The sequence below is a fragment of the Saccostrea cucullata genome, unplaced genomic scaffold, assembly GCF_032062105.1.
Source record: "Saccostrea cucullata isolate Sc308-1 unplaced genomic scaffold, CSIRO_AGI_Scuc_v1 ctg6334, whole genome shotgun sequence".
Lineage (NCBI taxonomy): Eukaryota > Metazoa > Mollusca > Bivalvia > Ostreida > Ostreidae > Saccostrea > Saccostrea cuccullata.
In genome coordinates this window covers 306-72,394 of record NW_026936734.1, presented here as the reverse complement: position 1 = coordinate 72,394, position 72,089 = coordinate 306, and the positions used below count along the sequence as shown (strand labels likewise).

Genomic DNA, 72,089 nt, shown 5'->3' with positions numbered 1-72,089 from the left:
GAATTTTTTATTTGCATAGAGCGCCCAATGTTTTCCTAGAAAAACACTTTGTCCACAATATCCTTCGTATTTAATAAAAATTTTGGATAAAACATATACAATATCTTTACACGATTGGAAGATCTTCCAGGACCATTTGCTTAAGAATGAAAATACATGGAGATATTGACCAGTATTTCAGATAAAAAATCCATAAAACAATCCACCTAAACCATGAACTGACCCTTTTCAATTGTTTTCAGATTACACAACGCAATTTCCAGAAAATTATGGAAAACATCAAAATAACTGATGGGCAGTGGCATGTGAAGGTTGGAAAAAGATGGCACATGAGATCCAATTTCGTGTTCAGCATCTTGTATGAGGTCGCCCACCCACAAGATTCCATTTATGTGGTGGATGTCACAACAGACAATGGGCAGAAAGGGTGAGTATTTTTATTTTTGCTACTTGATAAAATACTGAACAACTTATGGATTCTAAATCAATTCTTTTCAAGGGTTCATTTATATCCCTACAACAAGGGTGACAACTCTTCAAAAAATAAATTCTATATAAAACAAGAGGCCCATGGGCCACATCCTTCACCTGAGCACTAAGGGTTGGGAAAAGAAGAAAATGGTTTTTGTATTGTTAACTTTAAGTTTAAATCCAAAAGTAAACCAATCATGGATTTGCAATTTTTTAGAAAATGATATACCGATATATATATATATATATCATTGGGGTCATGATTTGAAAAAAATTGAATCTACACAACCTGTGCATGCTTCCATATAAATATTATGAATTATGGCTTTGTTATTCTTGAGAAGAATATTTTTAAAGAATTTTCCTATATATTTTTATGTACAACCTAGGTCGGCCATCTTGGCCAATTTGGTCCCTCCTACTCCAGGGGGTTATGATTTAAACAAACTTGAATCTACACTACCTAAGAATTAATGTTTCCCCATAAGTTTCATTTTTCCATGCATACTGGTTCTGGAAAAGAATAATTTTAGTCCCCCATCGGTGAAACCAAAGGGACTTTAGGTTTCCTTTGCATCCGTCTGTCTGTCTCCGTCAGTCTGACCCATTTCGTTTTCCACACTTTTTTTCTAAACGCTTGCAGATAATGAACTGAATTTTGGTATGTGAGTGTATCTTAATGAGTTAGAGATCAAGTTTGAATTTCGCATCGCTTCATTGATTTTTGACAGAATTATGGCATTTTGAATATTTTTCATAATCGCTTAATTAAGATTGGGTTCGAACTGTGCTAACTTCTGATTGTTCTTGAAAAGAAGTCAAAAATGTGAAAAGTTTATAGACAGACTGACAGACAGCTAGACAGACAGACGGACGCCGGGCATAATGTGATCAGAAAAGCTTACCTGAGCTGAGCAGAAAAGCTCAGGTGAGCTAAAAAGGAACCGTCCTACTAAAATTTTACACTGATGACCATTATAAGTCAACTAGCTCATTCAAATATGAACTAGGCCAATATGTTATAAATATTTTAGACTGCCAACATATTTATCAATAATTTGCCTATATCTAACATTTATATCTGGTTCTTTTAAATTGTAACAATGAAATATTTCTCTTAACACAGACATTTAAGTTGCACGATTATTATAATCAAATTGTGCTAATATTTGTGTTAATAAAACTATATTTTGAAGAATACCAATTCCTTAAAATTGAAAGCTAACTTTTGTAAATGGATGCAATTTATTTTACAAGCACAGTGATTCAAAAAGCTAAGCTTTAATCATTACATTTTCTTGTAAATGTTATTTTCAATATATACCTCTTTAATTTTGATGTTCAGCTAATAAAAATCATTTATCCTGTATCAATTCACCATATTTTAACTTCATATCTTGATTACACGTGATGTTCATATCTGAATAAATGCAAAATTATTATCCAATTAAACCTGCTTTTGAAATTGAGGAAAAACAAGTTTGAAAAAAAAAAATGATACATTGTATATGAAGCAGAGGAATATTTCACTTCAATTCAAATAAAAACAATTAAGTCATAGGAAAAGGTACACAATTTTGTAAAATTTCTTTAACTAAGGTTAAAAATTGCCATTAATCAGACTGAAATGTCAATATTTTAAAATATAATGGTGTAAATTTTGAAAATTTAGGGAAGCGTTCTTCAAGGCAGGGGATCTACACAATCCTAAGGACTTCCAGACGGCTTTGAACAGGACTTTCCGTATCGGCACTCTCCTCTGCCATTTCAAGCAGTCCGAGCTCCTGCAGCTGGTTGCACATCTGGCCTTAGAGGCGAGGAAGAGGACCCAGTCTGTCACCTACAGAAGGAAGATGGTTGCCAATGCCGGAAGACAGGAAGGAACATCCATGATATTCCTTAGCCCCACCCAGATTCTTGACCTTGCAACAGGGTCTTTGGTAAAATTATATTTTCACTTTTTATGTAATTTAGATGTTTAAATTTTTCTGAGGCTTGGCTTAGAGTACAAAACATCTCATACCCACAAACAAAAATTAAATAAATTAAAAAATTAAATAACTTAATAAACTAAGTATTATTAAAAGTGTGGATTTTCTTATTTCAATACTTGAACAATAGTAACAGAATACTTTTTTTTCAGATTCATCCCATGGACTGTGGTCTCATATGGCTGAGAGGTGACCTCTGCCAGCTGAAGGGCCCCAAGCTGGATCTTGCCCACCTAATCCAGGTCCCCACTGGCGTAGAAGCTCTGCACGAGTTCCTGGGCAAGGCTGAAGACATTCTGCACGAGAACATAGGGCCAGCAATCCTCTCCTGGGCCTCGATGTATGGACTAAACCTGTACACCAAGTGGATGGAGGAACTCCGGCATTTCAACCTTCCAGTCCTGTATGGCCCTCCTACAGCAGGAAAGACTTTGATTGCCCAGTGTGCAGCCTGGCTGAATGGATGCAGTGAGCTGCATATTGCTTCAAGGTATTTATAATTTTGCTACATTCAGTGCTCTCTGAACAGAAAACAAATCCAAATTGAAAATACAAGATTAAAGGTTCATGTACTTGGTTAACAAACTTTTGTCCATTTTCCTTTGATAAGTGAAAACAAAATTTTATTCCTTTTCACAATTTGTTAAGACAAAACAGAATTTTCATCCATTTTCCTTTGTGAAGTGAAGACATATATTTTATCTATATATTTGTTCTTGTTCCTGGCAGATGTACATTGGCATTTGTTACATCCTGGCTAACATCAAGTAGTCTGCCCTTTGTGTGGGATGATCCCACTTCCACTGATGAGGTGTCCCAGTTGGCCATTGATCTTGGCAATGGAGCTGTAAGTAATTTCTATTCTTTGCACTTTACAGATGATGTACAAGAAGTCTCAGTTGTATCCAATTAAAAGTTACCAGTAATTTTGTTCTATTCACCATACAAATGCTGTAAAACAAGTGTCACTTTTCTCCTATTCCATACAAAATAGAATAATAAAAAGTTTTCTCCTATTCCATACAAAATAAAATAAAAAACTATTTACAAATGCCTGCCATCTGTATAAAATTGTTAATTTATTTCATTTTCATTTTCAGGTGCGAGGGAAGGCCAATGACGAAACCAGGAAGCCCTTAACTGGTTGTCTTGTGACAGCAAACTTTGATTTAAGTGCAGCATTTAAGTAAGGATTTAAGTTTATATTCATTTCATATTCAACTTAATTTCTAAAGGCTTATTCTGATCATTAGTCATCAAGGATAACACCAGAAAATGTTTAAGAACCATCATCATGCTGCTTGAAATAAATGAAAGGCATGAAGCAAATATCATTCTATGCATTTGATATGATTTAAAGTCTTTGAAGTTTAATAAAGGGCCTTGTAGAAAGTTAATATTTTTAGTTTAAAGGAATAAGATTTTCATGATTCGATACCAATGACATTGGCATAACATGAGATAAGGATGACATTGGCATAATTAACGTGAGATTAGGATTTGACTCTACTATCCTAAATGATTATTAATTGTAAAAAAAAAGTATTTTACATATGAAAATTCATGACATTGAGAATAGAACTTCTTTACAGTCAGTTAACTGAATATAAGTTTTAATTTAATGTTTGTACACTTTAGGTACTTCAGCAGATTGTTCGTCATGAAGATTGAAAAGACAAGCCACCAAAAGAAGACTGGGGATGCCAAAGCCCTGGAGGATGCTGCTAGGGATGCCTCTTCAGCGCTACCTGTGGTTCTGTGCCATCTGAACTCACTGACAGCAGCAGAAGTAAACAAAGAAGTGGAGAACCTGCGGCCTACACTGAAGATGGACATCAGGATCCTGGAAGGCATTGCCCTGCCAATGGCCCTGGCAAGGATGGTATGATTTGTTTTAAAAATTATCATTTATTACAAGTAACTGTAAATGGAACACAGTAAAAGAATATATAGACTTTAATTGACTATATTAGCTATCCTTTCCTTATTTTTATATAATTTTTTGTATCTTTAAATAATTGTTTTAGTTCCTGAATGCTGCTCGTCGGTATGATCTGATGCAGACCGTCATCAATTACATCAAAGTGGTCCTGATACCATATTACCAGGAGAGCCTGATGCCAGCCTGTGCAGAGGTCACCAGGGCAGGAACCCGGACATTGGGGGATTCGGCGTTCTCTGCAATTTTGGAAGTGTGTAACTCCCAGGTATATGTTCGACAAAATATTTGTAAAAAGCTGCAGTTAAATGTTTTTTTTGAAATAGAATCTCCTCTTATATTAAGAATAGTGTTCTTCAATAACAGAGAAAATATAACAAAAATTCTTTATTAAAGAGGGTATTAAAGAGGGTGAAGATAACAGTGATCTTTACTCACAGGTTTAATGTTTCCTATGACAAGTTTTTTGGGGGGTTATTCTTATTTGTGTCATTCTACACTTTAATCTGACTTTTCAGCATGAGGATCAAATGGCAACGATCGTGGGTGACCACGTTGCAGTGAGGGCAGACCAGGTGAAGCAGAAACCCGTGAGGGCGGAAGTGGTCAAGCTTGGGGGGAAAACGAACCACAGTGTGAGACTGAATGGGCGGCCAAAGAAGTGTATTTACATTCCCAAGCAGGTCTTGTCAACCATGCAGTGGAAGACCGTGGCAGCTGCCATACTAAGCGAAGGTAGGGCAAAGCAACTCAAATTATAACAAACCAAGTTATAGCAGTATAATTTGGGTTGCATATCATTTAATTTTAAATTATTAAGAATATAAAACAAGACAATTTCTCACTTTAAAATGTCTTCAAATTGTCCATATTTTAAACATACATGTAATGTCATTAAGTGGACCAATAATAAAGTGGACATACTAAGTCGTTGTGACTAGGTTATACAGATTTACAGGTTATACAATTTAGATTAATTTTTTCATCCAAATCAAAGGATGCTTTACAGCCAAAATCAAATAATTTGCAACTAGCCTGATTCTATTAATATCCCTAAGATGCCTAAGAATTAGTACAAAAACTCTTTAAAAACTTATTCCGGAATGAATTTGTTTCAGATTCAGAAGATGCAGAAGAGATGGATGTGCCCACCCCGATTGCAGATGATGACACAGAAGAAATGGAAGTGACCACTTCTGCAGGTACAATTTTTCATCAAAATTATAAAAGATTTGTTGACAAGAAATTCAAAAACACCCTGTGATGCAAAACGGGGTCCTATTTTCTATACAAAGTTCAGAAACACATAAAAGAATCAACTCTCTCTCAGAACGTCTTTTCCCTCTTATATATAAATATAAGATAAAACCATGAATGACAACACCACAATTGTCCATAACAAACTCCCATTCATTACAGCTTCCAAAGATCCATCATCCCCCCAAGCAGAGACCAGAGATGAACCGTCTGCCATTGGTAATATGCTTACTCAAAAATTATCCCTATTTCATTTTAAATGTTAAATGTTAGTTTAAATTACAAACATAAAAAAAAATTACTTAGAGAAAAAAAAAACATATTACTTAGAGAGTTAAGCTTTTACAATTTTAAATGCATAATGATCTCATTTGCTGAGATTTTATCACAGTGGATTAACAGTGGATTAATTATTCTATAAAAAATAATTGCAGCTCCAACTGGTCTACCAGCTCATGAGGCAGAGGAAGAAATGGAACAGGAATCGGCGACCCCTTCTGCCACTGAATCCCTTCAGTCCTTGGCCTCTTTACCAGAGTCCCCCACAGGTACCATACATGTTTTAGCAATTTACCCATCAAACAGAAAAATAATGTAAATTAAATACCAGTAATTTGGTAGCTAGGAAAGCTATATGATCATTTATATTATACATAAATATATACAGATATGACTAAAAGCATGGTAAAATTCATTGCAGTCCTACCAATTGCACCAGCACCAGCGCACAAAGACGATGAGATGGAGGTATCTTCCCCGAGTGTGCCAGATACACCTGCAGGTACCATTTCAATTCTTTATTTCTGATTCAGAATCTCCTAATTCCAAATTTACAAATTCAATAAAGAAAGTAACAACTATTTTAGACCTTCCAGCTGTACAGGCAACAGAGGAACAAGACATCAGCCCACCAGTTTCAACAACTTGTGATGGTAAAATATAATACACATCTTGCTTATGATTAGATGATATTAATCATGTTTTCTATTTACTAGACAACATTTATTACAATTAAATCTAAATTACAGCAATCCCACCCTGCAAGCCATCCCCTCAGCTACCCTTTCCAGTCCGGAAATCCCAATCAGAGGTATATCATACTTAAAAATTTTATTCTGTGACTGACTATCAAAATGTTCTTATAAATCAAAGAATGTTATTGGTGTTTTCTACTGACATACTTATATTATTATTACTTCCAGACAGAGACGTGCTTCAAATGCAAGAGAGTGGGCAGCAAGTACTTGCATTGGATTGGGTGTGACTCCTGTGGGAAGTGGTTCCATCGGAAGTGCACCAGCATGACCAACAAGGAGTATTTCCAGCTGAAGGACGACTCGGTGTGGCACTGTGGAGCTTGCAAATGTTAAGGTAAGAAATTCCTTTTGTAAATATGTAAATATACTAGTCTATTTAATAGATTCATTACTATTTTTGCATGTATAGTTCATTTAAACATATTTTCCTATTCAAATCATTTATGAATCTATCAATTATTTTTCACTTTAAAAGTAAGGAAATTTGCATTGCATGTTTTTTTTCAGAGCTTGATATAATAGTATTTTGTTATTATGTTCTTGGTCAATAACACAGTTTTCTTTACAGGATTTTTTTTTCATTTTTTTAAAATGTACTTTAATAGACAAAAACTTTTTTTTTAAATTAAGAAATTTAAATCTTCATTTCTTGTACAATTATTCTGTTTTTCCTGGTTACTTATTTTTTTTAAATATCCATATTTCAATTTCTTACTGGCCAAACAATTTTTTACAAATCTTAATTATTTTTTATAAAAAAAAAATTAGGAGTATTTATTTTCTGAATTCATTATTTTTTAATAATTTATAATTTTTAATCATTTTTAAACAATTTGAATTATTGAACCTTAATAAGTAATTTTTTTCTAAAGGATAACTATAGGTACTTTGGGTTTAAATTTTTCATTCAAAATTATGGCTCTTGATGAGAAGGCCTCCACGTGGCAAGAGCTGGGCAACGGTATCAATAATTAAAATAATTTTTTTCTTCATTTAATGGATACCGGCAAACATTCTCAATATTGTTTACTAAATAGCACAGTCTGTATTGTTCTTTTTTGCTGATTGTTTCCCATTCAAAACATTAATTCTATGAATAATAATTTGAATTATTGAACCTTAATAAGTAATTTTTTTCTAAAGGATAACTATAGGTACTTTGGGTTTAAATTTTTCATTCAAAATTATGGCTCTTGATGAGAAGGCCTCCACGTGGCAAGAGCTGGGCAACGGTATCAATAATTAAAATAATTTTTTTCTTCATTTAATGGATACCGGCAAACATTCTCAATATTGTTTACTAAATAGCACAGTCTGTATTGTTCTTTTTTGCTGATTGTTTCCCATTCAAAACATTAATTCTATGAATATTGGACCAATAACACTGCTAAATAGGATTCTATAATGACCCAATAAAGTCTTAGATCACAAAGCTTAAAAATGTAAATGTACACTGCTGTACCCTTTCTATTCATTTCTTATAGTGTTGTAACCTGCTGTACCCATGTGTACCCTTTGTACCCACTGTACCCTGAGCATCAGCTCAATTATTTTTAATTTTAACTTAGAAAATTTCAGCCTTCTAAACCCTTGTATCCATTTCTAATAGGTTTGTAACCTGCTGTACCCATGTGTACCCTTTGTACCCACTGTACCCTGAACATCAGCTCCATTATTTTAATTTTAACTTAGAAAATTTCAGCCTTCTAAACCCTTGTATCCATTTCTTATAGTGTTGTAACCTGCTGTACCCATGTGTACCCTTTGTACCCACTGTACCCTGGGCACCAGCTCTATTATTTTAATTTTAACTTAGAAAATTTCAGCCATCTAAACCCTTGTATCCATTTCTTATAGTGTTGTAACCTGCTGTACCCATGTGTACCCTTTGTACCCACTGTACCCTTAGCATTCGCTTCATTATTTTAAATTTTAACTTAGAAAATTCCAGCCTTCTAAGCCCTTGTATCCATTTCTTATAGTGTTGTAACCTGCTGTACCCATGTGTACCCTTTGTACCCACTGTACCCTGAGCATCAGCTCAATTATTTTTAATTTTAACTTAGAAAATTTCAGCCTTCTTTCTAATAGTGTTGTAACCTTGTATCCATTTCTTATAGTGTTGTAACCCTTTGTACCCATGTGTACCCTTTGTACCCACTGTACCCTGAGCATCAGCTCAATTATTTTTAATTTTAACTTAGAAAATTTCAGCCTTCTAAACCCTTGTATCCATTTCTTATAGTGTTGTAACCTGCTGTACCCATGTGTACCCTTTGTACCCACTGTACCCTGAACATCAGCTCAATTATTTTTAATTTTAACTTAGAAAATTTCAGCCTTCTATTATTTTCTTAAATTTTAACTTTGTAGAAAATTTATTTTAATTTTAACAGCCTTCTTAACCCTTGTATCCATTTCTTATAGTGTTGTAACCTGCTGTACCCATGTGTACCCTTTGTACCCACTGTACCCTGAACATCAGCTCCATTATTTTAATTTTAACTTAGAAAATTTCAGCCTTCTAAACCCTTGTATCCATTTCTTATAGTGTTGTAACCTGCTGTACCCATGTGTACCCTTTGTATGTGTACCCTTATTTTAATTTTAACTTGAAAATTTCAGCCTTCACCCTTGTATCCATTTCTTATAGTGTTGTAACCTGCATCCCTTTGTAGTACTCATCAGCTCAATATTTTTTAATTTTAACTTTAACTTGTATCCATTTCTTATAGAAAATTGTACCCTTTGTAGTACCCTGAGCATCAGCTCAATTATTTTTAATTTTAACTTAGAAAATTTCAGCCTTCTTAACCCTTGTATCCATTTCTTATAGTGTTGTAACCTGCTGTACCCATGTGTACCCTTTGTACCCACTGTACCCTGAACATCAGCTCCATTATTTTTAATTTTAACTTAGAAAATTTCAGCCATTTCTTATAGTGTTGTAACCCTTGTATCCATGTTCTTATAGTGTTGAGCATCAGCTCAATTATTTTTAATTTTAACTTAGAAAATTTCAGCCTTCTTAACCCTTGTATCCATTTCTTATAGTGTTGTAACCTGCTGTACCCATGTGTACCCTTTGTACCCACTGTACCCTGAGCATCAGCTCAATTATTTTTAATTTTAACTTAGAAAATTTCAGCCTTCTTAACCCTTGTATCCATTTCTTATAGTGTTGTAACCTGCTGTACCCATGTGTACCCACTGTACCCTGAGCATCCTTTGTACCCACTGTACCCTGAACATCAGCTCCATTATTTTAATTTTAACTTAGAAAATTTCAGCCTTCTAAACCCTTGTATCCATTTCTTATAGTGTTGTAACCCTTTGTACCCATGTGTACCCTTTGTACCCACTGTACCCTGAGCATCAGCTCAATTATTTTTAATTTTAACTTAGAAAATTTCAGCCTTCTTAACCCTTGTATCCATTTCTTATAGTGTTGTAACCTGCTGTACCCATGTGTACCCTTTGTACCCACTGTACCCTGAACATCAGCTCCATTATTTTAATTTTAACTTAGAAAATTTCAGCCTTCTAAACCCTTGTATCCATTTCTTATAGTGTTGTAACCTGTTGTACCCATGTGTACCCTGTGTACCCACTGTACCCTGAGCATAGGCAGCATATTTTTATATTTTAACTTGATACAAGCTTCCTACTACTGTGGAGAATCTACTTTCGTTTTCAGTAAGAATAAATAGTGTACCCTTTTTGTAACCTTTTCTCCATACAATTAATAGGGGTGTACCCTAGGGTACAAAAGTATCACCAAAAAACGCAGTACCAATTTCTTGCCATATCTAACCAGGGAAGCACATAGCCTTGAACCACGTGATTGTCTTCAGCAGACAAACTTTACTATTTCAAGCGTCCAAATAATAATAATAATCTTTCCCAAAGAAAATCTGACAAGATTATAATTGTTCAGTACATCAAAATCACACAAACGTTTGATTTCAAGCGTCTAAATAATAATAATGTTGCAACTTTTTTGGTCGCGATTATTATTGTTGGAGAGACAGATTATAATTGTATGATCGATGTGGAATATAATTATCATAAATTTGAAGCGAAATAAAAATAATGTGTTCGCTCGGGCAAACAAGATTATAATTGTTTAAAGTAAGAATAATTATTATAATTTTGAGGTGAAATAAAAATAATGTTTTAAAACATCGACTGACAAGATTATAATAATGAGGCGAAAAATTATAATAATGTGTCCACATTGACTTGCAAGATTATTATTGTGAAGTGAATCATTATAATTGTAGGACACAATAATAATAATGTGTACACATTTAACAGAGAAGATTATAATTGTTGCAGGAAAATAATAATAATGTTGTAAAAAGCAAGTTTGGAGGACATAATTATTTTTGGTATAATTATACAGGAAAAAAATAATAATAATGTGGGGTACCCTACGGCTTTCCATAATAAAACATAAAAAAATAGATAATTATTAAAAAAAAAAAGGACATGAATAAAAACAAAAATGAAAGGAACAATAATATCAGTTGGATCTTCTACACTTAGACACAATAAAGAAAGAAGAAATTGGCTTTTACTCTAAACAAAAGAACAATGAATATGGTGTAACAGAGGTGGACATGTGTAGTGAAAAAGAGAACAAGGAGCCTTTTATCGCTGAGGGCTGTGTCAACAGTGAATCACACAAGGGGACTCATGGCATCTTAAAAACTAGTGTTTGTAGTAAACCAGTGAAGGAGCATGCTGACACAGAGACTGTCATCGATAGTGAACCATGGAAAACAGAGCATAGTGAAACAGAGACTGGTGTCGGTAGTAGTAGTAGTAAAAGAGGTAAAAGGCAGCATAGAATCACATGATTGAAATACGCATGAGTAAGAATTTATAATTATATGCTCGTTTTCAAATCAGTGTCTTTCTACAAATGTCATCTTGAAATAAAATTTGTTGTTTTTGAAAACTTTAGTCATAACAACAAAGTTTATTTTTATATAACATTTGTAGAAAGACATCAGTAAAAAAAAAAGAAATATGCAAAAAGCTATAGATAATATAATTTGAATGGGCAGAAAATGTCCTCCTGTGAAGAAAACTCTTTAATTGGCATGTTTTTTTGTTTTTTTTCATTTCTTGCGGTTAGTTCATACGCTTTCAAACATTGTTTTCATTTCGCCAAAAAAAAAAAAAAAAAAAAAAAAAAAACATTCTTTAATTTTATGGAAACAGGCTGTATTTTATTTTGACATATAAAAAAATCTTAGATTTAATTATTAAACTTATTGAAAAGAAAATGATTTGAGCAAGAAATTATGAGAAAAAAGTTCAGAAGCCAAAAGTCTAAATATTCATGTTCAAAACAGGTGCAATAATGAATTTAAAAAAAAAAATGAATGAGGGATTAAATTTCCAGTAGTAGAACAAGCATTTTTCACAAAGTCTTTTTTTTTTAAATAAAATAAATCTTACACAATTGAACAAGATAAATCTTACAAAGTACCCAGGCGCAGATATGAAAGTGTGGTTGAGTAGGGATAGGATTAATGAAATCTTTGTTTTATTATGGATATTAAATTATTATACAAATATGGACTCAATGTAGGTCAATATGCATTTATAATGACCCAGGATGACAGATACTGACCTCAGATACATGAAGTATATCGACCGAGGGCGCTAGCCCGAGGTCGATATACTTCATGTATCTGGGGTCAATATCTGTCATCCTGGGTCATTATAAATGCATATTGACCGTGCATTGAGTCCATATTTATTATATAATATAATAATAATTTCCCAAATTTATTAGTGCAATGTATATCATCCTATTATTTACAGAGATAGTATTAAGCACAAATAAGTTTCAGAATTCATTGAATATAACTCAGAGGAAAATGTTTTGGCAATAAATTTCCTATATCATAATAATAACGCAAGATATCTATCTCCGAATAACACAGAGTACCCCCTCCCCCAGATTGAGAATCGCTCTCGTTTACACTTGCAGACGAAATGCACTGACAAAATATAAATACCTATGTCTTCTAAGAATAGATACAATCTTACATGGTATGCTTGTCAATATTTTCTTTAGTCTCCGTAATCGCATAAACAGTGTCAAAACTCTGCTGGCTGAGTAGAAAGGTCGAACTCAACCTTGAAATGGTATGTGCTAATTATTCCCGAAAATATTCACAAATATCCTAGTAATTTTTTTGTATTATCAGTCTCAGAGTTCTTCACTATATGTTTTAAATTTTCCTCACCTACAAAATGCGAACTTCCATGTTTGTCTAAAGCGAAAGTGAAAACGAGGCAGCTCGTGCGAGTCATTATTCGCTTTCAGCGGTCGTTATTAAAAAATAAGTACTTCGTATTGACCAATCAGATTACCGGATCTCACAAAGTTATATAATATATCAAAATAAATTATTATCCTGATTGTAATGCGATTTTAATAATATAAAAATAAATACAAAAACGCCATTAACTTCATTTTGATTCTTTTCAAACAAAGTTATTGCCTATATATTTTTAAAACATATTATATGATATATTATCTGAAATGAAAAATGAACAAACCTCTTCAAAGAACTTTGAGTTGAAGTGAAATTATTAGTTCTTTAGGTTCAACAAGGGTGTACATTGATATACCCTCAGATTTTATACTGTACACCCCGAGGCTGAAGGGTGTATGGAACAGGATCCTGAGTTAATCCACGTACACCCTTGACTGAACCAGGATAACGAATTTATTTCCTTTGTTCCAGAATAAATCTTTTGTAAACAATACCCCTCACTCTCTGGACAATCAAGTGTATGACGTATAATCATAGCAAATACATCACCATCACCTGGAACAGTTTATTAAGTTAACAATAGAGAAAATGTTTTAAGCAGGATAAAGTCCTCAAACTGTCCATTCTGTGAGAGAAAAACTATTCTAGACCCTTCGGGCCTCGAAAAGTTCTTTCTCTCACAGAATGGACAGTTTTCGGACTTTTCCTTTACTAATATCGCTACCCAAATGAAAATAAGTACAGGAGGAGCGTATTCTAAAATTGTTTAGTGATATTTGTGCGTCTTCTTGAATAAAAACTGAAATTTTTTTGGTGCATCAAATTATAACGAGGAAATTGCTTTACATATCATGATCCCTACTTCCTGAATATTGACTTAGTTCTTTAGGCCTACTCGATATTCAGCACATCTGTATGTCTCAAACTAGCTCCAGATCTGTAGCTCTCCGAAAAAAAAACCTCATATTTGACAGACCGCAGAGCTACAGTTCCACCCATTGAAAAAATATGCTTTATTGCGCACAAAAAAATGTACATCCCAATTTATTTCTCCAATTTCTCATTTCCACAATATATGTAAAACATTCCTTATAAGTGTTGTAAATGGCCCTGAATTTGAGATCATCGAAAAGGGAGTGGGGGGGGGGGTTACTGACAAGCCAAACAGATTTTTGTTAAAAATTGTGACCCCCGGTAGTCATTGTCTTTGATGAATATTGAAGGGGGGAGGTTATTGACAAGCCAAAAACATTCTTGATTAAAAATGTGACCCCCCTCCCCACTAAAAACGAAATATGATACATTGAGAAGCAAAAATTACTTTACTGTAAGAATACGGGAAAGGGGGTTGTTACTATCCTTTCAGCAAAATTTGCATTTTGAATTAAAAGTATATACTTTGTGCCTGTAAGGCATTTCCTTCAGATGTTATGTGTGTGATGTCAGATGTGTGATGTCCTTCCTTGTTAGGATAAATATTATAAATATCCGTCTCATAAAATACTTACACAAAAATGCAAAGTTACCCATATAATTTTTATCTATTTAAACGCCTTATTACAAAGATGTTATACATAGCAGGCCTGTAGGAAACTATTTCCGATTCGGGGAACATCAAAGAAATGTTATTTCGGGAGGGAAAGGGGGATAATAATTACTCGTTACATTTTTAAAAAATTCAAGGCATAGGTAGAGTGCATTGGGACGGTGAAAATTCATACCCTATGATACTAAAACAAAAAGTTTTTTTTTATATCAGACGGTATGAATATTTATAAAAGATTAGATTAAGCTTAAGTTTTGGATTTTTCAGTTGTAATACTTTGTGAATATGTGAAAGAAAAATATTTTATATTTAAAAAGTCAAAGAACCCTGGAGTATGCAACACTGGAGTTGGGTGGGTATTTCCCTCCCCTAGTACCTGTGATAGTCTTCGGATTCTCACGGATGATATATCCCCAAAGATGAAGTAATTTCTATTGTTCTGCTCATTGTTTTATATAGTATACTGTACTTTAGATTAAAAATTGCTGTATCCCTGGTTCAAACGGCCATACAATTAATGTAAAAAAAGAAGAAGAAGATTTTATACCTTTTCAGCTGTGAAAGTCCTGGTCCTATATGTATGATTAATAAGAAACAATATATAAAATCACATTTCCTAAAACATTTTTAACGATAATATTAAGTGGTTAAGCAAAAGGGATTAAATATCAGTTGTTTTCTGCTAGGTTCTGCGATGATCCTTGGTCTGTTGTGTAATTTTCATTTCCACTTTCACCGGCTTCGGACGAAACATAATAGGTCGAAGAAGAATCAGTAATCAATATGCGTACTTCCCTTGATTGGCTCAAACAAATTTTAAAAAGCATATTCTTAACTGAACGATCTACATGTAGCCGTGGTTTAGCCACATTTCTGTTACCTAAAACTTCCCAGTCTGTTAGATAAACAAGAGCACTATTTACTTTACTTTATTTTATTAAAATAACTAGATTCTGTGTAGTGTCTCATATGACGTCATAAAAAGGGGAAGTAACTTTATTGATGAACGTTTTTTTGCCACACCAATAAAAATTTTTGTTCGTCGGACCCGCGTGCTCGAATTTAACAAAATCATAAAAAATAATATTTAATACAAATTTCCCGCACCAGAAAAATTCTGTGCTATTTTCTGTTCCATTTCCGCTCTATTTATTGTATTTTTAATCTGCTTACTCTGTAAATCCGAAAAAATATAATTGTCCGCTCAATTTTTTTCACGCTCCGCCTTAAAAATTGCTCAGAAAAACTAATATTATTACAGTGTATTATTTAACCGCTTGCCCGCTTGTACTTTTTAAAATCAAATGTTCGAGGAACAAGAAATTAAATTGGTGTGGCCTTAGCGATAATTAAACAGGCAAATAAAGGCAAAAACGAGGTTTAAAATTGTAAATTCCTCTTTGTAACTATTGCTTACAACATATATATCATTTACAGGTATATCTCTCTCCTGCTTTAAAAGTACATGTAACTATAAAACCCGATCAGTTATATTTTATGACAACCAACTGTGTGAATAAACACATTCGTAAACAAACAAAGAAAACCGTATGAATTCTGTACGAGATATAAAAAAACTTGCATGTAATAAACATACAGGTATTAAAGCTTACTTTGAAATCTACATGTAATTTACACGTCAAGGTGGACGACATAATTCTAGAAATTAAATTAGACTATTAAAAGTTGTATATAAGATATTGTTTCTTGATTATCCATTGTACCATTATCTCTTGCAGTTGATCGCTCCGTGGGTGATTACAATGTGTGGAGTACAAAGATATCAGGTGAGCAACATCTGTACTTCATGTTTTAATAAAGACTTCATGGTTTAATAAAGAGGTAGTCCTATCCAGAGAGTGTGTAAGATACGAAAGGAAATCGTAGTGGTTTCCCAGATACTAAATACGTGCACGTGTTAAAAGTGCATGGTGAATCAAAACAAAGAGCTAAGTTCACGAAGTGCAAAAATCCGCCTAGTCATCAAAATAAATTAAACTTTCTTACATTATACTCTAAGATTATTATGTTGTAAAACATTTTGTTTTTTAGGAATATCTTTTCTGGTTTTCTTTTTACAGCCGTTTCAATTTAGTATTGTTTTCTTAATCAATGCTGTCACGTCATTACGTTGACGTTATGCTTCAACATCGTAACGTTGACGTTCTGTATAAAAATAACACATTACGTTAATGAAATAAAAATCACCAATACAGGCTATTCTTAAAAATTTAAGGAAAATATTTCTATGATTTTTATAAGAAATTAAAAAAAAAAATGGACTTTTTTATTTTATTTTATTTATTTGTACTTCAAAGAAATGTGAACTATTTGATATATACTTGTATATAACGGTTGACTGGAAAAATCGTGGATACATGTAACGCCTTTTAATGAAAATAAGAGACAGATTTAGCTAAACACCAACACACAAAGTTTCAATCTATCATATTTAAATAAAACTGATTTTTTTGTAGTAAAATGTATACTACACTGTATAGTAGTCATGGAAATAGATTTTTATATTCATAAATGCGTTATTATATGGTCCTACGGCAAACAAAAATGGAGATTTTGTCAGAGAATAGACAATTGTTCTTTCGTAACGAAACAATAATTTAAAGCTAAAAACATGTTTTGTAAAAATGAATATTTTTGACATTAATTTATCATATCTATTATATTGTTCTATAAAGAATTTACTACACTTCCTTAACTTATAGCATTTCCTGATCATTTGATATGTACACAGTTCTTACATGTAATACACGAAAAATTGTGACGTTTGACGGCAATCTTACGCACACAGAGTGGCATATTTAAGAAAGAATCAACACTATAGACCTTTTTTAAACAAAGTTGATGCAAGTCATCAAATCGGCCGCAAAATTAGATTTTTAAAAGAAAGAGTCCAAACGAAAACACAAGATTTCCAAAGTATTTGAATTTCAAAAGTTTAAAAACAAGATAAACATCATCCTCTAGCGAATATGGATATGGCACGTAAACCAATTAATTAATGTTAATGACTTACTAGTAATTGAAATAAAATCCAATAATTAAAGATAAAAATGTTATATAATCAAAATAAAATTTTTAAAATGTCGGAAATGAAATAAAAAATTGCCGGAAATGCTATATGCAGATTTCCAGAAATGAAATGTAGAGGCTGATATCATGTATCTTTTTCATGTGACAATGCCGATGTTCTTTCCAAATACATGTACGCGTAGTGAAAAAAATGTCATTTGACTTGTAATTCACCTAGTTTAAAAAAAAATAACTTCTTTAAAAACTTTGACAATACATGAGATATTTTGGCACTGTAATTCATATCCAGAAACTTAATACTTTTTTTTTCTTGGGGATCGAGCAGTTCATGCAACAACTGAACTTTGATGAAATCCTAAATTTATTAAATAGATATCTGACTGATGAGAGATGAAAAACAAACTGAAACCTCGATCATATATAACCACAATAAAGACAAACTAAAGTATATAACGACTATTTAAAAAATAAATTTATGACTTTTATGTTTTATCAATAAAGAATTATTTCATCAAGGCAATGACAAAATAACACCTCATTATGCACATTCTACGATAATAACTTGGATCATGACCATTATTATTTCTGCTGACTATGTTGCACATTGTGAGGACGGACAGCATTATAACAAAATAAATGAAAAGTGTAGAAAAATATTATTGCATCAATTACAGCTCCAGCATTAATCTCTAGCAACATATTACCATACCATACCATACCATACCATACCCCCCCCCCGGCCCCGGATACTATGTTGAATGCATTAGAGACAAACGCTTTATCTTTGAGGTTATACTCTATACAGATATTCTTTCAAGAAAAGACATATGATAGACAGGTATAATTACCAGTTAAATCCGTTAATAATAATAATACATTTTAAAATATACGAATTGATGCAATGACCAATCGCGAGTCACTAAACATGATGACAGTCGTTCTTAATGTTTTTTTATCATACAGAATTTTCAAAAAATGAAAGGTGCGATTTAATTAATTTTTTTACTATATACATAATACTAGTAGTTTCTTTATTTGCGTATACATTACACCTGCTTTGTTATTTGTCACACGTCAATAAGGATCCGAACACACCCCCAATGGAGTCTACCCCTGTTTTTTGTTTTCGTTAGAAGACCCCCCCCCTCTCTTCCTCTCTCTTAGCTTCTCATTTTTTGTCCACGTTATATACCTCCCTTATGAATCTATATGCACTACTGTATGAAGTTGAACAGGTTACAGAGAGGAGTAACTCAAAGTAAAAAGAGAAAGCAAGTAACCTCCCTTTGACTTTTTTTTTCGTGTGGCATGAAGGTAATACTGACTTACCTGCAACCATAAAGAGCTGTCACTATCTCGGTAAATGCAGTAAGTTATCCGTTTATACAATGTATTAATAAGTCTAATAAAGGCAAAACTTACACTCGATCCAAAATCAATAAAAATATTTTCTCAAATTGTTTATATCAATATTTGATTTTTCAACTCGAATTTTCTAGGTTCTGTCACCATAAGCCTACATATATATTATAAAGGGGGAGTTTCAATAAGGCCGTTTCTCGGCCCACTTATTTTCATAAAAATAAATTTCAATTTATTTTTTCAAAATTTGTTTAGAATTTAAGATGAATATCTTAATTTTTGTTATTAATATTTCAAAAGTTAATACGAGATAAATTCTCACCGTAGCCTACACAAACTTAGATGTACCCGCAAATGCGTTAACATTAGGCCTATGGGGAAATATAAGAGGGTGGCATTTATAAATCGATTTTTAGAATATGAAGTGCATGAGGGACACTCACCTAGTTTTGCCCAGTTATTAGATATACCCTAAACACTAATAGTTTACAATATGATGAGTGTCGCGTGTGCACTTCATATCCAAAAATTGAAAATTGTCTAAAATTTGCATACCTAAAATTAAAACCTTCTGGCTCCGGGATCATGAAACAGACTTAGACTTAAGTCAAAATTTCAATTATCTATAAAATCTTTAAAACTTGTTAAAGGAAACTCATAATTTGCATACAACAGCAGACTGATGATATAAAATCGGAAAGCATTTTCATTTTCGGCTACTTGACCATTAAAAAATCTCAGCATCTAAGGCATTTTTTGACTTAAGCTTAAGATGCTTCATGATCCCGGTTAAAATACTTAGCCAAAAGTGGCACATTTTTAAAATCAAAGTTAATTCTTGAAAATGTAAACAATAGAATACATTTTCGGATACTGTCTTTATTTCCATACTTATTTCGTCGCCAGCATATAACGTTAACGTCATATTTTTAGTTCAACTACACGGAACAGGGGGAGTTTTCTTAATACCGTCGGCATTGGCGTTCCCAGTTAAAAACATTTCGAGCAGATATTTTTTTTTTTATATCATCTAGTCCCTTGAACAGTAATTCCTTGTCATCTGTCGGGTTTCAGATGCTGGGTTTTAAGCTAATATGTGTCGAGGTAAATGTTTTTAAAGTAAGTTAAAGTTTTTTTAGCAATGCCACTATAAGTACTTGATGACCAGACATGCTTCATGATCTTCGGATGCACAGTACTAGACTTGGTTCGGATGCAGGGTCTAACTTACATTCCATTGATGAATGCTCAGAGTAAAAGGTTGACTAAACATGCACCGATGATACATTTAGGGTTGCACATTACCAGAAATGGTCCAGATGCCAGATCTGACTTCTATTTTCTGACTGATTTAACGAAAAGAAGTGAAAACAAGTCCATTCCTTAACGTTCTGAATCAAACATATATCTGAAAAAATATCATATTAGCCTTTTTTTCAAAAAGAAACCCTTGCTCCAATCTGCTAGAGAAGGTTCGTTATGTTTTTACGTGTGGTTGATATTTAAGTAGGGAACGTAAATTTTTTAAAGACTAAATATTGATTTATATGTTTCTGCAGAATTTAGGATTTAACACATCTTTGGCATTTATAAATGTATTTTGAACTGCGATCTGGACAAGTACTTACTAAATGTAACTAAAATTGGTGAAGCAAGAACCTAGTTTCAGTTGCTGAGAACATAATGTGCATCTTAAAGTTGTTTTAAAAATACTTCTAACTTTCAGAATGAAATGGAGACACCCAATCTATTTAATTTTTTTTTTATCATCTGGCTATTTATTCGAGTTAGTATTGCATTACCAATTATAGTTTTCTACCTGCAAGTATAACCTGGTTTTTGTAATAAAAAAAAACATGTAAATTCCAATTTAATAATTCCGCAAAAAAAAACTCATTGAAGCGAAACAAAATACAAAAATGATCTATTACTGATCGAGGTTAACTCATTTACCAAAACTTAGCACAATATTTACAAGCATTTTTGGGGGGAAGAAATCCCCCTCCCCACCGGTTCGAGGTTAACTCATTTACCAAAACTTAGCACAATATTTACAAGCATTTTTGGAAAAAAATTGACACCCCCCAAAGGTAAAAAAAATCATATTGTAACGTGCAACGCGGCCGAGCTTGGGTGTGTGGTGATATGTTTTGTATCACCGAGGCGTTACACTTAGGTTCGTTAACCTGTTAAGTCAGATTTTTGTTGACCAATACGATTATAATCAAATATGTACAAATACAATGGGTTTTTTCTTGATTGGACAACCACTAACTGTGGTCGACGGGTGTCTCCCGCAAATCAATTACTTCGGTACTGCCACTTCAAAAGTATTGCTGCATCTTGGCACTTCCCCCACTTCTAATTGTGGTATGCCACCTCTCTCTACAACCAAGTGACTGCCTTATTCAGGTCTTACGTGCTATGGTGTACTGTGAAACACTTAGCTGTTCATCTCTGCAACTGTCTGCCTTACGACCGTATGCAAGAGAGGAAACAAGCTAATGTCTATCCACTTGATCACCAGAGAGGTCCCCTGAGCTCCTATAACACAGCATGTGTTACCTCAGTGCAGCCCCCGTACACAGGCAGTTTCATACTACTTGTATGATCTGAGAATAAATATTTTTTAGTGTTTAAGAATTTATATAAGAACGTAGGTCTAACGTTAAATCGAAACTAATTCACAAAACCAATTTCCGTTTCAATATTAATACTAAAGAGAAGTTTATCAAAGTTTGCAAGCTAGCGATTATAGAGAAAAATGCGGAAAACCAAATGGGACAGACTGACAGACAGAGGGACGGACAGCTAAACAGACGATACGGAAACTATACCTGTAGTCCCTCTGGTTTTACCGGTAGGGGACAAATAATTGCTATCTTGATAAAATATATTGATTTTTTAAAATATAATTTATACATTAAAATACAATTGCATTGCAATTGTATTGCATTGCATTGCAATTACGATTCTTTTGAATATACTTTTAAAATAATATAAATGTGTACTTGCATTTTTTTAATCGTACGGAAATCCATTTGTTTTTCAAAGCATGATTTAGAATTAAATTCAATAATATTACTGTATAATTTCACAATAAAATTTGCGCTATAACTTTAGTTGATGAAAATGTATTGCAAACAGGTCTAAACAACTGTAAATTACACTCAAAGTTGATCTATCTCATGTCTATTTTTTGTACATTTGCTTCCCTACATACGGGAAAACTGTTATAAATTGATTATTAAGTTCAAATATAAACTGTCAGTAGATTCCTCTTGTAAATGTTTCTGTCTATACTGTATATATATGTTTTATAAGTTAAATTCTCCCTCTTTTAAAGAAAAGTTACAATTAAAAGTCGAGAAAAATCTTGCAATTTAAAAAACATTCACATAAAATAAATTTTATTAATTTTCTGTAAAATTAATATAGAAATTGGTTATTTGATGTCTTTATTCACATTTATCACATATCATTTATGATTTGACGTTGAAAAAACTTCAGTATCCCGTTTTAAATATGCCTACTCCTAAAATGAAGGGAGGGGGGTATACCTAAACTTTATCACGTTACCAGAAAATGTGCAGTATAAATTATTTTCATATTTTTAGGAAGATAAGACATTTATCTACAACATATCACAAATTTCATAACATTTCTCGAGGGGCCGCAAAACGGCCTTATCGAAACTCCCCCTTTATTTATCATATGTAATAGGAACACGAGCTTTTGTTTATTATGTGCTAATAAAAGCGACAGTAGCTATTGGTCAGTATTTAAAGGTCGATACATTAAGGTATTCACTTTAATCACGCTTTTAACTCACTCGAAGGCTTTGCTTTGCGACATTCACACCCATCCACCCACCCTCTTACTTACTTCACCCCTTTTTACTTGTATTTTCTTTAATAAAGAAAGTAATTGTTTTCATTACGAAAATTTGAAGTTTTGTACACAATGGATTGATTGTCAAAGAAGGGAAACAATTTGCTTAGTCGCTTTTGATAATTTTTTGTAAAATTTGATATAAATGTAAGATTGTTGCGTAATGGTACACAGTAGCTACATATAGTCGAAATGTGTTAACAGATAGTTCTAACTTACATTTATTTTGCATAGATTTTACTTAAACTAGTCAATTAATTGTACATTATAGTATATGACCCTTACGTAAGTTTGTGAGAATGAGTTCGCCATTCATTTTGTTTACCTCACAATTGCTGCGGACTTACAGGTTTCCATAGTTTTTTCAGCATAAATTGATGCTGTTTTTTTTAATCTATGGTTATTCCTGGGCGGTGAGGGAAGCATAATTATGTTCAAAAATGCATTATATTACTTTTTTAATCAGTGAAGTGAGGACATATAAAAGCATTGTGTTAAAATGCATTTTTTACTCGTATGTGTGATTAATTATATTTTTGATATATTGTAGAAGGAAGGTAGAGAATTGGTACCATTGAAGACTTGTGTTTTGTAAATGTATACGTCTAATTAATATTGGCAAGCAAGCGCTTCCATTCCTATATAGACAAGTGTTCTTGTTTTGATTGTAAATAATTTATGTTCGTTTGAGTGAAACGAATTAGAACATAATTAAAGTCTCAGATCGGAAAATATTTTTGCAAATAAATATTCTAAAATTAATCGGTCTTTTTGAAATACCAACAACAATATATTTGAAATTTGAATTGGGGGGTCGTGGTATGGGCCTATGGCTTTGTATACGTAATCTAACTCAGCCCAACTTAATCATTTTTTATAATTTATCTATGACAATTGTTATGCCAGTGAATCGATGCAAACTTCAGAACAAATACAATTTGTGTTTTGTTAGACGGGTAAAACAATAATCTTCAATTTATATATACATCCTGGAAGTTGCATCCGATGTAACTTTTTATGTTAAAAATACCGAATTGGTCACGCAGGAGAAAAATAAAGTTTCTCGGGTGATCTCCCTTTGAATACATAGTGACCATGGAGACGAGGAAACGGGATCGGAAGATAAAACATATGTAAACATTGTCTGTAAAATAAAATTTTTAAAATAAGATAAAAAGGAAAGAGTATCCGTTTTTTTTTTTAAAAAAAACATTTCAGCAAAATCATGCAATGATAAGTGAATTAAACGTAGACCAGCTGCTTTACTAAACAGTCTTGGGTTAGGAATGAGGCACGGCAAGTCGACATTATTGCATCTTTATTATGGGCGTCAGGGCTAATTGGAAGGGGAGTGGGCTTAACAAACAAAAAAGGAAGGTAAATCCTAATTTTCAATGACTGTATAATGTCTATTTTTGCAAAAAAAAGTGGAGGGGGCTAAGCCCCCCCCCCCCCCGCCCCAAGCCCCCAGATTCCGACGCAGGCCTATGTTTATGCAGTCGTGCTTTTCGGGACTTCGTAATTTTTCCTATTATAAATTGAACATTTACATTTAAAAACTTATAAATATTCACAAAAGCAATAAAAATCTTGTTTCTTTTCAATTAATGTGGGTAAACCCTCATTATTTCCACTGTGGAGGTCGGTTATAAGAGATATGAATCGAAAGAAAAGTTTAAATTTCGATGTGGCCACATCCCTCGAACAAAATAAAAATACGCTCTATTTGTTCATTTTTTAATTTTCTTTTTAATAGTATAAATTTCAATTTGTTCAAAGGGTGTGGCCACAGCAAAAAATTGAACCGAAGACGAAAAAAATGCTAAATTTTTATCAAAAGTGGCAAAGTACACGTGTTTTGACGTTTTCCCTACAAATATGGCGTCATCAAATGAAAATTTTGGCGTCAACTATTCAAGTTTGATATCTAAGGATATTATTTCCATAAACAATTTTCTTCTTCTCCTCACTTTAATTTTCCTAAAATCATTAGGCCGATTTAGCACATTCGTGGATTTAGCTCTTTGCTCAACTAGTAAAATGTTGTTTGAAAGTGCGAATGACACAAAGATTATTATTATACATTTTGCACCGCGCCATGGAGCATAGCCTACTTTGCAAAAACAATATATAGGCATCATCCCCTAACAAAAATCCAGGGTATCAGCACGTGATTCACCTTGAGAAATTAAAAGGGAAAAATCCCGTACGAAATTTATTTATTCGGGGAAGGGAGGGGTTATAGGCATGGTAAGTGTTTTAAACACAAAACTTCATAAAAACAAATAAAAAAAAAACAAAAAAAAAAAAAAAAAAAACAAAAAAAAACAAATGGTGAATTTAATTTTATGCCTCAGAATCGAAAGATCCCGTAGGCGTATTGTTTTTGTGATGTCTGCCAGACTGTCTGTTTGTTTATTTGTCTTATCTGTTGTCAATTTTAACTTATCTCATAACTATTGCTCTGTCAAGGCTAAGGCTTTAAGAGGCTGTCCACCGAAAAACCAGGCAATGGGCGGCACATCGCATGTCATGGATTTTAATTATTTTTTGCATGTAAACTTATTAAAGCAAGTGTTTACACATGACAACATCAAAAAATTTTATAGTGCTCCTGTAGTCCTAGTTTTGGTAAATGCTTTTAAGTGCAAAAAGGTCAACATGAGGGTTAAAAAAATACTACGTTTTTATTTTGTTTTATATGTAACAGATACTCCAGAGGTGGATGTGCCAATGAATATTATTTATAGAATAGACTTTTATCTTTTATTTTATGAATGAATAAGACTCCAATTTATACTTCTTTAGAAAAAATTATCTGGTCCAAATTTGCGTTTAACAAGTAAATGTTTAAATTCAGTATCCAAATTTAATTACATTATAAAACCCAATACAATACAAGACATATTTGTTTACTTATGTTTTTATGAATAAAAAGTACAAACTTTTGGGTCATTCAATAAAATCATTGGGAAAAGGTATTTTGAAAGAAATAAAAGGAGTCAATTTACTTATTTTTTGATAGTTTTCACAAATGAAACCGATCCCGACCGGAATTGTATAAAGAAGAAAATACTAAAATAGTAATGTCAAATTTGGCTCTTTTGTTGTAATATCATTAAGAAATTACTGGATTTATTTTTCTAACATATTATATAGGTTACAGGTGCCTTTAGTTTGATAAATTTATTAATTTTGCATTATTTTTGATCGGGATCGGTTTTATTTCAATCGGGATCGGTTTTTTCCGTAAATTTAGAAAAATGTCCTAAATTTGGCTCTTCATGTTAATTTCTCAGAAAAAAATGCTAGTCTATTATTTCTTTTCAATCAGTTTACTGTTTTTAAATGAATGTAACCATAGATTCAAATGTATATATTATTTAAATTTCCAATGTCTTTTACTTACATGAAGATTACATGTAAAACATCTGATCTAATTGATTTCTTAATACATACTAGTACCTAGTTAGGTATTTTTAAAAAAAATTATTTGTGCATGCATTATGCAACAACCAGAGCGGACAACTTTCTAGCTTCATTATTCATCTCATTTCCAAGTAAAATTTCTTTTTTTTATTTGAATATCTTTATGTGTACAGTCTCGACTTTATCCAAGTTTTTTCTTACCTGTCATCTGTAAAGCCTTTTCCTCTTTTACAAAATTTGATTTTATATTAATAAGAAAATAAGATCTTTCATGTAAATTATAATTATTCAAGAGCCAATAAATTGCAAGCAAGAAGCGCGGAAGGAGGGGGGGGGGGAGGGGGGGTCATGGCACGATTATTTTTAAAAATTGGTTTCATGAACGTGAAAACATTTTAGTATTGGTCAACATAGTCACAGGTTTATACTCCATATTAAATATAAGCGTGTGATTGTTTCAATCGCCGAATTAAAATTAAGAAATAAAATTAAAAAAAAAATGTTTCACTAAACCACCTTCCGTTATAGTGCCAAATTATAGTCGAGAGTTCAGCAGTAATATTTTTATAATTTATTTTTCAGTTTTTTTTTTTCATTTTTAATCGTAATGTAGATCATTTATTTTGATTTGATTGCATAAATAAATGTATTTAATCTAAAACATTCATCATTGATTCCCAATTTTATGAGAAATGTTCTGAGTCATTATAAACACTTCATTAATTATTTTAACGCATATCCTGGTAAATCAATTTTTAAAAAATAGTTCTCGGTCATGTATAAAATTACTTAACAAAACGTCATCTTGCTGAGACGCCGCCCGTGTACCGTGTAAAATACATTTTGATATTAGAATATTATTTAACATTTAGTATAATGCACTCTGAAGAATATTTAACTGAAAAAGAGAATTCATTTTTAAAAATAAATATTTTTCTTTACACTTTACGCAAAGAATTTACAAACTTGTCTGGAAAACTTGTAACTATTTCATTGTGTCGCAATACTATGACGTCACTGATACATCAATGGAAACGTGGATTTAACTTGAAGCTTATAGCCAATTTTAATCTAAATATTATGTTTGGAGGCAAAAATGAATTATATTTTAAAAATAAATTATTTATTTTGTGTTTAATAATTTTCTTAAGTGTATCGATTCTAAATATTTCACTAGGATTCCGATGAAAATGTGTTTAGCAGATTTACCGATGCCACGGGAGATAACTCTTGCTTCGCAAATTTTCATTATTTAAAACGTCTATATATTTTGCTAGAAAACTTCTATTAAAAGTGTTTTTCCCAATGATTCTATTTTTTAAACAAAAAGATGAAATATTTTTAGATTTATTTAAGTGTGAATTATACTCCTGTTAATATTTTTTTGGAAATTACAGCTCTTTGTTTCTTACCTACTTTCAATGGTTTATATAGGGGAAGTCAAAAACACAAAACACAAGGATATTTTACTGAATAAGCAATTTTCAAACAAATCTTCAATTACATTATTTCTTTTGGACTGCATTGATATTGTTTTTCATAAAATATCAAATATTCCTCACATTCGATGTGCCGCCTATTAATACAATACTGCCTGGTTTTTCGGTGAACTGCCTCTTAATACTTGACATGTTATTATTATGATTATGACAAGGCCCTTCCTTTTTACAGCAATTTTTGATCATTTGACCTCAACTGCGTCCAGAGTCCGTGTTTTAATCTTTTTAACCGAACAAATCAAGCACGCAAGAGTAGGGCCTGTAGGAGGGGGAGGCGGTCTTTCCTAGGCCCCAAGATCATTAAACAGACTTTATTTTTTTTAATCGCTTGCAATTAAAATGTTCATTTATTATTTGTTTAATCACAAAATGTTTAAATAGTGAGACTTATTTTAATTTTGAACTTTTTGATTACCAGAACATTTAAGTATAATATAAAGATTTTGGCGAACTTTAAGATTTTTCATGATCCCAGTGCCAGGCATTGTTTAAACTATAGAAAATGTTTATTGAAATCCGGTTGACACCCCCCCCCCCCCATCCGACCGTTCTTTACTTTCAAGCTTTTCCATGTTAATAAACTTTTTCCCCCTGACTCTCGTTTTAAAAACGCTTTATTTTCTGAATGAAATATATCTGTTATTTGCTATTTAAATATTTTTTCTATCACAAAAAAATTAAACAAAAGTTAACAATCTTCAAATAAATTTTCAAGTAAATGATAACTTAAGCCTTTTTTTTAATCTTCACAATGAAATATAAGGAGGTTGCTCTAATCTTGGAAAGACCCCACTTGATTTTATTGTCAAACATGAAAGTTCAAGGCCGTATGCATAGTATGAAATGATAAATTTTAGTATTAAAATGATGTCCTTAAAGACATTTTCCTTCTTGAATAAATTTTATACTTTATAATAGTCATGAAAACTCGTCTTTTGCTACTCAAAACACGTTGTTAATATTTTAAATCATACTGTTTTCTGAAATACTAAACAAAGGTCTACAAAATAAAACAGCTGCATTCTCACGAAGTGTTAGTGACATGTTTTTTTTATATACTAAGCATTGGTTTTAAGGTAGCATTAAACAATCGAAAGGAAAAAGAAAACTTTTTTCCAATAAAAAACTGTAATTTTATTCATTCTAATTTTTGTCATAATTTCATTTGAATTTTGATACAATAAAATCAATACATGTAACTTGACTATATGCAGTAGAAAAAGAGGAGATGAAAACTAATCAAGCCATCTAAAATATGTAATCAGTGTTTTTTTTATTTTATTTTTAGATAAGTTCTCCACACTGACTGACGACGAGGTGTCCGTGTTATTTTGTTTTCGGTGTTCTGACTCCGGTCCTCCTGACTTCACTGACACAGAGTGGCTGGACTTGATTAATATGATACGACAGGTAGAATACTTTAAAGAGAATCCTGTAACACGTGAGGAAGCACAGGAGACTCTGGACAGACTGAAGTCACGTGATTACCTCTGGGAAGATCAGGACAAGATCACAGAGGACACAAAGGATGAGACAATATACAGGATAGCATCTTTATCCCGTGATATACCATTCTATTACAGTAGTTATGACACAGCCAGTGTGTACCTGAGATCAGAGAAATACAACAGAGAACCTGGAGAGAAGTGTGTCAGTAGATTCATTGATCCCTTACTGATACTCCGTCTACAGATGAACATACTGACTCACGTCACCATGGAGGACACGAGTATATATGATACGATACAGCAGATATGTAAGTCATTGTGGAGAAATTTGATAGTTTCCGAATATAGATTATGTTTGAAATGATTGTATTTCATTTTGGAGATTAATATATCTCATGACATGATCTCAAGATATAATCTATAGATTCTGATTCTTTTATTTATACTTCACGGGGCTCTCAAATGCTGCAATCTGAAAATTCCTATAAAATAATTGTTTATTTATTGGTTATTTGTATCTAACTCATTCCTAATATTATGTTTATCTACATGTTATTTATATGCTTATTTCATTTTATTCCAGATTTAATATTGCGTTTATACGATATTAATTATGATACGGTATTATTTTTTTCTACAGTGAATGTTACAGGCGATATACTTAAGGAAAGTAAAGATAAGCGGAAAGAGTTTCTAATGAATCTGAGAAGAGAAGGGGAGGCTGTACATTACAGAGGAATATCACAGAACAGTGTACATCACGTGACGTGGCTCTGGAGATACGGAGATTGGGCGAGACCTGACATCGTGAGATCCTGTATAGGTCTACATCCACACTGGGACATTTACATCATCGACAACAAAGCCTACAGGAGTCCTACTGGGAAGAAGAATACGGGGAATTGTATGTATTATATAAGGATCCTTGCTGTAGAAATACTATTTTTTTTTTATTCTATTCTTTTTTATGGTAATCACCCACTTACGCCATGGTTTTTAATACACAATATCAGAAAAAAATGAAAAAGTTCTGAAATTGATTATGCTGCATGGTCGAAATCTGTAAATATTCCAATTTCCCTAAATACATGTATTTGTCAACAATACATTTACAAGTATTTCATACACGAATATTGAGATATCAAACTATAATATTACTGAAGAACAGATCTTATAAAAGACAATGTAATGATATAAAAAAATACCTTGAATGACATAATTTTTATGACTATAAAGTTTGTTTTATTTCTCTGATTACTTTTGCAAAAACTTTTTTTTTTGAAAGATGGCATAGATACAAATATTTAAACCAGCTCTGCAGAGTTTCCTCAGGATAGATCTTTACGAAGGACGACTATTCATATTTTCTTGAAAAAAAGACGTGTTTATTCCTATGTAAAACTTTGATCCTCCATTGTGACCCTACCCTACCCCCGGGGGTCGTAATTTTAACAAACTTATATCTACACTACCTGAGAATGCTTCCAAATAAATATGACGGTGTTTCTTGAGAAGAAAATTCTTAAAGCACGCCACGAAATTTTCACCATTTCCTAATTACAATGTATATTCCTTTGAATGAGGGTGTGGCACTTAATTTGAATAAACTTGAGTTCCATTCACCCAGGGATGCTTTATGGCAACTTAAGTTGGAATCGGTCCAGTGTTTCTTGAGAAGAAGTCGAAAATGTGAAAAATATTGAGAAAAGGTCGAAAATGTGAAAAATATACAAACGGACGGAAAGATAAATGGACAGACAGACAGACAGACTACAAATTGAGATCAGAATAGCTCACTTGATCTTTCAGCTCAGGTGATCTAAAAATAATGTTCATTTTTTTGTACGTTACCTATATAAACCTTTATGGAATCCGCCGCCATTATAGCTCCATTATGGCGAATATGTACATGAGCAGAATAAACAGCATTTTTTTATTAGAATGTTTTGACCTTGACCTCACCAATTTAAAATTCTTCTTAAGCTTAGTTTTTAATAAATAATTAATGACACGATCTTTTTTTTATCAAACCTTATATGCTTTTAAATACTTATAAATATATTAAGCTTTTCGGCTGCAACAGAATTGTTTTAACTTTCATTTGACCTGAACCTAATTATTCAAAAATAACAATTTAGCTCATATTTAAATAGTGTAGAATTATTTTTTCCGCGTGGTATTAATTTACGCTATGTACGCGCTCACAAATTTTCCGCGGAAATTTGTCCCATCGAATTTCATATAAATATACATGTACATGTAAGGCATATAAAGAGAGTCTTAAGATATCCGCGTAATTTTCTACCAGCGGATTGAACAAAAATAGAGATTCCGCGGAAATATGACCCCGTGGAAAAAAGTACATCTACAGTAAGCCATCTGCAATATTTATCCTGGAAAATGTGGTTATATTGACGAGTTGAAAAATTGACGATTTTTTGATTACGAAAATTGACGAGTGTTAATTTTGACGAAATATTTAATCAAGAGTATCAAATCTTTGAATTCACGGGGATACAAAGGCAGCGTCGGAATCACTAAAATTTAATTTTTATACAAACTATTTACTATCTAAATGAATTGCCCTCTGGTAATTTGATTTCATTATAAGCGGTCAATTGCCTGAGGTGACAAACTAGGTCAAGCACGGCGTGATAATTACGCTAAGTTACGCATGCGGTATTTGATACACTGATTTAGATTCAATGATTTTTAAAAATGTGATTTTATATCATTATGTTTTCATAACTAATTACAACAGAAATTAACAGTGACTTTGATCTAGTTATAAAAGGAAAAAAGCCGTGAAAATTAGCGGTAAAGTTGCACAATGGTCAATGTCTGTTGTGACGCTATGTATATGATAAGAAGTTTGACGAGTGTAAATTTTGACGAGAAAAGAAAAATCCTCAATATAGTTAAAATTAGCACATCGTCAAAATTTCCACGTTTACAGTAACTAAATATGCTGCTCAAAAGAACTATTCAAATGCATCAAAACTTTCGGACTTTAACTTTAACTGTGACCTTGAACTTATTTGTCTTTCAATTGAATTTTATTAGTTTTATAGAAACCATTTAAAATATTCTGATTTATAGAAACCATTTAAAATATTCTGATTCAATCTTTAAGGCATTTATACAAGTACAGAATTTGGCGAGATTTATCATTTTCATTCATTGTTTTTTATGTCAAAAGACAATTTTAATTTAAAGAAGTGATTTAAAATATTCTCATCAAAATGCTAACACTTATTCTAACTTTCATGTTGCATTATGGGGCATTCATGTCGCAAGGGCATATTTTTACCTTGTTTTTATTTTCATTACTTGATATCGCGATTACTTAACTTAGCGGAACTCTTTTGCGAAGGAAGTAGGAATCGTCTGTTAGGTGGGGGCAATGTGCTATTCAATACAATGCAAGATCGATCATTGTAGCATTTATAAGGACAAATAAGTAAAAAATCCTGGTGGAATACCTCGCTAAACAATCGCTGAACCAGCCTAATATATTTTTGAGAGGAGTCAATCCTAAATTGTCACATTTTTAACGATATTTTTAACTAAGCGGACCCTTCTTGTTAAATTTTCATTGAAAATCGTCACATTTTTAAGCAAATAAAATATTCTAATCTTTCCTTATTTGACAATCTACTATTTGGAGTTCAATATCTGGCAAAACATCGTGATTTCGCCACTAAATTGTTCGAATCATTCAATTGTCACTACTGTAAACAATGTCATTTGCCCCCAGAAATTTAGACTTTTCTCGACTCCCCCGCAAAAGAGTGGTAGTAAGTTAGAAAACTGCGAGGTACTTATTGGTAGTCGCGATATAATGTATTAGAAAACTCAATGTCAAAAAAACCCACTGTCCTGGCTTCGGGGTCACATAAATTATAATGAAAGTATTATTAATCATACAATTTACAATGTGTGTCACCACGTTATTTTTTTCCGACTTAGTATTAAGCACAGAAAAAAGATAGATGCATACCAGTCTCGATCAAAATCTCACAAAATTATTCAAACTACGCAAGCACAAAGAAAACGTTAATTTCTCCCAATGCTTGGTCAAGCTGTGAGGAAGAGGGGGTGGGTGGTTGGGGGGGGGGGGGGGGGGGGGGTAAGTATGCACATATAAAAATTCTCATTGTAATACGGTATTGTGCAAAATAATGAATGAAATAAAGAAAAGATAATAAAGGAATATTGTAGTGACACATTATTCTACATAACAGGTACATGTATATCTTCATTCATACACTCAGGAATTAATAAAATTGAATCATCGAATTTCAACATTAATATTTACAGTGTTCATGAATATCAGAATAGGAAATATGAATAGATATTATATCAAACCTCTTATCTATTCCCCGGAGGTTATATATTTTACTATTTATAAGTGTAAATTATATGAAAATATTGAAATAAATCTGTGTATAATTCGATATGCAATATTTCTGTTCATATCAATTAATGTACATGTATAAAAATCACAATTTAGCTATCACTTATGATAGCAATCAGTCGTAGATCTATTAATTGGTTCTTAATTACGAAGTCTTGATTTCTTATCTGAGAATTTGGATCGACCTTATACTCACAATGTATAGTGGGTAAAAGTTTAAATCTGTGACCGTTTATTAGTCCCCTACCATGAAACCGGAGGTGACTTTAGGTTTCCTCTGCGTCTGTCCGTCAGTCAGTCCGTCTGTTTGTCCCTGTCTGTGTGTCTTACTTGGTTTTCCCCATTTTTTTCTAAATACTTGCAGATATTTAACTGAATTTTGGTATGTGCATGTTTCTTGATGAGTTACAGATCAAGCTTAAATGTCGTTGTGCTACATTGATTTTTGACATTATGGCATTTTAATTTTTCATAATCGTTTGAGATCGGGTTCGTGTTAAATTGTTATGTTATTGACTCTTAAATCTTAAAAAACGTTGAGAATTGAGTTGAATTTTCTTCTTAACGTGGATTATTTTATTAGTTAAAGGCATTCATAACCTCAAAATCAAGCATTCTTACATTCGACATAACTTTTGCATGTTATAAATGACATCCTAAAGAAAAAAGGAAACCCGGTAGGGGACATGTTTTGTTTATGCAATACTCTCAGAGTGCGTGTTTATTTTATTTATAAGATTAATAATCTTGACTTTTGGACAGTCTGAGAAGATTTATAATTTATTAGAACTGCATCTATTCAAATATACTAGCATGTATAGAACGATAACTAATATTTCAAAATTAAACAGGCTTATTCAGAGAATTTACATCCACTTTTTAAGGAAAAAAAAAACAAGAAAATGTGTTGATCACGGGTGGGGATGGGATCTAGGGGGGGGATACACTAAAAGAAAGGCAGGATACGCCATAGGGAGATATGGTATAACATTTATTCCAACAAAAACTAAAGATCATCAGATATCTCCCGGAAGTGAACGTTTTACACACAGAGAGTGTATCTACGACCTTCACCTTTGACATTTCGACTTCAACATGGATAGGGGTCTTCCCTACGCCATAGCAAGTTGTGGTATAAAATTCAACTGCAAAGGGTTAAAGGCTTCTCGAGATTTCAAGCGGAAAGGAAAGTGTGTTTGTTTTAAAATTGAACAATAGCTTTCTCAAAAATACAAAGAAAATATTTGAATTAAAAATTACTTTAAATCAATTTTATTTCATTCAAGAATTTAAAGTCTCTTAATTGTATTTTTTTCTTTCCTGTTGAAAATCTAGCTAAACTAAGCTATTACAATATATAAAATTCTCTCCAGATACGACTCTTAAGAATTTGTTTAGAATATCAATACGTACTGAATATATACCCTCTTTTAAACAACAGTAAAACGACAACTTGGGAAGGGAGGGGTGGTTTAGATCATTTTATTTCTGCCCAGATATAATAAATACTTTGAAATTCTTTGTTTAATAAAGGTAGGTTTAAATCATATAGGGTTCTGGAATAAAATGTGTTATATATCAGCCACAATTGTGTAAGAAAAAATGCCGATTTTTTCTCAAAAAAGTTTAAAAGTGGACTTTTACGAGAAGCGCTGACTTTTACAATCGACGCTCACTTTTACATTTAAACCTGCCTTATGTAAGGAGGTACGGAATTGGTAAAATTCGTTTATTCTGTGTATATAATTAAATCTAAAATAAAAGTAAGATCGAAGATGAGGTTGATGACCACGCGATGAAAATAAGTATATGGTTGATTGATTTGCATGCATTCGGCACACCTCGGCCGAATTTTGATGTATAGGGTACCGTAGTCAGCCAAGGTGAGCCGAATGTGATTGCATGTTCTTTACGTCCAGTGTAAGAATTTGTTTCCTCAAATAGAGACGTTATCATAAACTGAATAGGATTTCTTTAAGAAAAAAAAAGATTTTACTTTTCCAGTTAACAAAAGACATATTACCTAAAAGTGATTGAAAATTCTATAAAAAAAACTTTACTTTAAAAATTTCAAACTAATATTCTATTATGATAGAAGAAAAAAAAAATTGTAATAAAATGATTTATTAATTTTTTTAATTTCTTCGATAAACGAGGTCTTATACAATATAAAAACTCGTCGTAATTTACATCTACTTTGTTTCCACACACTACTCAGAATCATACACGTTTTGATTTCACATAATTATTGTGATCTCTACCGTACACATGTCTTTCGATATCCGGCTATTCAATTTCCTTATAACAACAACACTGGTGTATCTGTTGTATAGTGAAAGGGGTTATGATTGGATGTCGGTTTGGATAAATTCTGTCACCTAGCAAAACTCATTCATTAGCGAACGGTGGTTCGACTCCACCTATATGTATTTCCGGAAGATGCCCCCCCCCCCCCCCGGCTCTGAAGCCTACAAATTTTCAAAATGAAAAATTACGAGAAATAGGGGGGATTACTCACGGAATAAATATTGTAACTTTATTCACAGAATAAGCTAAGTATTGTTTAATCCGTAAAGTCATGAAACAGTGAATATTCAGTTTTCAATTTTTAAGGGATTGAAATTATAGTATAGGCTAAGGGAAATTATAATATAGACTACTGCTTGTGTGATTATTTAAAACACAAGGGTTGTGCATGCGTAATTAAGAATACCATGTGTACCTGACCATGCGTGATTGTATGCACATTTGTGTTAAAATTATAATAACATACCAAATCCAACCACTTTATTTTTAAACTCCTCAAGTATTGTTCCTGAAGTGAATACATAACGCCAACAGATGAACAGGTGCGGTTCCTGAATTTTTTCCGGGGGGGGGGGGGTGTCAAATCCAGTCAAAAAAATACACAACCCAAAAATCTCTTCTCATAAAAATTTAATGTAGTGAATAATTTGCAGTTTTGTCCCAAACAAAACATCAGAAAAGGAAAATAATACCTGTATGACTACAAACAAGACTATATCAACGTGTTTAAAATAATCAACACATTGGGTGAATTCATGGATTTATTTAGTCAATTGCATTTTCCTCCTACGTATAATCTAGCTAGTCAAAGAAAACTTTAAATGTAAAAATGTATACCGAGCGCTTACATGGTGTACAATATTAACATGTGTTATAGAGAGCAATTTGTGGAGGGTGTAAGGGTTTTAAAAAAGGGTGGTTGCAACTATAACAAAAATTGTCTATAGTTAACCTAAATTTACTAGAAACATCAGAAAATTGTTCGTAGGATATTAAGATAATAAAACATCTCTATTTGAAATTTATAGTAAAAATGCTTTCATTTACTTTAGTTAAAACCTTTTTTTTAAAAAATACAATATAGTTGCAGTATTTTAACTTAACTAAGAATAAACTAATGTTAACTATAGTTAGCTCAAAAACTTTCTTGGACAACGTAATATTTTTTTTAAATGGTCTTATTAATCGTATTTTATTATCAACTGTTTATTTCAATATTTATATTAAAAACGAGCTCCCGTACATTTTACCTGTGTAAAAGTAAGCGTCGATTGTGAAAGTCAGCGCTTCTTGTAAAAGTCCAGTATTAAGATGCACATGTCAAATACGGCAATTGAAAATCCTTATATTTACTTATAAATAACCAATCGCTGAAAATATATAATTACATATTATCTTTTATTATTGAAATGTCACTTATTCTAAAAAAGCTAAATTCTCATTTTAGGTAAATGTGATAACTATTCGCCGAAAATTCGGAATCTATTGTACAGCATGCTGTTAACTGAGAAATATCAGCTGAATGTCAATGAACAATCACACAGAATCATAAGGGACAAACTCAGAGACAGATATTTTCCTGATATTACTGATGACGGCTTGGTAGATCTTCCTGAAGGAATCACAGAAACACGTGACGGTGTGATAACCTTTATATCAGAGGACATCCGACATGACGTCATGTACGCCTTTGTTACGGAGTGTCTGGTGGAGGACAGTGATCTGGAGTTTTTCCTGACCACGGCGTCACGTGACGTGATCTCAGAATACTGCCGGTCCAGGCATTATAAGAGGAGTGAGGGAGAGAGATGTCTATATATACCGGAGGAGCCGGAGAAGATGTACGACCTCTTTATAGACAAACTACAACTGGACATCATCACACACTGTACTGTGTCTGACAGGAGAATTCATGGCAGGATCAGTACACGTTGTGAGTATTATTTATTTAAAATCATTATTTTCTAAATTTATTATCAATGTATTCTTTTTAAAATTTTGTTTTTGTCTCTTTTGCACATTTTGATTAAGATGACGTACATGTTTGTACGCAAATCTTTTACCATGCCTGTGCATAACATTACCAAAACATAATATTCTTTTTAAAAAATGTGTTATACCAATATGCAAAGTTCTTTGATAATGAAAATGCTACTTTTATGAACTCTCTTTATAAATGTATAAATTTTAAAATATACGAGATTTAGCAATTAAAGGGGCAATACGGAAATATGCGGGGTCCCTGAATTGAATTCATTTGTCGCTTATGGTCACATCTTTATTGTGAAATTTTGAATTAAATGATACAATCGATGAGGTTCAAATTCATTTTACTCACGTACTAATGACATTTTTCTCTCTCCTTAATTAAGTGTAAGAACTTAACTTTGAAGTCTTTTGTGTTGGTACAATTGTACACTGACACATTGTGCTGCTCTTCCCGACACATAAAAACATACACTCTTGTCAAATGGTCAGTGCAAGCAAATATCTAGGAGAGTGTCGTGGGGGCCGGACCCCAACCCTTTAAATGTGTTGCTTTATAAAATGAATCCTAAACTAATACAGATTACCTTAGAAACCCCCTTCCCTTCCTCTAGAGAACGTGGACTCGAGTTAAGTTGGTAACAAAGTCATAGACATGAAAGTTTGGATTCAAAGACACCCCTACCCCCACCCCCGAAGTAGGTTTTTTTTACGTTTTAGAAATGAGTTTAAGTTTTTATACATTGTCAAGTGATATCTATGTTGGAATTTATTGGACTGGGGTCCCCCCCCTTTGAAAATACAATTGGACCCGTATCTTCAATGGACAGTTAATAGTTGCTTACGCTGTTCTAGAATTTAAATGTTGTTTCAATAAAATGGTGATTATTAATGTTTAACAAGATGTGTTTGTGAAACACAATGCGCCCGGTGCCATAAAAGTTCGAAAAATCTATTTTTAGCATATAGCTATAGGTTACTGTCAAAGTCAAAGGTCATTGGCCTTAGTGTCTTTCGAAAGAAATTTATTAGTGAAGTACTCGTACATATCAAAAATAAAGTCTTTATCTCATATGGTTAAAAAATTATGGCAAATGTTAAAAAAAAAAAATTTTAGCATGTAGGTCACAGTCAAGGTAACAAGGTCATTGACCTTGATGTCATTTGAAAGAACTTTTTAAGTGAAGTATGCACACCTAGTATGGAGTCTTTATCTCCAATGGTTCAAAAGTCATGGCGTCATTTAGAAAAAAGATATTATTAGCATATGGATCACAGTCAAGATCACAAGGTCATTGACCTTGGTGTCATTTTAAGGAACTTAAAAAGTAGAGTATGCATATAAAATATGATGTCTGTATTTTCTTTGGTTCAAAGTTTTGGCAAAGGTTAAAGTTGACAACAGACAGTCAAACAGCTAAACAGACAAACAGACAGCTAAACAGACAGACAGGGTAAAAACATTATACGTCTATCGCTCTGGGCGCATAAAAATGAAATGTACTGTTAGGGGTTTTATAAATCTTTCTAATGCCTTTGTTTATCAATGAAAACTGCAAATATTGTCCAAAAATTATTTTTCTCTTAAAGCTCTGTGGCAACGCACTTTGAAAAAATTACGCACTTTGAAAAAAATTCTCGAAGTGCGTTAAAATTGGGACAAAATCAACGCACTTTGATTTTTTTCCGAATTTGTTAAATTTGGGACCAACTCAACGCATCTTCTCAATTTTCTCAAAGTGCGTTAAGAGTCTAGATCAATACATTTTACCATTGAGACACTTAAACGCACTTTGAAAATAAAAATCATATTTTAGTCATGGATTGATTGATTATATACGTATTGTTTACCGTCCCTCTTGAGAATTTTAGTCATGGAAAGATTTTATTTGTTATTTATCTTTCAAAAAACTAAGCCTAACCCTAACCTCAAAAATGAATTCATTTACTCCCGTCGAAAAGAGGAGAAGACGGGTATAAGATCCCTCAGTCCAAATCTTTATATTTCCAATACACAGGTGTCGGTAACAAACAGGAGAGGGGAGCAATAAACCTAAAAAGGGTAGGCTGCATTTTCAATTCTTATACCTTGTATATATCTTTCCAAAATAAGTGGGGGCCTTAGCCCCCCAATCTCTCCCTTGGCACTTCGCCCAGTATCGATGTCTATGCTATACTCAAAGTATTCATAAAATTATGTATTTACCTAACTGGTATGACGTTGAAAACTTTCAATAATAAATAAGTTAATTAAAACAGATGAAAACTAGAAAATTTTAATTACAGTAAAAGGTATGAGAGAGAAAGAATTTTCATAGTTTTGAACACTCAAATTTTCCCCTTTTTATTATGATAAATTCTAAGTTGCGTGAAGCTGTCCTGTGATAGTGCCCCCTATACACATTTACATCTACTTATCAAAGACTAGAATTTAAAAAAAAAAGAAGAAACGAATGCATGAACTTTAACAATCGTCACTCTTTTTTCAAGACCCTTTAATTTTCCCTTTTTTATTTTATCAAAACATTGAATATTTAAAACGTCAATATCTCAGGTCCTACAGTGACTTTATCATAAAAAAGTTATCAAACCAGGGTCTGTTATTTATCATACCGATTATTTGAAGGAATATTGTTCAATCTTTACATTTTTTAAAAGTGCGTTTACATGTATATGGTCAATATTAACGCATTTTGAAAAAAAAAAGTATTTTTGTCAAAAGTGCGTTAACTTGCTCCCAAATTTTAACGCACTTTGAAAAAAAATTTAAAGTGCGTAATTTTTCAAAGTGCATTGTAACAATGCTCCGAGATTTGATTATTTTCGCTTTAATGTAGTAGGAGTCCCTAGAGAAGTACTAAAGTGGGATCAGGAGGCCAGAGAGCGGTATGTGGAGTACGCTAAGAGAGGAACTCAGACAGTCCACCACGCCCGGGGGATGATTGTAGGATGTGCTGGGGCGGGCAAAACCACGCTACTTAAACGTCTTCTCGGGTGTAGTGAAGAAGAGATTGGTAATGTAAAATCTACTGAGGGATTGGAAGTGCATGAGGAAATATTTGAATTATGTGATGAAGCAAAATCTTTGAAAGGTAAAATATGATAATTCAAACTTAACTTTGTTAATATATAAAAAGAAGGAAAAACTATTCGTGTATTGAAAATAAAACATGAATTCACAATTGCGATGTTTTATAATATACAATCTTCAGAAAAATACGAATGAATTAGTTTGTACACATGAAAAAGAAAATACTGGGTATGTTTAATAAAAATGAAGTTGTTTTTTTTAGATACGTATATATAGGATTAAAAATGATTGAATCTGAGTTTTCTGAGTTATGCTTTATCTAACTCCGGCAATACTGTTCATATAATTTTTATTTCATCAGCAACAATAAGATACTTCATGATCACATTTTTTTCAGCCAGAGGAAAATATATATACCAAAACAGTGTAGAAAATACCTCTGAAAAATTGGATGCAAAGACCTTGACACTTTTTGACTTTGGGGGACAGTGTGCGTACTACGCCTGTCACCAGATTTACCTGACCAGAAGAGCTTTCTATGTTGTGGTGGTGGACGCCTCTAAACGTCTTGACCAGAAGGTGGATAAGAAAGTGTGCGATCAAGATGGTAGTATGTTCTCCGGATGGACCTATGGAGGTAGAATATTATATCTCTTCCTAAAACTTTTTTGTATAGTTCCTTATAGTCAAGAAATTTTCAACCGTAATTTTATCATTCATAAGGATGCAAACAGTCCTTTTTTCAAGAGGAAGATACGCACAGACAGTCAGTGAGAAAACATAACCTAATTAAGATCTGACGTCTTTGATCTATGCCATCTACATGTAAACTCGGCATTACATATTCATCAGAAGACAATTAAAAAAATAATGCACGCTTGCTCTTTAAAGTTTACTCTGCTTCGTTATTATTTTCTCTGTAGTTTTGGCAACTGTTACTGAAGCAGAATTTTCCCCACCCTTTGTCTAAAATAATCTATATCTGATTTCCTTTTCAAGTTAGATAGTGCTTATGTATTTTTAATGGTATATTTTCGGAAAAATACAAGGACTGATTTTCTTCAAATACCTGCTTTTCTTTCAGAATTCTCTTTTTTTTTTTTTTTTTTTTTTTTTTTTTTTGTTGAATTTAATTCATGCCAAATATCCTTCACTTGTCCAAATACATGTATACGGGTAATAATATATCATACAAGGTAAGTATCTTTTGCAAATTTTACCCAATGGATGGTTATTCTTTATTTTAAAGTACTAAGTAACTCAAGAATAAAGAACGATATGATTCTCATATAAGTGAAATGTTACAAATATTTAAGCTTATTCAATCAGTCAATATCAGTCAATTTAAGTAACCATCGAGAGCTGAGATTGTTACTTAAATGTTTGCCAAATTTTATTCAAAATAAGATATTTTGTCACTTTGGTCTAATCAGCATTCATAATCTTTGGTATGATGCATTTTTTAAACATTCATGAATTGGCTCTTATGCTTGATACTTTATTTAATTGAGATTTTTTCCGCAAAATTATTGATTGATTGCATACTGTTGAATAGCCACTGCTGATAGTTAAGAGTTTTTTTTTTAATCGTCAGTAAAGAATACCATTGGCAATTCAGTCTTAAATATATGATCCTGATATTTTTTATTCAAAACCCATTGTGTAATATAAATCTGCTTGTATACATGTAGCAATAACTTAATTTGACAATTATTGTAAATTTAGACATAAATGAAAGATTTCAGCATAAAGAACAATTTACATGTACATACACACAGAGTACAGTTTACATGTGCATGCGATACTATACTACTATTGATCAATAGTTCAGGTTCTAGGCTGGAGACGTATTTGCTATTTTATATTTTTATGCCCCCGTAAACGAAGTTTCGGGGGTATATAGTTTTTGTCGTGTCCTTCTGTCTGTCTGTCTGTCCGTTTGTCAAAAAAAAACATTTACCTTGTCCATAACTTTTGATTTAGTGGAGCTGTGACTTTCATATTTCACATTTGTATTCCTTGTTACAAGTTCTTTCAAATTTGACAAATTGACCTTAACCTTGGAAATTGACCCACTTTTACACAAAAAAATTCAAATTTTTACTTTGGCCATTACTTTTGAACAGTAGAAACCAGGCGACCGTTTCACTAACAAATCGAAAATCGTAAACGTAAGATAACGTTTACGATTGCTAGAGGTGCACGTAAACGAGAGTTTAACAAAACTTAGCGTAAACGTAGCACTTACGACTGGCGAGTTACGACCAACTTATTGGAACTCCTCTGGCAAAGGAGGTGTATTTGTATTTGTTTGAGAGCGAGAGAAGCGGAGAGAGAATGAAATAAAAATCATTATGAAATAAAAATATATTTCATGATTTGTCTTAGTCCTCAAAATAAAGAAAGAAAGAGAAAAAAGACAATGAGTTAATGGAAAATACATGTAGATCACTAAAAAAATATAATTGCAATTATGCATACAAATTGCCAGTGACTAAAGTTCCTTTCTATAATTATAACTAGGATCAAATTTTAAGTACCAAATATATTTATTCATTCTTGCATTCTATGTATCTTAATTATAAAGCATAGTCTACAATGGTGTAAAATGTTTTATTTTACTTAAATCTTAATTTATTTCCCTCCTTGCTAAAAAAAAATGACGCACTCGCGGTGAAACGAAACATACATAAAAGTTTTTTTTTTCGATTCATGTTTTTGTTAGAAATTACAATTAATTAATATATGTGATAGAATTCGGCATGTTTATTTTAAATATTGCCAAAACTCAAACGCATGCATGTTTTTTTTTCAAATTTTTTTTTAGATATAAATAAGTTAGCAAAGATGTTAGCAAACTATCCATCGAAATATCTCGCTCTAATCTTAAACATCGAGAAACTAATTCAGAAAGAATATTTTACTTTCACAAATTGCAAATTAATCTTATCAATCAAAGTTATTTAATCCAAATTAATTCAAATTGTCTTTAACAAACACTGATCCAAAAACCGACAAAGCGCCCCTTTTATAGTTGTATATATTGGATCTATGCCAGTAGTAATGGTTTCATAAAAGCGGGACTCGAGAGGTAAATTGAAATTGAACAAAATGTAATTTTAACACCCCTCCCCGAAAAAGGAGGGTGTAACTCCCAAGAGTAATCTGAAAAGCAAAGGAACTTATAAACTGTCCAAAATCCTAGAATTTGCCAGTGCCCGAACTTACAGCAACGAAAAGTGGGAACGGGGAGGGCATCTTAAGAAAGATCTACTACATGTCCTGTTTATAGCAAAATTTATGTCAAAGAGTGTACATACCTTCCGTGTTCTACAGGCCTCTGTTTACATTTATATATTAACATTTGCAAATGTTTTCCTTTATATAACACTACTAAAGGCAAGCATTTTTATAACTGTGTAAATACAGGTACGGGGTCAAGAGGTTATAGATGTGCGTTTGGATAAACGTTCGACGTAATTTTTCTGTGACGTCATAAAGGGTCGACGCGCGTTTAGTGGATGACATACTAACTGCAGATCTGAAGCGTTATGGTTTTATATATTTGTCTTTGACCATAACGCTACAGATTCTGTAATGCTAAAAAGGATCAATTTACGGCGCAATATTTTTGGCGCACTTTTGGGGAGAATTTCTCCACTTTCCAGCATCGGCTAATTAACTACCTTTCACTCCCTTATTCTAGACACATTATTTGACTAATCTGTATGTTTTATCTTTCTCCCAATCCTTTATAGTCGTCTCTACAAGTGATAAACTCGCTTGATTAAAATTATTTGTTAGATTGCTGAAATTTTACTTCAAGCGGGTTTATTGCCTATAGAGACCAATATGAATGGATGGGAGGTGGATAAAACATACAAATTGGCTACAGAATGTGTCTAGAATTAGGGATTAAAAGGTAGTTGACTGACCAATGCTAGAAAGTGGAGAAATTCTCCCCAAAAGTGCACAAAAAATATTGTGCCGTAAATTGCACTTTTTTTTGCATTACGGGATCTGTAGCGTTATGGTTAAAGACAAATATATATATAAAACAATAACGCTACAGATCTGCAGCTAGATGACATACATGCCGTTGGGTTTGAAAAATTAACGCATTTCACACGTTAAAAGTAACAATCAGGCAAATATAAAGTATGAATAAGTCACCAATGTAAATATAAGTAATTAGGTATCATTTTTGAGTTTTATTGAGATGTAAAACGAGTTGGCATATGATCAAATCTTCCATAAAGCCCTTCGGGCTTTATGGGATTTGTTCACGTGACCAACCCATTTTACATCTCAATAAAACAAAAAATGATACCTTATTTCTTAAATACAAGTTTATTAGTTTTCATTAGTTAGAAAGGTTTATTTGAATTTATTTTCACTGACCCAGTACCGTCAACGTAACTAAATTTTCATCCTAAAGAAATTTGGTTATTTTCACAAATTCGCGTATAATCATATATGTGCATATTCCAGCGATTATTTATTTATTTAGAAAAGAAAAAAAAAGAAACATTGAGAAATACAGTATTTTTAGTTTAAATTTATTTCTGTTTCATTATTCATTTCTGTAAAGGGGGTGTGCATCTATCTTCTAAGCGATCGTATACATGTGCATAATGCATTCGATCTAATTTAAACTGTATTTTTACTGTTTGATTTTTATGAGAGCAGAATATATTGAGTTTTAAAATTAAATTGAAAATTTAAACTATTTCTTATAAAACTTGTCTAATTGATTTTTTGTAAATTGTAATGTTATCTTTTTTTTTACTTTGACAGTGTGATTTTAAGATCGGACTCGGTCTACGCAAAATACTAGTAATTATTGTTAATAATGCAAGAAAGTGACAAATAACTTAGTTTCTTGCTTATATTTTCGTTTTTTATGACTTTTTAGGTCACCTGAGTCACTCAGGTGACCTATTGCTATCCGTTTTCGTCCGTCGTCGTCCGTCGTGTATCGTGTGTCGTGTGTTAACATTTGAACATTTTCAGCTTCTTCTTGAAACCACTAAACCAATTTCAACCAAATTTGGTATACAACATCTATGGGTGAAGGGAAAGAAAAATTGTGAATTTCATGGTCCCCGCCCCCCTGGGGCCTGAGGGGTGGGGCCAAAACCACTAAAATTAGTGCAATCTTTAAAAATCTTCTTCTTTACTCCTGGACATCAAGCAGGCTAACTAATGACATGAATGTAATAAGCATTGAGTCCTCTACCAAAATTGTGAAATTCATGGCCCCAGGGTCAGGGGTTCTAGTGTTAGGGTGGGGCTAAATAGGTTATATAGTGAAAATGCATTATTTCCCTAAAAATCTTCTTCTCTGCTCCTGGGTATTAAATAAACTAACTAAGTACATAGTTATGATGAGAAAGAATGCCTCTTCCAAAATTGTGAATTTCTTGGCCCCAGGGTCAGGGGTTCTGGTGTTAGGGCGGGGCTCTATTGATTATATAGTGAAAATGCATTGAATCTCTGAAAATCTTCTTCTCTGCTCTAGGGTTTTAAATAAACTAACTAAGTACATAGTTTTGATAAGCAAGAGTGCCTCTTTCAAATTTGTGAATTTCATGGCCCCAGGGGCAGGGGTTCTGGTGTTAGGGCGGGGCTCTATTGATTATATAGTGAAAATGCATTGAATCTCTGAAAATCTTCTTCTCTGCTCTGAGGTATTAAATAAACTAACTAAGTACATAGTTATGATGAGCAAGAGTGCCTCTTTCAAATTTGTGAATTTCATGGCCCCAGGGTCAGGGTTTTGGTGTTAGGACGGGGCTCTATTGGTTATATAGGGAAAATGCATTGAATCTCTGAAAATCTTCTTCTCTGCTCTGGGGTATTAAACAAACTAACTAAGTAAATAGTTATGATGAACAAGAGTGCCTCTTTCAAATTTGTGAATTTCATGGCCCCAGGGTCAGGGGTCCTGGTGTTAGGGCGGGGCTCTATTGATTATATAGTGAAAATGCATTAAATCTCTGAAAATCTTCTTCTCTGCTCCTGGATATTAAATAAACTAACTAAGTACATAGTTATGATGAGCAAGATAGCCTCTGTCAAATTTGTGAATTTCTTGGCCCCAGGGTCAGGGGTTCTAGTGCTAGGGCGGGGCTATATAGATTATTCAGTGAAAATGCATTATTTTTTAAAAAAAATTCTCCTCTGATCCTGAGTATTAAATGAACTAACTAAGTACATAGTTATAATGAGCAAGAGTGCCTCTTCTAAATATATTAATTTCATGGCCCCTATGTCAGGGGTTTCGTTTGCTCCTGGGTATTATGCCAATGATCTAAGTATATATATATATTTATGATGAGGAAAGGTGCATCTAGCAAAATGGTTAATTTCATGCCCCCCTGGGTCAGGGGTATGGGGGGGATGCATAGTCTGAAAATAAATGAATGCTTTGAAATTTACTCATTAGTATTAATCAACCATATTTGATGAAATAACATTTATGATGATAAAATTTTGAAATATGTGGCCCCAGGGTCTATGGTTTCTGTGGGATGGGGTGCACAATTGGTTTAGAATGGAAGTGCATTTTTCTCTTAGTTACTCTGATCTACTTATGGGTATTAAGTGACTATCTAGTAAGCATTGCTAAGTGTATAATTATGATAAGCAGTAGTGCCTCTTTGCAAAATTGTGAATTTCATGGCCTCTGGTTTAAAACACAAACCAAATTCAATTGTTGGAAAGTTGTTACATGAAACTCAGGTGACCTATAAGGCCCGTGGGCCTCTTGTTTTTCATGAAATGACTAGCAGGTAAGTATTTTAAGAGTGTCCCTGACCACTCGTAGAGTTACGATCACGTTTAATCGTAAATCGCAAGTCGTAACTCTTAGTGAAACGCGCTTACGTGCAACGTTCAAGTTTACGTCTACGTTTACGAACTACGACCTGTTAGTGAAACGGTCGCCAGGACATTTATACTTCAGTTATATTCTTTGTGGCAAGATCTTTTACTGGATACCACCAACCTTGACCTTGGACCTTGACCTTGGAGATTTATGTACTAATGGAAAAACTTTAACCTTGACAACAACTTTTGAACGGTAAGGACTAGAGCTTTCATACTTCACATTTATGATTCTTGAAAATAGACGCTTCATTGGATACCAAGAGCTTTGACCTTTTGACCTTGACCTTGGAGTTTGACTTACTTTCAAAAAATAAACCTTGAACATATCTTTTAAAGGGAAGAAGCTAGTGCTTTCATACTTTACATAGTTAATCCTTGTGACAAGACCTTTCATTTGATATCGAGACTTTTGAGTTTTTGACCTTGACCTTAGAGTTTGGCCTTCTTTTAACAAATCTTAGCATTGGCCTTAACTTTTGAACGGTTAGGACTAGATCTTCAATACTTCACATATATATTCTTTGTACATGTAGCAAGAGCGATTATTGGATACCAATAACCTTGACCTTTTGACCTTCACCTTGGAGATTTCCGGACCTATGAAAAAACATTTACCTTGTCAATAACTTTTGAAGAATAAAGGGCTAGGACTTTCATACTTTACATATGTTATTCTTTTGACAAGTGTGTGATCTTTGTGGAAAGGCCTTTCATTGGATACCAACAACCTTGACCTTGTGACCTTGATCTTGAAGATATATGTACTTATGAAAAAACTTGGGAACAAATGATGATAGGGCTTTCATGTTTTACAATTTAATTTCCAGTTAGGAAACCCTTCTTAGGGTACCAATATATTAACTTTGCATCTAAGAAAAGTTTAATCTTCACTATGTTACCATATTGTCTCACAAACACATCTTGTTTGAAATTATTTTGAATTAAAAACTCAATAATGTTATTTGATATCTTGTTTTAATTAAATTTAGAATATTGGAATTTATTTATTTTAGACTACTTTGTATTCTGGTTGAAGTCAATACATACTTACTGTGGCTCAGACAATGAAAACGACCACAAGCCAGTAGTACTTATAGTAGCAACTCATTGGGAAAAAGAAATCAGACAGTTTAAGGTAAGCATACTGAAGAAAACTATTCATATTCATATTAGGAGCTAAGAATTTTATCAACCAAGTCTGATTTAATTATTCAGTGGATGAAAACGTAGCTTTCAACACAGAAATTACAGTACATCCCTTGTTATTTTGCAATTATTATGGTAAACGCTTCAAAATGTACTACTTGAACGGCTTTCATATTCGTAGAAGTTTTCGAAAATTATAAGACAAAATATACCTTACTAGTACTGGGTGGCCGATAACTTTCATCCAAAAAAGACCAGAAATAATCATTCATATACGTATTAGCAATAAGCAGGTTTTATAATTACAGGACAAGAATGAACTTATGGACAGTCTGCGAGATCAACTTCCTAAAGCATCTAATTTATCACAGTACATCAGGGAAGATAGATTACATTGTATACAGCTATCTGTACCTCTAAATGATTTAAAAGGAAGCTTTTACGATATTGCCTGTCATCAGCGATGGAAAGAAAGTATTCCGAAGGAATGGCTTTTCTTTCGAATAGAAATCAACCAGAAGAAATATTCTAACCGAATTATAGAAATATCTGAAATAACAACAAAGGTTCAAAAGACTAATGCTGAAATTCAGAAGAAATCAAAAGAAGAATCAAAAAGAAAGCTAGATATGCTCCGATACTGCCATGATGCCGGGAAAGTTCTGTATTTTGATGAAGATGGTCTGAAGGAGGAAGTGATTATTGATATTCAATGGTTTATTGACGCCTTTAAACATATCATCACAGATAAGCTTCATTTTAAGGGTATACCAGGGAACGAGGAGGACTGGGACGAATATTATGAAAGTGGAAATTTGAAAAAACGTCTTCTTGAAGAAATATGGAAACATAAGGACAAAGAATTATATAAAGCACTAAAGATGAAGGGCTATGAATCAGACGAATTCGTTCATGATAAAAGATGTCTGGGATACCATCAGGAATCACTTCTTAATTTCATGCAGAGGCTTGGTTTACTGGTTGTTGGTGAGGAATCTCACTATGTTCCCTGCATGAACCGGAAAAAGATGGAGTCAGCTGTCCCAGATTTTATTTGTCGATCGGAAAGTAAATCATCTGTTCTCATTTATCGATTTACATTTCTACCCTTCTTCTTCTTCTTCCGTCTTGTTGTCGCTTGTATGCAAGAGGAAAATTGGAAAGTTCTTAAAACGCATGACACACCATGCCTCTACAAAGACGCTGCTTTGTTTTCAGTGGGGGGATACACTGTCGTTTTGTCCGTTACCAAGGAATCTATACAACTTCAAATTTGTCATCCCAAGCGAGGTTGTATTTTGGAAAAGGATAAAACTCAACTGATTCAAGAAAGGGTAGAAAATATATTGTATGATTTTGCAGGAAAATTTCACAGAAAGTTGTTGTTTGCACGAGGGTTTAAATGTCGGGTGGATGATAAAAATTTAATTGCCATGGATATTGAAGGTCATTTCCTTTCAGAGAAAGACATTCAAAAAGATGATGAAGAAATGATTTGTCCTTTGCATTCAGTTATTGATCAGCATTCCATTAATACAAAAGAGTTGACGAGATATTGGAAAATATAGATGGATGTAAAAATAATTACAATAAAAGCAAACCGTCTGCGTCAATACTTGGACGGAATGGGTTTATTGTGTATTGTAAATTTCATGATAACACGTATATCTCTCCTATTCTTTTTAATACCTTTTGGTCAATTTGCTGTCAATTTTTTTATTGAACTATAATATCAGAAATATTTTTTGCAAGATCGTGCAAAATCGTCTGTCATTCAAGAACTTAAAATTTATGAAATTGGGAATCAGAAGATAAAGTGACAGAAGCTAACCGGCAAATTGTTAGATTCAGTGAATTATAGATCCTTATATATATTCCAGAACTAAAATGTTCACTTCTTAATACCTTATACATCGTTTAACTTGTTGTACATATAATGCCTGTTTTATGGTTGTAAACAACATTAAACATAGTCTGGTTGTTAGAGTGCCGTAATTTTATTCCAGAAGACGACCAATAAATGACAAGACGAGGATTGATTGATTGATTGTATACTGTTTAACGTCCCTCTCCAGAATATTTCACTGATATGGAGACGTCACCATTGCCGGTGAAGGGCTGCAAATTTAGGCCTATGCTCGGCACTTACAGCCTTTAAGCAGGGAGGATCTTTATCGTGCCACACGTGCTGTGACACGGGGCCACGGTTAGTACGGTCTCATCCGAAGAACCACACCATTTAGTGGTCGCCTTTACAAGCAAGGGGGTACTGAGGACCTATTCTAACCCGGATCCCCACGGGCGACAAGAAGAAGATATGCAAATCAACGATAAAAACACTATGTTTGTTTAACTTACAACGGAAAAAAAAATTGTTCTAGATTTGTTAAAATATACATAAAATTATACAAGTGGGATCCAAATCAACAGAATTAGGATATCTGTTTTAAATCTTCCAAATCTACGACTAATTAGAAAATAGAAAATATGTAATCTTCCTTAGTCAGTTTAGTAGGAAGTTTAAACAAATCTGGCCTCCAAGATATTGAACTCATTTCTGGGGATTTTTTCCTCACTAATTTGCTTAGGTGAGCGATGTTACCCATGGCTCTCTGGTTGTAAATTGTTAAAACTAAGCTACATTCGGAAATTTATAATTCATAGTAATATTATTACTTATACCCCCTTCTGCAAACACATTTCAGCATCAATAATTTGTAAAAAAAAAAAAAAAAAAAAAAAAAAAAAAAAAAAAAAAAAAATGTTTACGTAATATGAATTAATATAAGACAATAATCTCGTCCTGATAATTCGTTATGTAGACCAAGAAAAAATAAAACAAATGTTGAGTTACCTACTTATGTATAAGTATAACTTAATGTTAAAGCACTTGATGTTAAGAAGATTCAATTTGATAGCTTTTTCTTGTTTATCTTCAGTTGCAGTGCTTCCGAATGTAACTTTTATGATGCATTACCAGTTATAATTTTTGTATAATATGTTGTAGTTATGTGCTATTTTTGAAAACTGTTAGGTGGTATTTCTTAAAGTTATATTCTGAATAAACTATCGCATTACCAAAAAAGGCATTTTATCTTAATTGACTGGAAAGGTCTTCATTTTATACTTCATATAGAGATCGCCTCCTCCCTTTCTTCCCGATTCAACTGCATTGATACTTTACAGGGTTGTATCATATTCAGATAAACATTTTGACTCTTGTTATGAAAAGCAGAGTTTATTCCCTGTCTGTCTCTCTGTCTTTCTGTTTGTCTGCAAAAATTTCTCCTTACTCATATCATTTAATTGGTGCTGGGGCTTTCTTACTTCACATGTGTATTCTTTGTGCAGTCCAGTCCAATACGAAAATTCGTAATATTACAAATTTTCGTAATATAAAAATTATATTACGATTTTTCGTAATGTAGTTAAATTACGAATACGCGTAATATAGTAGATTGTAAGAAACTATATTACGAGTTTTCGTAATCCAAGTCAAATCAAGCATTGCAAGAAATTGAGTGGTGGGTAGCAAAGTATGACGTCAGTAATATATCAGATTCCTCGGCTAATGATAGCATGCGGTCAGATTGGTCAGTTACGCCTATCAGAAAGCATGGAAATTCAAGAAGAAAGTATCGCCATCGATGGGTGAGTGAACAATTTCTTTTATTATTCTTTTATAGGAATTTTCCCACGGATAAGACCAATTTTCCAGTAAATTTCAATATTCCCTCAAGCATGTAGCATTGGTCTATATCACCCGAACTCCCTACTTTTCTTCCGAAGTCTACCCTAAAAATCACACCCTCCTTTCAGAATTCAACTGTTCGTGCAATTCTTATTAAAATACACAGAATTTCAAATTTCAGTAAGCGTCGTACAAGTTATAACCCGTGACATCTCGAAATAAACGCCATACTTTGCTACCCGCCACTCAATTTCTTGCAATGCTTGTATTTGTCTTGGATTACGAAAAATCGTAATATAGTCTCTTACATCTGCTATTTTACGCATATTCGTAATTTAACTACATTACGAAAAATCGTAATATAAGTTTTATATTACGATAACTTGTAATATTACGCTTTCTCATAATCTTACGTTTTTTCGTAAAATTACGAATTTTCGTATTGGACTGGACTGTTGTGACAAGACCCTCCTTTGGGTATAAATAAAATTGACCTTGGATTTTGACCCACTTTTGCAAAACATTACCCAACTTTAACATTGGTCAGTTTTTATTAAGGCATTCATATTTCCTACATCTTTCCAACAGTTCTGAACTATTAATCATTTTTTGTGTGTGTTTGATCTTCTGTTAAAAAGTGATATCCTTTGACGTATCTTTTGAACAGTAGCTGTAATATTAAACATTATTATTATTGTTTTTTTCTTTTTTTCTGCTCACCTGAGCGGAAGGCTCAAGTTAGCTTTTCTGATCACATTTTGTCTGTAGTCCGTCCGTCTGTAAACTTTTCACATTTTCAACTTCTTCTTAAAAACCAGGAGATAATCAAGAAAAGACAAAAATAGGGTGGGATCATTAAAAAATCTTCTTCTCAAGAACAACCGGGCCAGGAAAGCTGAAACTTATGTGGAAACATTCTGGGGTAGTGTGGATTCTAAATTGTAAAAATCATGACCCCCGTGGGTAGGGCGGGGCCACAATAGGAAATTCAATTTTTACATAGAAATATATAGCAAAAAAATCTTTAAAAATCTTCTCAAGAACCACTGGGCCAGAAAAGCTGAAACTTATGTAGAAGCATTCTTTGGTAGTGTAGATTCTAAATTATTAAAATCATGACCCCGGGGGTAAGGCGGGGCTACAATAGGAAATTCAAGTTTTACATAGAAATACTAAGAAAAACATCTTTAAAAATCTTCTTCTCAAGAACCAGTGGGCCAGAAGAGCTGAAATTAATATGGAAGCGTCTTGGGATAGAGAAGAATCTAAATTGTAAAAATCATGATCCCCGGGGGTAGGGCGGGGCACAATAGGAAATCCAAGTTTTACATAGAAATAAACCTGAATAATTTTTAAAACTTTTCTTCTCAAGAACCAGTGGGTGGAGATAGCTGAAACATAGGTAGAATCGTCCTGGGGTAGTGTAGATTCTAAATTATTAAAATCAAGACGGGGGTTAGGGGGCCACAATAGATATAGGAAGAGGGGAAATCTGGTAAAGAACTCGTCAAATGGGCCTCTTGTTATACATGTAATTGGTTCGCAACGCACTAAATTCATGTTCAAATTGAGCTTGTATCCCATAGAGAAAAGAGAAATCCGGTAGGGGACGTGTAATGCTTAATTAATATGCAATGCTCTTAGAATGTTTGTTTCTTATGACATACCTTTTCTCTATATACCTTAAGTTTGACCATTTGACCTTGGATTTTGAACCAAATTAAAAAAAAAACATTGAATGGATGGTGCTTGGACTTTCGCATTTTAGAGATATGTTCACTGAGACAAGTCCTTTCTTTCTGTAAAACATTTTTTTGATATTTTGGCATTGCCCTTTGGAGCTAGTTCCAATTGCATAACTGAAAAAGATAACCTTCGCCAAAAGCTGCCATAAGAGAGTTTCGGTATTTCATAGCTGAAATCTTGTATTCTTTTTCTAAATTATCATTTTCGACCCTGATACGAGGGTTGTTCGAAAATTTCGTGGACTATAGCGCCATAAAATTAAAAGTGCTTAAGGTGGAATGCCACACCAACTTTTTATTTTATAGATCTTGTATTCATCCTTTTTAAACAATAGTTTCAGCATTGAAAGGCCGATATTAGCTCTTAATTGTTTTATAATACTTTTTTTTGTACAAAGAAAATGAAAAAAAATTATTTATATCCAAATATGATGTCTCTGAAGCTAAAAGTTTGCTGTAAATGAATGCATCATATGAATATCTAATAAAATGTGTAAAGAAAGGCTGGTTAGACTTTTTCATTTATTCTATTAGCATCATCTTATTCATTAAAAAAAAAAAACGATGCATCACTAATTATCCATTTTAGCTCACCTGAGCCGAAGGCTCAAGTGAGCTTTTCTGATCAAAATTTGTCCGTTGTCTGTTGTTGTTGTTTTTGTCGTCGTAAACTTTTCAATTTTTCATCTCCTCCTCAAGAACCACTGTGCCAATTTCAACCAAACTTGCTACAAAGTATCCTTAGGTAAAGGGGATACAAGTTGATTAAAATGAAGGGTCACACCCTTTTTCACGGGGAGATAATTATTTATTAGAGAAAAATTAATGGCTTTTTAAAAAATCAAAATCAAAGTTTAACATAGGAATATATATAGGAAAAATCTTTAAAAATCTTCTTCTCAAGAACCACTGGGCCAGGAAAGATGCATCTTCCCAAGTCAAGAGTTTCTGATCCGCTCCGCTCCACATAAACCCTTGACCGAATAGGCTAAGTTTGACGGGGTTAGAAACGCGTTCTCTGAATGGCCTCATGCAAGGTTACAGGAACCAATCAAAATCATTGTTTTATTTAAATTGAAACTACATCGTAAACAGAAAAACACGTTAGTTTTAGTTCCAATGATAACGTATTTTTCATTAGATAGCCCTTTTAAAGGTTTGTCTCAGTTTTCTAGTTGAGTTATATTGAATTTATTACCGACTACAAATATTATCTCGAATTCGCTTTTGAATTCGTTTACTCTGATTGGCTAATAGCAGAGGTCAGGAGAGTTCAAAATATGTAATCTCACTAGATGGCGTGACAGTAAACCCCGTCAAACTTAGCCTATTCGGTCAAGGGTTTATGTGGAGCGGAGCGGATCAGAAACTCTTGACTTGGGAAGATGGGAAAGATGAAACTCAAGTGGACTCATTCTCAGGTAGTGTAAATTCAAGTTTTTTCAAATTATGACCCCCGAGGGTAGGATGGAGCCAAAATGACCAATCAAAGTTTCATGTAGGTATATATAGGAAAAATCATTAAAAATCTTCTCAAGAACCATTGAGACAGGAAAGATGAAACTCATGTGAAATTAACCTCAGGTAGTGTAGATTCAACTTAGTTCAAATCATGACCCCCGGGGATAGGGTGGGGTCTAAATGGCCGACCAAAGTTTTACATAGGAATATACAGTCATGCATGTATAGGGAAACCTTTTAAAATTTTCTTTTCAAGTACTTCAAAGCCATGATTAGTAATATTTATATGGAATCATCCTCAGGTAATGTAGATTCTAGTTCGTTCAAATCATGGTCCCCTGGGGGAGGGGTGGTTAAAACTCACCCCCCCCAACCTCAGTTTACTTTCAGTTCTGATCTGATATGTGCTTTTTCCTATAGCAGATGTGCTCAGGTGAGCGCTGTGGCCCCTGGGCCTCTTGTTTATGAATTGTTAATGTTTTTTAAAGCAATGGTATGTCAAGGCGGCGCAACCTCAAAGATTTCGTATTTCTAAAGTGTAACTGAGAAAAAACTTTTTTAAGGTCTTCCGTTTCAGACGGAAGACCTTATAGTGATTCTACTGTTTTTTCTTATTATTCTTATTATTATTTTTTCCCCAAATCTTGTCGGCAGGATTTCTCAGAAATGGCTGGACGGATTTTCCTGAAATTTTCAGGGATGATGAAGAATAAAATACCCCGAGAACTTTTTTTCATTTTTTCAAAATTCACTTCCGGTCGTCAGATATGTCCGATTTCCGCTTTTTTCAAAAATATTTAATCCGAGTGAGATCTCAGAAACAGTAAGAGATTAAGGCACCAAACTTACAGGGATGATAGATCTTGATAAGTAGGCAAATCCAATTGGGTTAAGATCGTCCGCCGTCACTTCCGGTCGTCACAGGAAGTGTTCTTAAATATCGAAAATTTCAACTTTTCTTTTTTGAAAGTTTTTTAGCATCAGATTATAGCAGCTTACTCGTAGTTTGGAAATATGTCAGTCCCACCGGAAACAAAAACGACAACTTCCGGTTATTAGAGAAAAACTGCATATTTTCAGTATTTTTCTTTCCCATAAATATTTTTTATAGATGAAGTTTTCGAAATGATTTTTAGAAGTGTTATTCAGACTGCAAATGACTACAGTAACGTCAAATATCTTTGGAAAATTCACTTCCGGTCGCGTGATTTCCTGTCCTCAAAATGAATAGTTCTTATAGCTATATCTCTGAAACGGCTAGAGATGTAGACACCAAACTTTTAGGAGTATTATATCTTGACGAAAAAGGAAAAACATTTGGGTTAAGATTGTCCGCCGTCACTTCCGGTCGTCACAGAGAGTGGTCAAAAAATCGGAAATTTCATCTTTTCTTTTATGGAACGTTTATTGCATCACATTATAGTGCTTTATTTGTAGTTTCAAAATATATCAGCTCCACCGGAAACAAAAATGACAACTTCCGGTTATAAGAGAAAAACTAAATAATTTGAATATTTTTTTTTCCAATATATATTTTTTATAGATAAAGTGTTTGCAACTGTTTGGATATGTTATTTCAGACTGCAAATGTCTACAGTAACATCAACTATTTTTTTTTAAAATTCACTTCCGGTTGCGTGTGATTTCCTGTCCTCAAAATGAGAAATTATTATAGTTAGATCTCTGAAACAGTAAGAGATTAAGACACCAAACTTTGACAAGTGGTATATCCTGATGCGTTAGCAATTCCATGGTGGATAAGATCGTCTGTCGTCACTTCCGGTCGTCACAGGAAGTGATCAAAAAAGTCCAAAAATTCAACTGGAAACTTTTTTTTATCACACAATAGCATCTTATTTGTAGTTTTGAAAAAAGTCAGTAACACCGAAAACAAAGAACACAACTTCCGGTTATAAGAGAAAAGCTTCATAATTTGAGTATTTTTCTTTCCAGTAAATATTTTTTATAGATGCAGTATTTGTAATGATTTTTGGATTAAGACTGTAACTGTCTTAAGTAACGCCAACTATCTTTAAAAAAATTCACTTCCGGTTGCGTGATTTCCTGTCCTCAAAATGAAAAGTTATCATAACTAGATCTCTTAAACGGTAAGAGATTAAGACACCAAATTTTTACAAGTGGTAGATCTTGATGTGTAGGCAAAACTAGTCAGGAAAAGATTGTCCACCGTCACTTCCGGTTGTCACAGGAAGTAAACAAACGAATAAAAACTTTTCTTATGGAATCTTTCTTAGTAATACATTATAGCATCTTTTTTGTAGTTTTGAAATATGTCAGTCCCACTGGAAACAAAATGGACAACTTCCGCTTATGAAAGAAAAACTGCATGAATTTAGTATTATACTATACCATAAATATTTTTGATAAGAAGAGCATTAGAAATGATTTTAGGACATGTTATTTAGACTGAAATATCTAGAGTAACCTCAAATAGCTTTTCAAAAATTTACTTCCGGTCACGTGATTATTTGTCCTCAAAATGAGAAGATAATATTACGAGATCTCTTAAACTGTAACAGATCAAGATACTTACTTAATATGAATAAAACAACATGAAGATAGGGCAAAAAATATAGGGTAAAATGCGTACGCCGTTCCTTCTGGTCGTCACAGGAAGTGATAAAAAATTGAAAATGATTTTTGTACATGTTATTAAGACTATAATTGTCTAAAGTAAAGTGAAGAATCTTGGTGAGTTACACCTCCGGCTGTTTGTTTTCCTACAATCATTAAAAATATTATATGCCTTTTTAACACAGATTAAAGCTCATTCATGTAGATAAATAGAGGAGAACGGAAGACCTTCTTTGTTGCTGTAGCAACAAGAGTTTCTAGTTTATATTAGCATTTGTCATCCAAAAATGCCGCTAATTCACTCATGTGGTATAACAATATTACATGATTATATATCGTAAAATTTGCAATTTTAGCCCCATTCTGTGAGTTCTATGAAATTTCATAGTAAAATTTATATGAAATGTCCAAACAATTTATAAGTTGTGATGACGTCAGAAAGGGGGTTGGTTTCTTTTTCTATCATGCTATAAAGTATCACCCATTGGAAAAAAATGGCATAGGAAATAATTAAAATGCCATTGAAAATTGAAATGCATTCAAAGCACTTGTTTTTAAATACCGAAAAGATGAGAGAGATAAGAATGTTAATGTCGATTTGTAGTAAGGGTGTTCAACGTTTGTCACGTAGAAATGTGACGTTGATCATGTGTGATACATGTTGATGTGGAACGCCGACAAGCAAATAATTGTATGCTGTTATACATGTAATAATTAAGTTAGAATCTTTTACCATGTATAGATCTATTGACAATAGCATATATGCATTGAAATCAGCATCTTCGCTAGCCAAGGGTTTCTGATACGCTACTCTCCTCATGAGGAGAGTACCGTATCAGAAACCCTTCGCTTACGAAGATGTGAAATCAGCTATTCATGACATTTGAAAATTATATAGACAAGGCGAGTTTGAATCTTTACTTAACTTCAAGGAATCTCATCAAGATAACAAAGAATATAATGAAGGTTTACGACGTCTGGTTTTATTGCATTTAAAAAAGTGACCGACGCGAGGATACGTATACCTTTATTCGTAAAAGTTCCCATTATTTTATTAAATGACCAATCCAATTGCATTTTGTTAATTGATCTATTATCTCTAAGTGCTAAAATTCGTTGTCAATGCAGATGTGGCCATGTCACGTTCCTTTGACATGTTTGATGATAGATAATTGCTCACATAATAATCATTCCCTTGCGTCGGAAGCAAATTGAAAGGGAAAGTGGGGGGCTACATGTATGTGTAAAATATTTTTTAGACAATCAAAAAATCCTGACCAGATAAAAAAAAAAGTCTATTGTCCAAACACGAAAATCCTACTTCCTGGGGGGGGGGGGGGGGGTGTTAGGTTCAAACTTGAGTACCAAAAGGGTTTTTTTTTCCCCCAAAGTCCACCCTTTTCCCTTTTTAAAACCTACACTGCAACGTTTCTGTAGCTAGGGGGTGGGGGCGGTGGCTGGGACTAAACCTACGCAGCAATGTTCAATGTTTATACTAAGTCTATCGATCTTTGGAAAAAACAAGAGGCCCAGGGGCCACATTGCTCACTTGAGCAATCGGCTAGGAAAAAGCACAGATCAGAACTGAAAGTTTTCGGGGGGGGGGGGGGGGAAATGGGGCTTGAATTTTAACCCCTCAGGGGGTCATGATTTGAACAAACTAGAATCTACACTACCTGAGGATGATTCCCTATAAATATCACTTAGCATGGCTTTGAAGTACTTGAAAGGAAGATTTTGAAAGGTTAATTTCCCTATATATTACTATGTAAAACTTTTATCGGCCATTTTGGCCCCACCCTACCCCCAGTGGTCATTATTTGAACAAACTTGAATCTACACTACCTGAGGATGAATCCACATAAGTTTCATCTTTCCTGGTCCAGTGGTTCTTGAGAAGAAAATTTTTAAAGATTTTCCCTATATATTCCTTTGTGAAAATTTGATCGGCCATTTTGGTCCCACCCTACCCCCGGGGGTCATGATTTGAAAAAAAAAAACTTGAATCTACACAACCTAAGGATGAATCCACATAAGTTTCATCTTTCCTGGCCCAGTGGTTCTTGAGAAGAAGATTTTTACAGATTTTTCCTTTATATTCCTATGTAAAACTTTGATCGGCCATTTTGGCCCCACCCTACCCCCGGGGGTCATGATTTGAACAAACTTGAATCAACACAACCTGAGGATGATTCCACAAAAGTTTCATCTTTCCTGGCCCAGTGGTTCTTGAGAAGAAGATTTTTACAAATTTTTCCTATATTCCTATGTAAAACTTTGATCGGCCATTTTGGCCCAACCCTACCCCCGGGGGTCATGATTTGAACAAACTTGAATCTACACTACCTGAGGATGAATCCACATGAGTTTAATCTTTCCTGGCCCAGTGGTTCTTGAGAAGAAGATTTTTACAAATTTTTCCTATATATTCCTATGTAAAAATTTGATCGGCCATTTTGGCCCCACCCTACCCCCGGGGGTCATGATTTGAACAAACTTGAATCTACACTACCTGAGGATGATTCCACATGAGTTTCATCTTTCTTGGTCCAGTGGTTCTTGAGAAGAAGATTTTTACAAATTTTTCCTATATATTCCTATGTAAAACTTTGATCGGCCATTTTGGCCCCACCCTTTTTTTTCCACTTTCCCCATTTTAAACCTATACTGCAACGTGTCTGTAGAAAGGGGGTGGGTGGGTGCATGGGGCTAAACCTAAAAAGCAATGTTCAATGTCTATACCGGCTAAGTTTATTTTTTTTTGGGGGGGGGGGGGAAATGTGCACTGATAATTGAGTAAAGGATTAACATTATAGAAAGTCCTCTGCAAGGCTTTAATCCCTAAACAAAGGAATATATTGGTTTTGAACAATAAAATGTAAACATGAACACTTACATAATTTTTTCACGTGAACAATAGGTGACCTGAAAACCAATTTCTAATCAAAGTACTGAAAGTACTGAAAAGCGGTTAGCATGCTTTCATGGAATATGACTGTACAGAGAGAATAACAAAAAATGCATTGAGTGATGATATTAAAGTAAGCATGCATATCTTTGTCCAATGTCATCAGCGAAGAAGCAGACACACTGACTTTTGTATTACTAAACTAAATAGAAAAACCAATAACATCCCAGACTGATGTCACAAATGTATGTTTCAAAATATCAACCTGAGATTTTCAATTTGAAAGACAGAAAGTTCAATTTCAAAAATTTCTTCATAATTGTCTCCATTGGTGGCGTCCAAAAGTGCTCAGAACGAAAAAAAAATATGTTGATGTTGCAAATTGAATTGTCTTTCATGCTCTATTGATTCTAAAATTAGGTAACTATAAAGGCTACTATAGCAAACAACTCAAAAAGAAAATTAAATGATAATTCAAATTCTTTAGATTAATTTATTTGGAGTACTGTACATAGATCTTTAGCTGGCTAGTCTGAGAAAAACGGATGGACGAGCAGAGAATTTGTAAATTAATTAATTTCAGAGAGCTTCAGTTTCGTAGGCTCACTGCGGGTCAGCAGATGTGACCTGTCATTGGGGATGCTTACTTCTCCTCGGCACCGGGATTTTCAAGGATCCGTTTTCCTTTTGAGACCGATCACTGTTTATTCGGTATTTTGATACAGATACTGAGTACATCTATTTATCAATATTATGAACTATTTCTCTCACAGGAAGAAAGACAAGTAAACAAGATAATAAAGTTTTAAGAAATGTACATTATTGACTTTTCATACAATTAAATGTTCGAATAATTAAATGGTATATGACAATTATTTAAAAAAGAGTCGGCAAATATTTAAATAACAATATGATCGTTTATAATCGTTTGTAATAATTAGACTGAGTACAGAATTTATCCCTGGAAACAAAGCTTTCATCATCTTTTAAATAATTTCAATTGAGAAAAAAAGGAGAAGAAAATAAACGTTTCATTATGGAAGTAATCCATAACTGTACAACTTACAGATGTATTCAGTTTTTTTTTTATATAAAGGCTTTCTTCATGTACTAGTATTACTTAAGTTAATTAAAGGGATGCCTTAATATTTTGGCAAGGAAAAGGAAACTCGATCGAGAGATTCTCCGATGTTTTGCAGTCGGTAATAACCTTCAACCCCTTTAGCCAGTAATTAACCCGTCCTCCCTGTGCCAGTAGCATAATTCGGTCAAATATTTATTGTTCATGAGGGGTGCCTTATAATTAATCACAGCCACCTGAATTTTAATCAGTAAGTCTCTAAATTAGCCAAATATCGAAACATTCTACCCCCTCTATATAAAGTACATGTATACACAAGGTGTGCAACGCCATTTTGACCCCTTGCTCGATTCAGGCTTCAATTTATCACATAAATCGGATATGCCTACTGGTTTTCGTGAACATTGGGTTCAAATATGATATTTCTCGCTATATATTTCTTCCGTAAGTTTAAATCCAGCGCGTTGATAATGTTATCAGCTAAACTTCATGCTGACTTCGAATTTCGTCACAGGGCCTGATCGCAATCAGCTGACGTCACGGAAATTTAATCTCGACAACAAATGCTCCTATACATAAACTTTTTTAATACAACAATTATAATTTATTTCATTGACAAACAAAATCAGAGAAAAATTAAAAACCGAAAGATTACGTTGTTTTGATAGTCTTGATTTTAATTAGCATATGTTATATGTGTTTGAAACAAATCATAGGTAGAGGCGTTGTCGATAGGTAGCGCGTTATGGAAGTTTCCGGTGTCTATACATGCCATAAAGCGGTTAGCAAAGCTAACCGCTTAAAAAGGTGCCAAATATTTCCAAAACTTTTGGCAAAAGTCAATTGTGAAATTCTAAAAATCCAACTAAAAAGAGAAATAGTTAATGTACATATTTCAGCTTAATAGAACTCTGTAAATCTTAATTAAGGTCTTCCGTTTCCAACGGAAGACCTTCTACTGATTCTGTTGGTAAAGATTATTATTCTTTTTTTTCTTCTGCTTCCTAGACCGCAACTTTGAGGCCTCATATCTCGCTCATTTCTCAACGGATTTCGCTCAAATTTTCAGAAGTTATAGACGTTAATAAACTCTATCAGAATAATGTCTAAAATTTCAAAAAGCCACTTCCGGTTTTGAGTTATTTCCCTTTAAAGGAAAATTTATAGGCTTTCGTTTCCAGACAAAGGCTCAGAGACGGCTAAAACTGGAGCAGAAATTCTACTGATTTTAGATAATAAAAGGATTGAAGTTGTGCACATCAGTTTTTGTTTTTCGATTTCTCTATTCAAAATGGCGCTATATAGGGGTCAAAAATTAGAACGCTTAAAAGAACCAAAAATTACTCATATTTTTCTTTTTATCTTCTTAACTAAAAATATTTTGTTAAAATATATAGAACATAATTGGTGCAGAATTAGAAGATCTTTCAAATGATATGTCGGAAAAAGGGCTGACCCCAAAATTAAGGGACCTAGAGGGGCCAAAAGTTTTTTCCAGATATCTCAAAAAGTATTGAGAATTTGTGATGCATCAAAGAAGCAAAGTTGTTCAAAATATCAAGCTTTATCTAATGGGATCGTCAAAATACGTCCGGCGACGTCACTTCCGGTCGAACCGGAAGTAGTAAGAAAATGCATATTTTTGCCGTTTTTGACAGGTTTTTGGGTAACATGTCTCACTAGAAGCTTAAATATTAATTTTCCGTCCGTCGTCGTCACTTCCGGTCAAACCGGAAGTACCAAAGAATGGCTTAATTTTGCTATACTTAACATAGATTTGGAGAATTAACCCATTTTTGGACTTCATTACTTTCTTTTTTTTAAATAAAAGTTACTTCCGGTCAAACAGGACGGAAGACCTACTCGTTGCTTTGCAACGAGCTCGGCTCTAGTTCTAAATAATATTGGAAAACACACTTTTCCTCATGACAAACAATGACTTCAAATAGATGAACCTAACCTTCCATATTTTTTTTTAAATTTTATAAAGTATTAATGGTACATGTAGTACCTCTTACGTAACTTCATAAACATTCTTCTAATAAATTCTTTGTCTTGCTTATACCTGTATTGTTTTCATATTATACAAAAGAAAAATGTTTTCACACTGATCAATTCATACAGTTTTTACACGTCAGACATGAATTCCGGAATTGATCATTCTCTCGAGATCGGCCCTTCAATTCTTGTGCCTTTGTCACTTCTTGTGCTTATGCAACCGCGATTTTTTGAGTCTTCGGAGCATTCTTCTAACCATTCAAGGCCCAGTTCAAAGTTTTACAGGTAATTATAATGTAGGATTTTTATGTTGAAAGGATGTTGTATATTGTGGAGGAAACATCCCGTATATAAAATCTTCAATAAAGAAGCAAATTGACTATAGTACTTTGTGTAGCTTCTTACACAGCTGCAGGTCTGGTACAATCACTAGATTTAGCTACGTAGCTTGATTTACCTACATAGCTTTATTTACCTACCTGAGGTAGCTTTATTTAGCTACCAAATTGATCTATTTCTATTAAAAAGCATTTTTCTCAGGATGTGCAGACAATATCATTTTGATGCAGTGATCATTTTCAACTTTGAACTCATATGAAAACAACTCATGAAAAAATCCCCCTTGGAAAAATGTCTTTTTCTGCGCAATTGCAATCAAAGTTCTGAAAGTTTTGGGGCTATGTATGACAGTTAGAACTGTTACTCCTTGAATGAAATGACAAAGAAGTCCAGTTCCGGTTAACACAATAATAGGTCGGTAATTATTCAGTACAATGTGAAGTAATCATACTCAGTCATGCCTCATCGAACCTCACCGTATGGTCAGATAACCAAACAATGGAATTACATGTTTTGCTCTAAATTGTCCAAACGCAGCAATGTATAAACTATCTCTGCTTTGGATTGTTGTTTTAAGCCTCCCTAGTATAAATATCAATAGTCATTTAATTGCGACTTTTTGTCTCTTTCTAATTAAAAGAAAACTTTTAAAAACTTACCTTGAAATAGCTAAATAAAGCTACCTGAGGTAGGTAAATAAATCTACGTAGGTAATTCTACCTACATAGCTAAATCTAGTGATTGTACTGGACCTGAGCTGTATCATTACAGTACCTTATCAATTCGCTCTGATTTTTGTATGTGTTTCAGTTAATTTACTTTTGCCCACGCATCCATGTGATGATAAACATGTATAATCAGGAACTAGTTTAGTATTTTCATTTTTGTTCTAAATGAGTAAATCTCAGCGAGTGAGTCCCTACGACATCTCTCTTTTATTATATTTGTCTGTGATATGATAATATTTCTTACAATCCCTTTTGTTAACAAAGCAGTAAACATGCCCAAAAGAAAGGCATCTTCAGACGAAGGGAAGTCACAGAGTAAAGTCTCCAAGAAAAAGAAGTCAATATCAGATGATGAAGAAGAAACTAAAGGCAGCAAGCAGAAAAAATCCTACCCAAAACTAGTGGACCCAGCAACAAACAAAGAAACTGTAAGTACTGTGGTATCAGGTCTGTTCGCCCTATCTACCTGTTCGCATGAGTCTGTTTTGCCATACATGTATTATACAATCAAGTAGCGTAAAGCTAAAGTAGCATATTTTCACCTAATTTACAGTTACTGACATGTATGATATTAAAGAAAAATCTTATCAATTCTTTGTATTGTATTTTTGAAAACAAGAAATTGAAAGAAAAAAGTTTCTCTGTTTTTCTTCCTATTACATATTGTAAATGTTGTGTGGTAAATGATTACATAAGAATTAAAATGCATCACATAAGTGCAGTTTCATATTTCACATACAGTGTGCAACTATTAAATAAATGGGCATTATGTACTGTACAACATTCTAATCTTAAAACCATGTCAGTTACATATTGTCTTATTTTATTATGATATGGATCTGTGGATGAAAAGACATTTTAATTTTTACTATATACATGTATATATATTAACTAAATGAATGATTTTTTTTATCAACAGACAGGAGAAATTAAATACACAGCAAAGGAGCCTACACGGAACAAGAAAGGAGAACTCGTTTTTCCAGATTTCCCAGAATTCCGTCCAAATATGACACCCAAAGAAGTTCTGCAGGCTGGAAGTTTTGGCGGAACTTACTTCCGTCCAATCAAATCATCTGTTACAGGTGAGAACTATTTTAAGTTTTGTTTGATATTGTGAAAATAATATCACAATGAACATATTGATAATGTTAAAACTGAACAGAGTATTACAATCTACAAGCTGCATACTATACTTGTAAAAAAAAAAGTGGCGTACTATAATACATGTGCATTTTTGTGCAAAGTTTGCCTATGTAAATGAAAAATTATTTGGGAAAAGTAAATTGCATCTAGACAGTAGTTTACATTAGAATGAAAGGTTATCAAAAGACATTTGAACAGATCAACACAACTGTCAGACACTCTTCTGATTTGTTTTCAAGGTGCTCAAAATGTTTATCCTGCACATGTTTTATTTTGTGCTATAATGCATAATTGCTTATGATAGAAAAAAAGAAAAAAAAAAGAAAACAAATATAAAACTGTGATTTTTGTCACACTGAGACTTAAAACACTCCATAAACCAAGGAATGGCAACAAAAATGAGTCAAAAGTCCACTTGAAACATGCAGCTCCATGACTTGACGTTGTCTTACTTCAGGTAAACAGTATAAAGATGAAGCCTTCAAAGAACTCCCCACAGACTGGACCGAGGGTCTTAACATCAAAAAACAGGTAAATAAATACAAACTGCAATGTACTTGTAATTAGAAATAGAATACAATCACGGCTATAGGATATTATTTTCGTAAATTTAATAATTCAACAGTGGATCCTGGAAAATTAGAATAAAAGAATTAGAGGTGTAGGAAAATCAATAATTTTGTCATTAATTTCTATCAAATAGAGAAAAAGAACATTGTTTTGATGTGCATACAGGTATTTTCACTATGTACATGTATCGCTGTAATTGCTTTTATTGATGTATAAATTGCATAATGTAGGTAAACTCTTTTTATTAATCATTAAGTGATTGGTATCTTATTTGACAGGTAACCTCTCCATCATATAACGATTAAATATAGCTTAGACATGATAGAGGTAAAAAAAAATGTTTTTACTGTCTTTTAAATATAGAGAACTGAAAGAACATACATGTAGATGTAGTTTTGATATTGTGCATGTACATGTATTTGTATTATGTATCAAATTGCTTATATTGATTTATATATATATATATATAAACTGTAAGTCTTCATAAGCCATCAAGTAATTAGTATTTTTTTTGACAGGTTACCTCCTCAAACTACAATGAGTCAGTAAATACATACAAGGTTAAGTGTGGGGGGAGCCTGGAGATGTGGGAGGAGAGTGGGTGGATCCACAAACAAGACCCCTACGGCTGGTTCCAGTGGTTCTGCAGGTAAATATAAATTAATCTGTAAACTCAGGTGGTTCCAGTGGTACTGCAGGGAAATATAAATTAATCTACTAAGATGGGTCCAGTTGTACTGCAGGTATGTATGAAATGACTCGTATAGGTGGCTCTAGTGGCACACCATTAAAATATTTAATGATTTTCCGCAAATAAACAAAACTTCTCTCAGTTTTTGACAAAATATGATCTGTGCATGAAATGTATATTTCTGCTTTTGCTTATAAGAATTTTGAATTTTTAACAATAATAACTACTTTTGAGTAGGTGGGCAAAATTGCAGTCTTTTTTTCAGATTTAGAGATAGAAACACTCAAATCAATAAATAAAACAAGTTCTAACTACTGCTATAAAACAGACTAATTTCCTCTATAGATTCTATCGAGGAAGGAGGACCCCTGATGATGAGCGACAAGTAGGGAGATGGCTGAGGTGTGCAGGACCCACAGGAAGGTGGAAAAACAACCTCATCTCCAAGTGTTACCGCAGCGGGGCACGATATAATGATCCTAACATCTCCCCCGTAGTCAGACAGACCCTACAACACTGGGGGTACAGGCTAACTGAGGAGGACTACCTGGCTAAAGAGAAGCAGCTCAAGAGAAAGAAAGTTTTATAGGACTGGTTTGATTACTGGTCGTTGACAGCAGATATATTAACATGGTAAAAGATAATGGTGTTTTACAGTGTGTTACAGGAGAACAAAGTCATAGATTAAATAGCTTTGATCAGTACAAAGAGCATGATTGTCTAGTTTTGAAATTAGGTCAGAGAAAGATACAGTTTGACAGGAAAGTTTGTAGATAGCTTACAAACAATTGTATACTAGTACCGTACTAGATAGAATTGAGTTCCATACAGTATTTTCTCTCTGTGAAAAAAGTATGTTTTTTGTGATACTGAAGGAAGTGGATGAGTCAGAATGTGGATATAAACTAAATTCCACTTAATACCTTGCTTTGAAACTTTTATTGATACTTCTCATAGATTCATTTCTGTGAAAGTGAATGCATAGTCTAGTTGTGTTTTTTTTCCTTTGAATGTAGTATGTAGTTTTTTTAGCTCACCTGAGCCGAAGGCTCAAGTGAGCTTTTCTGATCACATTTTGTCCGTCGTCCGTCCGTCTGTCTGTCCGTCTGTCCGTCTGTCTGTCCGTCTGTAAACTTTTCACATTTTCGACTTCTTCTCAAGAACCACTGGGCCAATTTTGACCAAACTTGGTACAAAGCATCCTTGGGTAAAGGGGAATTTAAATTGTTAAAATGAAGGGACATATCCCCTCGCAAGGGGAGATAATCAAGAAAAGACAAAAATAGGGTGGGGTCATTAAAAAATCTTCTTCTCAAGAACCACTGGGCCAGAAAAGCTGAAACTTATATGGAAGCATCCTGGTATAGTGTAGATTCTAAGTTGTTCAAATCATGACCCCCGGGGGAAGGGCAGGGCCACAATGGGGAATCAAAGTTTTATATAGAAATATATAGGAAAAATCTTTGAAAATCTTCTTCTCAAGAACCACTGGGCCAGAAAAGCTGAAACTTATGTGGAAGCATCCTGGTATAGTGTAGATTCTAAATTGTTCAAATCATGACCCCCGGGGGAAGGACGGGGCCACAATGGGGAATCAAAGTTTTATATAGAAATATATAGGAAAAATCTTTGAAAATCTTCTTCTCAAGAACCACTGGGCCAGAAAAGCTGAAACTTATGTGGAAGCATCCTGGTATAGTGTAGATTCTAAATTGTTCAAATCATGACCCCCGGGGGAAGGGCTGGGCCACAATGGGGAATCAATGTTTTACATAGAAATATATAGGAAAAATCTTTGAAAATCTTCTTCTCAAGAACCACTTGGCCAGAAAAGCTGAAACTTATGTGGAAGCATCCTGGTATAGTGTTGATTCTAAATTGTCCAAATCATGACCCCCGGGGGAAGGGCGGGGCCACAATGGGGAATCAAAGTTTTATATAGAAATATATAGGAAAAATCTTTGAAAATCTTCTTCTCAAGAACCACTGGGCCAGAAAAGCTGAAACTTATGTGGAAGCATCCTGGTATAATGTAGATTCTAAATTGTTCAAATAATGACACCCGGGGGAAGGGCGGGGCCACAATGGGGAATCAAAGTTTTATATAGAAATATATAGGAAAAATCTTCTTCTCAAGAACCACTGGGCCAGAAAAAGTGAAACTTATGTGGAAGCATTCTGGGGTAGTGTAAATTCTTAATTGTAGGAATCATCACTCCCTGGGGGAAGGGCGGGGCCATTATGGGGAATCAAAGTTTTACATAGAAATATATAGGAAAAATCTTTGAAAATCTTCTTCTCAGGAACCACTGGGCCAAAAAAGCTGAAACATATGTGCCCATGGAAGGATCATGGGGTAGTGTAGATTTCAAAATGTCTAAATTATGATCAGTGGGGTAGGGTGGGGATGCATTATGTATAACAAGGGTGAAATCTGGTAAAGAACAGAATGGTCAAAGCTTCTCAGGTGAGCGATGTGGCCCATGGGCCTCTTGTGTTTCTATGTAACTCATAATCTGTGAGAATGTTTTGCTTGAAAAGCTCAAAAACAGCACGATAATTCATTTTTGTTTTGAAACATACAATGTATTTTACATTTTTAAAGATGAATGATTTTAAAGTGTCATAACTGTGTTCTACTTATATAGTATTTTTATAAGCATCGTTGTTATGTTTGTAAAACAATATTACCTCAAAATTGTCATTTTTTGATAAGATTCATATGCAGGTATGTTGAATAAATATTTAATACACTTTATACGATTTCTAATTTAATATTTGCTTTAATGTATTCATCTGATGCAGAATAAATTCAAAACTTCTACATGAAAAGAAGGTTCTTGCCTTGGTCTTTAATTTGAGGCCAAAATAATTTTTAGTTTCTCAGGTCCAAAATATTTCAAAATTCAATGAGGCAGTCATGCAGGTTTACTTTTTTTATGTAAGAGATCCATCAATTATCAAATTACTGATATCAAATGATTCTTATCTTTATTTACAAAGTACTTAAAATAATGTTATTCCAACTATTGGCTGAAAAATCATAAAAATACCATATATTGATCATGAGCATAGAAAGCATGCATGAAAAGGAGATATTTTCAATTTTAGTACATGCAAAAATTGAGAAATTCACATATTTTACAATGGAGAATATTGAGTTATTTCCCTTTTCAATATTTCAACATTGATCAGGATTTAAGGGGTCCGACTACAGTTTTATTGTGTGAAAACTACAATAGGGAATCTCTTCATTTATACCATATATAACTTACATTAACTTCAGTGTACATGCAAAGTTTGGGGACAATCTGCCGTCCATCTCAAAACAGGTACATTTATCATAGGATTATATAGGAAAATGTCAAGTTTTAGCACTTAAAAGCAAATTATACAAATACTACGTAAACATTTTGTTCAAACTATAATATTTTATGAATAAACCATATGATACAATATATAAAAGAAACCGAAAATTCGACCGTCTTGTTAAGAGATCATCTCAAAACGCCCCCCCCCCCCCCAAAAAAAAGCAAATTGTACCATTTTTATAGAGTACTACAAAATAAGACGTAAACAATGGATTCACAAGAAAACGTAATAAAAATATTGGTAATATTCTAAAATTTCTATGTTTTAAATTTCAAGAGAGTAAAAATATTTTTAATACCCCTTTCTTTAAGAGCATCAGATTACCATAACTTCTAAAAGATACTGCAACGACGTCAACCTACCTATCAATTGCAAAATCGGTTAAAAAAATCAGTTATATCAAATTGCAATTACATTTTTATACCTATATTTTCTTAATTTTGTTTAATTTTAATAATTAAGCGAAAAAAGTTACATTAAAACCCTAAATACGCTTTATTTTACTATGATGCGCGAAATATTGCGCAATGGAAACTATAGTCGGCTTCCTTAAAATTACTTGACGGTGTTGAATTTCATGCCATCTTTGATTAGACATATCCCAGTAAACTCGAACAAAAAAGCCACCACAGAGTCTAGCATAATTATATGTTTTCATAATAGCAAATTAACAAGAAAAGCTGATGAAAACTGAAACAGCATTTCTGTTGTTAACTTCGCTTAGCATATAGTTTTGGTCATTATGTACCATTATCACCTGTAGTAG

At 33.2% G+C, this 72,089-nt stretch overlaps 4 protein-coding genes across 5 annotated transcripts; all 4 read left to right on the top strand.

Moving 5' to 3' along the window:
* Window positions 1-2,038: 2,038 nt before the first annotated feature.
* Window positions 2,039-4,073, top strand: LOC134246405 (uncharacterized). The gene is made up of 4 exons (XM_062728769.1): window positions 2,039-2,411; window positions 2,615-2,952; window positions 3,192-3,309; window positions 3,563-4,073. The coding sequence occupies exons 1-4, from the start codon at window positions 2,325-2,327 to the stop codon at window positions 3,650-3,652; spliced, it is 633 nt and encodes a 210-aa protein (XP_062584753.1). The 5' UTR covers window positions 2,039-2,324; the 3' UTR covers window positions 3,653-4,073.
* Window positions 4,072-7,103, top strand: LOC134246404 (uncharacterized). The gene is made up of 9 exons (XM_062728768.1): window positions 4,072-4,344; window positions 4,490-4,669; window positions 4,920-5,136; window positions 5,520-5,603; window positions 5,821-5,877; window positions 6,093-6,206; window positions 6,359-6,439; window positions 6,525-6,590; window positions 6,687-7,103. The coding sequence occupies exons 1-9, from the start codon at window positions 4,084-4,086 to the stop codon at window positions 6,761-6,763; spliced, it is 1,137 nt and encodes a 378-aa protein (XP_062584752.1). The 5' UTR covers window positions 4,072-4,083; the 3' UTR covers window positions 6,764-7,103.
* A 21,912-nt stretch (window positions 7,104-29,015) lies between these two features.
* LOC134246406 (uncharacterized) lies at window positions 29,016-51,128 on the top strand. The gene is made up of 7 exons (XM_062728770.1): window positions 29,016-29,528; window positions 29,861-30,124; window positions 37,392-37,877; window positions 40,768-41,022; window positions 41,359-41,598; window positions 48,866-48,987; window positions 49,307-51,128. Exons 1-7 carry the CDS (start codon window positions 29,171-29,173, stop codon window positions 50,564-50,566), a joined length of 2,985 nt encoding a protein of 994 aa, XP_062584754.1. The 5' UTR covers window positions 29,016-29,170; the 3' UTR covers window positions 50,567-51,128.
* A 13,551-nt stretch (window positions 51,129-64,679) lies between these two features.
* On the top strand, window positions 64,680-68,974 carry LOC134246403 (uncharacterized). 2 transcript variants are annotated; one of them, XM_062728767.1, is made up of 6 exons: window positions 64,680-64,762; window positions 65,809-65,972; window positions 66,464-66,629; window positions 67,148-67,221; window positions 67,779-67,909; window positions 68,297-68,974. In XM_062728767.1, exons 2-6 carry the CDS (start codon window positions 65,817-65,819, stop codon window positions 68,538-68,540), a joined length of 771 nt encoding a protein of 256 aa, XP_062584751.1. In that variant the 5' UTR covers window positions 64,680-64,762; window positions 65,809-65,816; the 3' UTR covers window positions 68,541-68,974. The 2 variants fall into 2 exon arrangements, with proteins under 2 accessions (XP_062584751.1, XP_062584750.1); XM_062728766.1 differs by having other exon boundaries at window positions 64,684-64,762; window positions 65,812-65,972.
* Window positions 68,975-72,089: the final 3,115 nt, after the last annotated feature.

What these genes read in the sequence shown, in the direction of transcription:
- LOC134246404 (XM_062728768.1), top strand. Translation starts at nt 4,084, where the DNA reads ATGTTTGTACACTTTAGGTACTTCAGCAGATTGTTCGTCATGAAGATT. An exon ending in AGCTGCCATACTAAGCGAAG is followed by an intron (nt 5,137 to 5,519) that starts GTAGGGCAAAGC and finishes AATTTGTTTCAG; the next exon opens with ATTCAGAAGATGCAGAAGAG. An exon ending in AGTTTCAACAACTTGTGATG is followed by an intron (nt 6,591 to 6,686) that starts GTAAAATATAAT and finishes TCTAAATTACAG; the next exon opens with CAATCCCACCCTGCAAGCCA.
- LOC134246406 (XM_062728770.1), top strand. Translation starts at nt 29,171, where the DNA reads ATGATACGACAGGTAGAATACTTTAAAGAGAATCCTGTAACACGTGAG. An exon ending in GAAGAAGAATACGGGGAATT is followed by an intron (nt 30,125 to 37,391) that starts GTATGTATTATA and finishes TTCTCATTTTAG; the next exon opens with GTAAATGTGATAACTATTCG. An exon ending in TGGCAGGATCAGTACACGTT is followed by an intron (nt 37,878 to 40,767) that starts GTGAGTATTATT and finishes GCTTTAATGTAG; the next exon opens with TAGGAGTCCCTAGAGAAGTA.
- LOC134246405 (XM_062728769.1), top strand. Translation starts at nt 2,325, where the DNA reads ATGGTTGCCAATGCCGGAAGACAGGAAGGAACATCCATGATATTCCTT. An exon ending in ACCTTGCAACAGGGTCTTTG is followed by an intron (nt 2,412 to 2,614) that starts GTAAAATTATAT and finishes CTTTTTTTTCAG; the next exon opens with ATTCATCCCATGGACTGTGG. An exon ending in GAGCTGCATATTGCTTCAAG is followed by an intron (nt 2,953 to 3,191) that starts GTATTTATAATT and finishes TGTTCCTGGCAG; the next exon opens with ATGTACATTGGCATTTGTTA.
- LOC134246403 (XM_062728767.1), top strand. Translation starts at nt 65,817, where the DNA reads ATGCCCAAAAGAAAGGCATCTTCAGACGAAGGGAAGTCACAGAGTAAA. An exon ending in AATCAAATCATCTGTTACAG is followed by an intron (nt 66,630 to 67,147) that starts GTGAGAACTATT and finishes GTCTTACTTCAG; the next exon opens with GTAAACAGTATAAAGATGAA. An exon ending in TGGTTCCAGTGGTTCTGCAG is followed by an intron (nt 67,910 to 68,296) that starts GTAAATATAAAT and finishes TTTCCTCTATAG; the next exon opens with ATTCTATCGAGGAAGGAGGA.